The sequence below is a fragment of the Diabrotica undecimpunctata genome, chromosome 7, assembly GCF_040954645.1.
Source record: "Diabrotica undecimpunctata isolate CICGRU chromosome 7, icDiaUnde3, whole genome shotgun sequence".
In the NCBI taxonomy this organism is placed as follows: Eukaryota; Metazoa; Arthropoda; class Insecta; order Coleoptera; family Chrysomelidae; genus Diabrotica; species Diabrotica undecimpunctata.
The window spans coordinates 148,903,536-148,975,624 of record NC_092809.1 but is presented as its reverse complement, the minus strand read 5'-3'; the positions used below and the strand labels follow the sequence as shown (position 1 = coordinate 148,975,624).

Here is a 72,089-nt window from a genome sequence, read left to right as displayed (position 1 = left end):
TATCTCAAAAAACGGCTATTTTTTCAAGAATGGTATCCCAATAAAAATCGATCAATAATTTTACGTAGATTCTAAAAAAAAACAAAAAGCACAGTTTCTATTTAAAATAAGAACCTTAATGGCGACTTCCGGTACAACCGAAAGTGATAGAAGAATGTTTATCAATTTACATTATGATATTCAATTATTATAAAACATAATACAAAGTTATTTTATTAAAAAATCCCTAATGTCTTATTATCAAATTAAGAAAACCGTACATTTTTGATTTGAGAACCGCTGACTACCCGAGGCAAATCTTACGCTTCCACGAAGGCAGCAAATCCCCTTGAATATCCACACGGTTCGTACTAGTCCAGATACCACATGGAACAGCCGCAAAAAAAACAAAATGCCGTTTTTAATCTAGCCCCAACTTTTTAGTACCACGGTCAAACCTAGAATCACTTCCTTTCTGTCGTCTTCCCGAACACTTGACAACTTCACCTGAACAATTATTCACTTCACTTCACTTCACTTCACTTCTCATTCACCTGAACAATCAGGTGAATGAGAATTAAAAATTTAAACGAAAAATGTCTAAAGATATAGGGTGAAAACCCCTAAAAAAATTTCTTGTACGGAACTGAACCCTTTTATATTACATCTATCAAAAGTTCTCATAAAGTTTTTTAAAATTTTTCCCAATAAAGAAAATATATAACCCTGTCGTTTTCGACATTTTTAAATAAACGCAGTTTATCTCGCTATCTAATGTTTTAAGCTATTGATGATTTGATTAGGCAATCGTTACTCTAACAAAAAATTAAGTCATGACATCTAAACTACTTTTTTTTTCTCTAGTTTAACGTGAAACGTTCTATAGCAAGATAATTACAGACAAAAATACAAAGGAACGGTCTGGATATGATCATCCTTATCTCAAAACACAGACTCTATCAAGAGGCGAAGAACAGTTCAGGAGACAATATTGGTTTTATTTTTTTTTTTTTTTAATAAACTAAATTGATAATCGACAACCGAATTTTAAACCTTTCCAACTATAATACTGTTAGTAGACACTTTTTACTCAAAAGTAAAATATTTATTAATCTTATTTCATCATTTTTAGGATTTTAAACCTTCGAAAAATTATGTGTTCTACTTAACAATAATACTTTTAATACTTATTATGCTTGTTATTTGTAGGGAAAGTCAAAGACTTTCAGACAAGGTAAGTTAATATTAGTATCTAAAATAAAATGTATATTAACAGGCTGATTAGATAATATAAACTAACAACTTATTATACGAAAATGGTTGCGTTTCGATTTAATTTGAGTTTCTTACCACTCCCTGACACGTGTTTCTGGGTCTTCCCGTCATCAGAGAGAACTTGTAAGAAAACTCAAACTAAACCAAAACGCACCGACTACTCTAGCAATTATAGAAAAAATAATTACCAGAGTATGCTACTAGAGACATCTAGTGATGAAAGATGAAGTTAAATGTGTCGATAGCAATTAAAGTAAACTGTATACTCACGCTTAATCAAGCCATTAAGAGCGATGCTGGGAATTTTTATATTCCTCTATGCATCAACAATTTACTCATATAAATTACCATCTTTCTTGTACTCATTGCGTCGAGTAAGAACGATAAATATACGAAAATGGTTGCGTTTCGATTTAATTTGAGTTTCTTACCACTCCCTGACACGTGTTTCTGGGTCTTCCCGTCATCAGAGAGAGCTTGTAAGAAAACTCAAACTAAACCAAAACGCACCGACTACTCTAGCAATTATAGAAAAAATAATTACCAGAGTACTCTGCTTTCAGACTACATCAAATTAGAACTCCGAAATCTGCTTTCAGACTACATCAAATTAGAACTTTGGGTGGCATTTACTTTGCTTAATCTTTACTTCACGCATATATTAACTAATCTTTGTATGACTCTATATACTTGGTTAAAACTAGGAATCACTTAAAAATCCTACAATAAGCACGCCCACTTGATACACAGCCAAAATACAGGAAATTATGTATATAACCAACACCGACACGGTGATCAACCCTGTCCCTAAAGAACATATGTATACCATTGTATAGTGGTATCCACATGTCCGAAGATCAAACCTGTCTCACTCCGCTATAAAGTGGTAATTATCTAACCTCCAGGCTTTTCCTCCACCCCTCCGTATCGTGTGACTTACATGAGAGCTTAAGATCTAAGCGTTACTTTGGATGTCCTGGGTAATGGGGCACCATTTTTTATTACTGTGGTTAGGCCACCTAGCTATAGGGGTAGCACACATATTGCTTTTCTCCCTATTAACATTACTAACTCTATAGAAGTAGAGAAAACAGCAGAAGAAGACAGAATATGGGCAGAACTTATAAAATACGGTGTGGAGGCTACAAATTTGTGAACTAATACAGAATATGTGGAGCAAAGAAATAATTCCAGAAGAATGGAAAAAGGGAATTATAGTGACAATTCCAAAACAAGGACACTGTAGAATATGCAAAAACTACCGAACACTTAATTTACCAAACGTAACATATAAAGTAATGTCTGGTATAATTAGAGACAGACTAACAGTATATAAAGAACAAAGCATAGATTACCGGTACGGTTTTAAAAAAGGAAGAACCACGATAGTAGCTCTAGATACGCTAAAGCAAGTGATAGAGAAAATATACGACGGAGAAACACATATACTTTTCTTAGACTTTAAACAGGCGTTTGACAAACTAAACAGAAGAAAAATTGTCCAAGGTTTACAAGAAAATAATATAGAGACCGGAAGAAAAAGATCAGAAATAATAAATATAAAAAATGGAGTAATAAAAGGAAATATGCTATAAACGGTACTATTTATTCTATCGATATAACCACAGTGGCAACAGATAAAAATGAATTAAATAAAAAACATTCACATTAACAGCAAGAGAAAAAGAGCAATTGAAACTTTTTGGGAGAAAGATTATCAGAAAAAATACTGGGACCAAAGAGAAAAAACGAAACGGGTGCAAGACAATGGATAAATCACGAAATACAAGAATGGATGGGTCAAGAGAACATAGTTACAGCAATAAAAGCACAAAGAATTAGATATTTTGGACACATAATAAGAAGAGAGAAGAACAATTCGTTAAGAGTTGTAACAGAATGGATACCGCCAGGTAAAAATACCTGAGGCAGACCTGAACTGAAATGGAGACAAGTAAAAGAAGACAAAGGAGTATGGAAATAAGAAATATAGAAAGGACAATCAAAGAGGGAAACAAATGGAGAAAAGTAGTGGAAACAGCGAAGTCACACCAGAAACTGTAAAACCAAAACCAGAATGGGATGATCTCTCACATAAAAAGAATTTTCAAGTGAAAACAGCTTATAGTGAGTGAAATAGGGAGCGTATAAATCGATTTTCATCTTTATTCTGTATTAAAACTAATCAATTTTTGTTCTTCTTCGAGTTCTTTATTCTCTCTCGTTTATTTTTAATTTTAATTGTAATAGAATATTTAATTTATAATAATTGGAGATTTTAATAAATGTACAAGAAGATAGTGAATCGAGACATTTCACAATGCAACGGTTTAACCCTTATCCGGACACTTATTTTTTCTAACGTAGTAGGACAGAGTGTGTCCATCGGACACACTACAACAATATTACGGCATTTCATGTTATAATTAATAAAATGTGTATCAAATCTTTTGAATATTTATTTCTAACTAATAAAATAATAATTATTGAGTGCTTGTTTTATAAAAATTTAAAAAACAATGCATATCTTAACCTATAATAATCACTCACGTTTTACACTACTGTATTCGTTACAAACGTTCTTACTGCAACTATTACATGTTTGTTTTTGTGTTCTTGATTTTTTTGATGGACATAAGTAACATTTTCTTTTGTGTGTTGACTAAGTTGCAGCATTTGTGGCAGTTGCTTCTCCTGCAAAATTCGCCATAAGGGATCTGGTTGATTTAGACAGTCCTACGTTTGATCTGCGGATAATATAAGGCTTTATAAGTGGTTCTGCTGTTTTAATTATGAATAGACGTCTTTTTTCGTGCCTTTTTATGTTCCATTTTGGATGCAGGTTGATCCAAATAACATAAGATGCTAGACAGCATACATCCAACATATTCATAAAATATGCGAAAGTTCAACGGTTTGTTGGATAGCATATTATAAGCCATATCTAAGTCCGTAAAATAGTTATCAAATGTTATGTTTCTCTTGGTTCGATAGTAAGGTTCGCTTAGTGAGGTCTTTTCTTCTACCTTCTTTGCCGAGATATGGAATCGCATTTAGAGGATAAAAAGTGTCTGAGTCACATGCCCACCATATTTTCATCCCATACTTGTCGGGTTTTGAGGGATTATACTGTTTGAACGGACATCTTCCACGATAAGGTATCAACTGCTCGTCGATTGTTATATTTCGTCCTTCAAATTTCCTAATATTTTATCCCATATATCGCGTATAGCAGCCAGTTTATCTTTTTTGCGTCTCTCGGATCTTGTCGTTTTGTCGTCGAAACGAATGAAACGCAAAACCTCCTTGAACCGATTTATACCCATAGTGGCTCGAAAAATCTGTGGTCCATAAAGTGAATTCCACAAAGATTCATAACTTACATAGTTTGATTGATTTTAAATGCCCGGCGGTGAACAGAAGGCCAAAGAAAGCATACATTTCAATTCTATTACAGGACTTCCATGGTTTATTTTGCAATACACGATGAGCCTCTAGATTGGTGTAACGGACAATGTCATTCACAATATTTTCAGTCAAATATAAGCGAAATGTATCTATTGGTTCTTCAATGAGTGTTCCAGGTGTAAGTTGAACTCTGTGTAATGGTCCTTTTACCATATTCTAAATTTGTGTTCGTCCAGTCGGAAAAGGTTGTGATAACCACCCATTTTTATCTTTTGCGACATACATTTCTGGTTGACTGTTTCTGATGTGTTCTTCAACAGCTGAGATTTTATTATAAAGTATTCTAGTCGATATCTACGTTTTATTTTATACTTACATGGATTTTCCTCTGATATTTGCTCACCCTCCTCTTCACTAGCTTTCGACAAATAATCATCATCTGATTCGGATTCGACGGCTAAATCCGCTACGCAGTGTTCGTCTTCATCAAAATCAGACAAGTTCTTAATTATATCTTCAAGCTCCGTTACGGATAACTTTCTTTTGGCCATATTTACTATTTTATATTATAGTTTAGTAGATTTGTAAAAACTACAACGTGAAGATATTTCTACGTAAGGAATAAACATCAGTCAAATAAATTGAAAAACTTACCCGAAACTACAGGACTACGAAAATATGAAAAATAACAAACAAAGTAAACTGCACTCTAGGCTAGCAAAAATGCAACTAAATAACTAGTCAGACTTGTTTGGTACTTCATGTGACCGATAGTCGATAAATATTGATGACCAGTGGCGTAACCGCATCCAGTAGCAAATTGTGTCCGCCGGACACACGCTGTTCGGTTACGTTAGTAAAAATAATTTTATTTTTTTATAGTTTATTTTGATTAGTTTAAAATATTGAGTTGTTGTCTCCAATAAGTTTACTTTAAAGTAGACAAAGTCCTAATTTTGAGGTAATAAAATATTGTGCTTTTCGAAATATACAGTAACATATCTATAAATGTGTCCGATGGACACACCTTTTCCGGATAAGGTTTAAAAGAAAAAGTAAAACATGTTTGAAATTTAAAAAAAATTTCTTAAATATTAAGAGAAGTTTTTTAAAAAACGTGTAATCCAAATATCAACTTATGAAGTTTTACTACATATTATTTAACCCGTTCATTCTTTTAGTCTGAAGAATTTCACTTTTGTCTATATAGCTGCCCATGGGTATACTGGAATAAGGAAAATAGACGCTTTTTATTAATAGCTTTACCTAATATACAAGCAGCATGGGAAATAACATGTTTTGGATTATTCTATGTCAACCACAATCTACTTTCAAAAGTGAGTTTTAAGTAAAGTGTTATTATAAGAGGTTATAGTTTATTTTTATGAACGAGAGAGTAATTAGCATAATTTTAACTGGTAGCTCCGACCACTCCATGGGCGTGCTCAAGATTAATTGAAAAATTACTTTGAATAATTGTAAAAAATAAATGAATTATTTCAGTGTTATAAAGTGTTATGTGTATGTAAACAAAAGTGACCTCTTTTATCACACACTATATTAGAACTGACTGGCCTACATTAAAAAGGGTTTTAAAAAATTCACATTTTTTTTAATTTTTAAAAATTACAAAAGAGAAAAAGAGTTTTTAAAACCGTCTAAGGTATGTTAAATAGATGAATAAAAATATTAATATAAAACTTACAGCTACTTGTTACAAATCCAAATCAGATTCAGAAGATGAACTTTCAGAACCAAGATTTATAATAACTGGCTCGATCATTTTATCAGTAATATTGTCCAGCTTCCACATTTTTTCCTCTTCTTTAATAGTGTGATTTACTGCCTTTTCCCAGTTTTCAGGTTTTACATTATTTACGGCCTCCAAAAACAACTGTTTAACATCATGAATTTTAAAAGTGGTATTTTTTCTTGAAACTTCACTCTTTATCTGTGCCCATACCAGTTCAATCGGGTGTAATTCACAATGATATGGTGGGGATCTAAGTACTGTCATTCCACGATTTTTGGCAATTTCATCAATTTCGTATTTTTTTAATTTTTCTTTATGAAGGGCACACAACGAATAAAGTTCCTTTCTTATAGATCCGGGATGGTACGTAATATTTTTTGAAGTCAGCCAATTCTGTAAGTCTTTTTTTAACCACTTGGTTGTGGGCAGTCCTTCTATAAGTCTGGAGTGATAACTTGCATTATCCATTACTATTACACAGTTCTTAGGAAGAAGATCTATCATTTGTTCGAACCATTCTTGAAAGACATCAGCGTTCATGTCTTCATGGTAGTCACCGGTACGAGTTGATTCAAAAGTTAATAAACCACCTTCAACAAAACCGTCTGAACTGCCAATGTGTACTATTATCAGCCTGCGTCCCTTTCCTGATGGTGGGTTTAAACCGGTAGATAAGTTATTTACAAAAGCGTGCCTTTGACTTGTAACAGTTTCATTCTGCCAAAATTTATTTGGTGTATGACTCTCGATGATCATTGTTTCATCAAGATAAAATATTTTTCTTTTTTGGTTTCTCATTTCCTTTATGGTTCTTAGAAAATGTCTTCTCCATATGACAATATCGCTTCTTTCTAATAAAATAGACTTTCTGGGATTCTTTTTCCAGCGGAAGCCTATTTCTTTTAAAAGTTTCCATAACGTACTTCGACTCATTTCTGGGTAATCCTTATCATCTCGAACTGAGACAAGAACTTTATCCAATGTTGGAAATTCTCGTCTAAAGAAGAATTCATGCACTTTCCGTCGAAGTCCTTCTTTAAAATGATATTCTATTTGAAATTTTGGTTTCCCTGGAGCATTACGTGGCATTTGAAAACTACCACATTTCTCTTCATTAATAACTCTGTAAATCGTAGATTTCCCAACACCAAGTGTACTGCTAACTAACTCAATGGTCTTATCAACATTTTCACATAAACGTTTGTCTGTAAATGATTTAAAACAATTAAATATTAATGTTTTTTCATTAAGTGTTAGAAGACCAATTTTTCGGCGTTTACACGGCACTTCCAAATTTTCCATAACACTAGTATACACAATAAACTGCACCTTGCAACTGAAGTACCTACTTTTAGTGAACTGTTAAGAATTTTGAATACGCCACTTGGACCTTCCTATATACAAAATGGAAAAACCCACTATCACATTTTCTGTGGAATAAGTTTAGAAGGTAATTATCTAGTCAATTACTGTCGTAGATTCCTGGAATTAAAGAATTAAATGTTTGATTGTTGAAACCCTTACTTCGTGGAATGCACTCATTTCAGATAAAATAAAACGTTTTATTTTATCTAAAGAATTAAACTTTATTTTGCAAATAGGCAAAGAATTAAACTTTATTTGGCAAATAGATAAAATAAAACGTTTTATTTTATCTAAAGAATTAAACTTTATTTTGCAAATAGGTAGGTACTTAATATTGTTCTGAAGCTATTTTCTTGTGGCATTTTAAATTAATTAATATTTAAATGGGAATAAGCCACAATTAAAGGTTAAAATACATTTATTGATGTTTCAATTTCCACTTCGGAAATCGTTCGAAACGTCAATAAATGTATTTTAACCTTTAATTGTGGCTTATTCCCATTTAAATATTAATTAGGTAGGTACTTATTAAACTTTTATTGGTTATATATAACCAATAAAATAAACATCTTGCATTTCATCATACATTTCTTGCAAATTCATTAGTACCTGTTAACCTCCATCACTCCGACACTGGCAACCTTATTTAGGGATTAGTAAACCTCACAACTATTGTATTCTATTCTGCTCCAACCTTTATACCTGGTGGTCATACTCAATTTAAAATTGTTTTCCTATATACTTCTGTAAACTTGTTGACAAATATCTGTTTTTCATTGAGTCACCCGTATCAACAGTTTAGGGATTTGCATACATAATTTATTGTTTTATTACTCTCTCATACATAAAAATACACTATAATAGAGTAAAATATAATGGCATTCTCCAGTCACTTATTGCACTTAACGAAATTTAAAATTAGCTCTATTTGGATAATAATTAATAAATTATATAAAAGTGTTAAAGTCTAATAAATCGTCGGATCTGACAGGGCACATTGGAGAGGGTTGAGCTACTTTTTTTAGCGACCTGATTTTGTGACTTGCTTTAGTAATTGCATAAAGTTTTTACATACTGATTAACTTGGGTTCTAGTTTTTTAACCTAATAGTAGGATTATTTTAAAAATTGTAATTTACACTGCAATAGCAATAATTAACAAAAAAATTTAAACATTTGAAAAATGTGCCACAAAATAACTGATATTCATTTTCTCTCCTGATGCCAACCAATATGTAGCTTCGCCGTTTTTAAAATTTTAGACTGTTTGTCCTTATGTCGTGTAGTGTTAATGTATAATTATTATGTTTATGACATTCTCAATAGATTATTGGGTAGGCCAAATGTGACGAATTTTCCCTGAAGATGCTCTAGGAGCGAAAGTACTTGGGCAAGATATAATAAATAAACTGTACTCGATATCTGACTTTCATTTGATTAACAAAAAATGAGTACCTAATTATAATAAATTTCCATATTTAGAAGAATCAACGTAAAAACAAAGTGGATTATTTTTGCTAGCTGTTCCTCCAGTAAAGGTGGGGTTTGGTAAGTTAATAAGATCGTCCCTAGTTACACAACATTCATCTGCAACATCAGGAAAAACAAATTTGTATCCCGGAGGCTTTATTCTCGGAATAATGTAGGAATAAAATAAAAAATAATATCGGAAAGTCTTTTCGGTAGAAAATCGTACAAGAAACATAATCACTCTTACAAACTTTTTAATTCATAAACCTTTCTTTATTTTTGGTTCAATCTGTTCCTCGATATCAGTTAACTCATCAGAACTCCAAAAATTGAAATAATCGTTAGATTATTTATCTATCTTACATGACATTAGTAGAAAGAAAAACTATATGGAGTTGTATACAACTATATGGAAACTCTCACTGTCTTAATACTCAAATTAATTTAAATTGTACTAAATTTAAACCTATTTTTAAAAACTTTATTACAGCTTCACCTCGTAGGGGACCCAGCTCGACTGTTTAGACTTCCTGCACTGAGCACATCCATATTAATTTTATAGTTCTACCATTGACTGTGGGTTCAACTGAACTACTTGGATTACACACTATTTATATACTTTGCTTTCAATTTTGATTTTTAATTTTAGTATTTTAATTACATAGTCAGATTTCTTCCTTTCTACATTACAGATAGTGTTTGGTAGACCATTTTATTGTAGTCAACTACCCACTGTCGAATATATTGTTTAGTCTTTTTCTTGCATTCTTACTTTACGTCGACTTCAGTTGCTCTCAAACTAACACCCTAATTATTATAGACAGGTTTGAGTGTGAGATCTGGATTATTCAATCTACTTAAAAAATATTCTATATAACTTTATATTTCATCAGTGACCTCCTATAGTAGTGTCAGTTGGACTTTTGGTCAATACTTAGTTTCATAGAATTTTAAAAGGTGCAGATCACATATCTATGATTGTGACTGCTCATCCAAGCTGTCATTTGTCACATGTCACCCCAACATTTCCGTTAGATCAGGAGCCATTATGTCTCCGGCTTCGGCACACAATGTAGCTTTTCTTTAATAATTTTAAAGTGTTTGTTTGTCCTTTTGTAGTGTAGTGTAATGTACAATTATATGTTTATGACATTTTGTTCTTGTTAGATAGGCCGCAATTGACGAAGTAAGTCTATAAACGTTAATCACATAAAAACTCTTTATCAACCATAAACTTCAAGTTTTTATCGAAGTTAATCAATTTCTTTAGTTATAAAAAAAACATTTCTTGGCTTATTTCAGATGCCCCTGAAGATGATCTAGGGATCGAAAGTACTTGGACAAGATTAAATTAAACTGTGCTCGATATTTTCCTTTTATTTGATCAAAGTTAATCGTTAGATTGTTCAGAGTTCTTCATGACTATCTCAATTTCATTTTGTTTAACTGACACTTGTTTTTCATCTTCTTATGCAATGTTTTTACCCTTGCCTTCTTTTTTATTTTGCTTTTCATTTTTCTTAATTCTTTAAATTCTTTTTCTATTTGTCTTTTTAGGGGTGTCCGTTAAAATCCGTGTTTCCTACATTTCCTTTAAGCTTTCTTTTTACGTAGAAGAGCTGTAAAAGATAGCCTTATAACTTCAGGACTTATACATGCATTTGGATTATTTTGGGGAGTATGAAGGGCAGATAAAAGTAAATTTTCTGTTGCCTGTGAAACTTAAGATGGATCTGGGTAATCTGTAGTTTTGGCACACTGGTAAAATCACACTATCTGTCTGCAAATACCGCTGGATTGTATGGACAAATACTAGTATGTGAAAAGCCACCTATGATACTGGCAAATGTAAAAGCGCAAACGTAAGAACTAAAAACAAGTTCAGGTATTTCTTTTAAGGACATTAGCTGTGAAGGATTGTTAACAATCCAGTTATTGATTGATTCATTATAAAATCTTTTAAAGGGCCCATAAACGTTGATATCTAAGAGCTGTAGCTTTTGGCTAGATTGATTTGAAATCGGAATTGCTAACTTTGTAGAGGAATATTCTGCGCAAAATTAATTATAAACCCAATTACTTCCTATCCAATTTTCCAAACATACTTAAGAGGCTCCCCTCTCTAAGAATATACCCTCACGCCTATCCGTGGCCGTAACATCCAAGCTCAGAATATCCTAAGTCTTTGTGCTCTTCTTTCGGGAATATATACATAATAAAACCTATCCTTAAAATAAAAATTTTCCAACACACAAAACTACTGACCTCTGCTAGTAACGAGCTTTACATATGGTACACATCATCAAATCATGTCGGGAAGAGGCCAACGAAAATGCTTAACCTTTGTGTCTATACCCAGGTACCTGGGTATCCTTGGTAATTGTTTTATCTGAATCATTGACGATAGTATAAATATTTTTATTCGAGCTTCTAGTTATTCCTAAAATTATTTAGAACGAAGAGATTTATAATAAAAACCAAAGAAAAAAATGCATATAATTTATTAAAATTACCTGTCAAAGTTTTTACACCATTACGTCCACACCCGTGGCACCCGGGTAACACTAATGTTTAGTAAATTATGAAGCTCTGTCTAGTTTTTTTTATAATAAAAGTGATATGGAAACGTAAATAAAAGTTACATTTAAAACACATTGTCCACACTTACTTATATTTACTGAGTGTTCGTTACATAGTGGACGATTACAAACATTACATGATTTTCGTGTCTTTCTTAGCCGCTTTTTCACTAAAGACATACAAATGTAGCAGTTTCCAACTATTTTCTGGCGTCCAGTGGAATCTGTAAGTGGTAATAACTCTGTAGTATTACTTGAATCTGTAGGTAGAGGTTTTCCTAACATACACTCAATTCCTGACCTTGATGAAACATTTCGGTATACATTTGGTACTTTAGATCTAGCAGAAATTGCAGGCATCACTAGTTGTTTCCCTAAGTCTTGTAGAAAAATTCTACGCTTACTGGTTTCAGTAGAACTCTGTGGATTATTCTCTGTATAAATTATATAGGTTGCTAGGCAAGCTACGTCTAGGATATTGTAAAAGAAGGCTACTGGCCAACGCAAAGTTCTGCGTTTAGTGGAATAATGAGAAACCATTTTGTCCATGTTGTCTACGCCTCCTTTAGTTGTATTATAGAACTGAATTATTTCAGGTTTATTTTTTGGGCCACTTACATTATCGTTGTCATGCATTGTTGACAGCAAGATAACGCTTTTTTTCTTTTTTGGTACATATGAACAAATAGTAACACGATCTGCACTGAATCCGTGTAATGACGATTCAGGCTCACGCTCTGGCGAAGGCAGCATTTCTTATGAAATATGTGGTTTGTTTCTTTTCAAAGTACCAACTAATGATAAATTCCAAGACAACAGGAGACGGGCTAGTGGAAGAGTTGTGAAAAAATTATCCATTGTTATGTTTCGTCCAGAATTTTTGTATCGGTAACACAAATCTTTTACTACGCGTTCACCTTGATTAGTTTCACGTCCAGTCGAATTTTTTTCAGTATAAATTTATCCAGTAAGTGGATACGAATTATTGGCGTCACACACCCACCAAACCTTGATGCCATACTTGGCAGGTTTTGCTGGCATATATTGCGTGAAACGTGTCCTACCTCTAAAAGGAAATAACTGTTCATTCACAGTAAGAGAATCCGACGGTACATAGTTACGACGTAAATTATCATTGAGAAGATGGAATATATCTGTAATAGCTGCAGCTTTATCATTTTGCAAACGTTCTGCACGTGTTTTGTCATTGTCAAACCGTAAGAATCTGCTGATACTCCAAAAGCGATTTATGCGCATACTTGCTCGGTACAAAGAATGAGAGTCTGTTTTCCATAAATCTTTCGAGTGCTCTGAATTTGAATGCCGTACTCCTGCTGTAATAAGAATACCTAAGTATGCATCAAATTCTTCTGTTGTGAGTGACTTCCAAACATTTCGAGGTTTGTCGGGGTTTTCAACATTAAACTTTTCACAAACGCTATTTGCTTTTCGATTGGTTTCGCGTATAATTATGTCACACATTACGTCACTGAAAACACATTTGAATGTATCTCTAATCGAAAGAGTTTTAGTAGAAGGTACTGGGCCCGTTTTTTCACGCAAAAGGTTACGTTTCAGTGTTCGACTTGCAGTAAACGGTTTTCGTTGCCAAATCGTTTTATCTTTTGCAACCAGAACATCACTTTGGGAAGAACTTTCTTGAAAATCGTCAAAATCTTCATCACTACTATCGTCGCCGTCGGTATCGATTTCAATCTTATTATTGATATCAGTAAAAACGTCCTCTACGTCAGAAGCTTCATCTCCATCCGGTTTGCTTTGCGAAACATAGTCCTCATCTGATTCCTGGTTTTCGATATTTTTGTCTACTTCCTCATCTATATCGTCTATAAATTGTTGCAAGTACTTCTGTTGCTTTTCATACGTCATTCTAAAATTGAATGATCTATGCATAAAACATTGTAAAAATAAACAGTAATAACTTACCTTCTAAATTCTCTAGCACTCACTTCTCTTCTTGCCATTATTACAAGTAATTACAACATAAAACACGCATATAGTCACAAAAATATTAACAACTTGTAAGCACAGTTAAATAAACACTGATAGCAAACAAAGAAAAATCCCAATTGTCTGTTATTTTCGGAATGTACAAGAGAAGTTTACCGAAACAATGCCGGGTACCTGGGTAGCACGGGTATAGACTCCCCTATCAGGTACTTGGGTATTGACATAACGGTTAAACGGGACACACAATATATACACACCAATTAAGAAACACCCAATCAAAATATTACGACAACGACAACGACAACGAAAATGACTTTTGTTGGTCTCGTTAAATAAGTTGTTGGATAATTAGGAAACGGTTTTTAGTCTGAAGTATTGATGAGTTTATAGATATAAAGCTGGGCATTCACGTTCAGACTTGCGGTCGCACTTTGTAGGACTACTATAAGTTGGATATAATTTATAGTTGGATATTCGACTCCACGCTCCGACTTGCTATTTAACTAGTGGTCCAACTTCAGTTCTAGTTTGTTTTCACGACGGTGTACATTCCTTAACCACAAAATGTATCGAGTAAATACTACGCAAAATATAATTAGAATGAGGAAAATGGCAGCATTGTGCTTGTTATCCTTCTCATTTGAAAAAGAGATGTTGGAAAAAGAAATTATTTGTTGATCGTGTGAACTATTGTGACACGAAATTGCTTAATGTAATTGATGAGGATCATTACAAAAACTACATCAGAACGGACAACTTCACTTTTTCGTTGTTGCTGGAAAAAGTCGGTCTACTTATTTCCAACAAAGATACCGCTATGCGTGTATGTGTCAGTACTGAATAACCCCTTGTAGCAACTTTACGCTTTCTGGTCACTAAAAGGTCATTTGAGGATCTGAAGTTCGGCTGTATAATATTTTCAGAACTATTGGGAAAAATGATACCAGAAACATGCAGGGCTATAATAATTTTTCGTGCAGTTGATAGTTATTTTCTATTATCTGTTGGCGAACTAGGGATCTTTGCTCAGCGATGTCGGACAGACAGTACCAATTGAGATTTTGTTTGGAGCTGATGTTGTAAGCAAATTATAGGCAAAATATTCTGAAGTTGAAGTCGAAACGTCAAATAAATTTAATTTCGAAATCATATTCAGGCTTATTTCCAATTAAAATAGTAAATTTGCACAAGATGCCACAAAAAAATAATTTCAGAACAATATAAAAAAAAAGTTACTTCTAATTTCAGTACAACTAAGATTTGTTTGTTGATATTTCTTCTGTAGCCAATCCGGAGTGTTGGAAATTGTACCTGTGTGGAAGTGTCCGAAATAGATCTACAGAAAGGAAAATTATTTGCCATAAAAAAAAGTAGATGATGATGAAGAATCGTGAACTGACTGAGGAAATTTTCGATCCGACCTGTGATCCGACTTCGAACTTCACCATTCACGCTCCCACTTCGTCGCCGGAAAACGGACCTTTAAGTCGTCCCTCTAGATGTTCCGACTCGTACTACTAGTTGTCCAACTAATCCAACCAGTCCACTTACGGTCCGATTTAAGATCCAACTGCGGAAGTTGGATCACTAGTCGGACTAAAAATCGGAACGTGAATGGCCTGTTTAAGAGAAAGTATTTAGGATAACTGTGATATTTGCTTCGACAGGAAGAATAACTAGATTTGGCTTAAATTGATTAAGAGGCTTGGGTTGCAAGAAACTCTAAATATATTTATTTTTCATATTTAGCTATTTCAGCATCATCAGAATATTAATTGGATATGGCTTCTTTAGTTTGTTAGATATTCGTCTCAATTGAACCCTGACGTAAAGGTCAAATAAAAACATGTTAATTGTAATCTTTTGCTAAAGGTTGAATGGCAGCGATAAAAATGGAAGCGTTGTGAATAAGAAGTTGTAAAAGACGTGGCTGTTTTAAAATCTGTAGAAATTAGAGTATGCTTGGCAATTGACTGCGCACATTTGCATAGTTGTTAATAATTTTTCATTAGCTTACATATAGATATTAAAGATAAACGTTCAAAAGCAATAAAAGGTATCTTGACTATGTAAAACAAGTAATTTATGTGATTTCTAATTATTTGTTTTTAACTTTTATTATTATTTTAGGGAGCAAGACTTACCTATTCTATAGCAGCGGCTCTTAATCTAAAGTAATACTTAGTGGAGGTTTATGGTTCCAATAAAACTTGAATGTATGGATCAACATTATTTTATTTGCTTCTTTAATTAAAAATTTAACATATAAGTTAATGTCAAATATTGTAGAATAAATTTATAAAAATTAAATATTTTATTTAATAAACAGTACATGTTAGAATTTATTATTTAATGAGCTACTCCAAATAAAAAATGAAGCTTCTACATTACGTAGAACCCGAGATAATGGAGTTTTCAAAAGGCTCCGTTTTGAAATTCCGTTTTCCGTTTGAGCTTGAAAGAAACTCCCACCACCAAGCAGCCTCGACGACCTTTCTCTTGGTTTACTAACTTTAACCAGTTTCCACAATGTTAATTAGACGTATAATAAACTTAGTTAAATTTTATATGAAGAACCAAAACTTCTTTGACCAAATGCCAAAATTTCAGCTCTTAATGTTTATAAACAATTCCGCTGTTAATTTAAAAATATGTAAATAAAATAATTTTTGGTTCTATTGGTCGTACATACTTCTTTTGTTTTAAGATTTGTCTTTTTATAACCTTTCAGATCAATTATTTTGTTTTATTGTTTATAAAAACACAAACGGAACTTAATTCTGCATCAATTATGTATAAGTAAACAACTAAAAATTAATATTTTTTTAAAACATGAAAATTTGAGATTTTATGAAGAGAATAACCAAAAAAACGTTCTAAGTATTGACGAAACATACGTACAAACAGCTATTGGAAATCAACAATTTTTCTCTCAACTGGGCTTGTATTTCTCAAATATAGAGTAACTTTATGAAAACTCACAATCTGAAATGTATTTTAAATGTTTTTATCGTTTACTTTAGTAATTATTAACAATTGAAAAATATACTTACTTTCGGGTTTAATTTGCAATAAATTTTTTGTTTATAAACATTTTAACTTGTGAAAAAGTTACTTTAGAGATCAAGTATTTTGAAGAAAGTGGCATGTTAAACATTTTCATCTAGAATGCGTAAAAAACGATTGAAAAGTCGCTTTTTTTGCTTAAATGTTAATAAAAAACTATAACGCAGCAAAATTTTCGAGACTCACAAGATGGTACGCCTTTTTTATTGACTTCTCTCCGATATTTCAATTGAAAAGTAGTGCCTGGTAATTTTTTGATTTTTTAAAGGGCTTTGTCGGCTTCATTTCCTTGGATATAGATAGACTGGCGCTATGCTATAGCAAGTCCTGTACAAGGTGGTAACAGTTTTATTCCAGAAATCCAGTTTACTATACAGAAAACGGAAACTAACTTTTCATCATCCTTTCTAGACGTTAAGATGATAAGGGATACAAATAATATTATTTACCCTAGTACCACAACATGGGGTCGCCCGTGACCCTGCAGTTTCATTTTTCTTAAGCCACTGAGCTGAAATTCCACGTAGCTTCAGTCTTCAGTTCTCGTTTGTAGGTTCTGGTAGGTCTACGTATTTTTTGACCTGACTTTTGTTTTCGCGGATAATAAGGATTTGAACTGGTTTTGACCCCACGTTGTGATTTACGTTATATTATTTTGCGGTAAGCTAAATTTATTATTTTTTGTTTTGGTTGTTTAAATAATGATTTATTGTAGAATAATGGCTGATAAAAATTTAAAACGAAGTGTATTCCAACTGCAGTATGAACGACGGCGTCCTCTTACTGATACAGAGCTTTGAAACGAGTTATACAAAGACGAAAATGACGATCTGGCATTCGAGGAATCCTTAGATGAAAACGATAGCGAAGACGAGGATGTCTTAATCAACGATTCTGCATCTAATGAATGTACTATTAGAGAATTACAGGAGGGAACAGACAATAATGAGGAAGCTATGGAAACAGATGATACAGATGACCGTCCTGGACTTTTTGCTCGTAATGGTTTTAAGTGGTACTCGCAGCTATTAATTTCGAAGAGAACGAGGACCTCGGCAAAAGATTTAGTTGTACGTTAACCTGACCCAAAACAAAAATGTAAAAACACTAAAAGCCCGAAAAAAATATGGCAGCTATTTTTTACCGATGAAATTTTAGAGATAATTGTCAACAGCATAAATAGAGAAATAGAAATTCAAAAATCAAAATTTACTTTGGAACGACGATACATACAATACAAGAAACACCTAAAGCGGAAATTATGGCTTTGTTTGTGCTTTTATACTTTGCAGGACTTTTAAAAAAAGCACATCTTTCGCTTTGCTCGCTTTGACGCCATATTTGTACTCACTGTGGAAAAAATATATGTGCAGAACATCAATTTAGCATTTGTGAAATATGTAAATCTTAATCTTGATTTAAATATTTTGTATTGGTCAGATTTGTTTATCATGTTATTTTTACTACTAAAAAATGGTTATGTTTATTTTGTTGTTTATTTGTTAATCATACTTTTATTTCGGCATTTACTGTAGAAACATTAAACTGTCATATAATAAACTAGTTAAAAATGAAATAGTACCAAATACATTTTTTTATTTGTCATATTTGAGTAAGTTTTTATTAGGGTCAAATACGACCCCACGTTGTGGTTTATATTCCAGTTCCCTCACGTAGTGGTTCTAGGATTAGGATTGATTGGTATTCTAAACCTGCTTATTCAGGAAGGTAACTAAACTACCAATCACATCAAAAATGATTCACAAAAGTCAACTTAGTGAAAGAAATAATAAGCAGAAACATCAAATTATCAGAATCTTCATTCCATAACAAAACCCTAGAAATGCTGAAATATAAATATAAATATACGACCTAGGCGCAAGATGAAGAGGATCAAGGACTGGATAAGAAATAGTGAAACGATCGCATAAGCCGAATGTTAACAACTAGAGTAGTAAAGACGCCGAGAGACGGTTCTTTATTAGGAAAAAGATTATTAGGAAGACCACGAATACGATCGAACGACAAGAAGATTAATATATATATATATATATATATATATATATATATATATATATATATATATATATATATATATATATATATATATATATATATATATAGGGGTGATATATAACAGGAAAAAACAATGGAAAGGGGTGGAATAACTTTCACACTGTAACTCTCAGTCAGAGATGCCGTTCAACTGGAGATGCTTTTTGTACACTGTCTCGATCTAAAGTGTATTTTCTTGGTATAAAATAGTTAGAAACTCTCTGGCCACCCTGGTAATCGGTAGGTTCGGCAAGTGCATACCCATAAATCAACTTTATTGTATTTCGCTTTTAAATGACGATAATTTAACTAAATGGTCACAGTAATTTGGTATTTTGTAACGTTTTCTGTGATTTGCGAGTTAGTTTCCAAATAACAAAGACAAGTGAATTTATTTTAACTTAAGAACAGATTAGCATGTGGTAGCCAGTTTGACAATATGAATTTTAGTGAATAAAAGAAAATAATTTACTGTAATCTTTACAAGTAAATAAGTAGTGAGAATATACCATTAAATAAGTTTATATATTATAATATAGTAATAAAAATATTGAATGCCAAATATGTAAATAAATACTAAATACTTTCCCAAACATTATGCCGCTCCAAAACGAATGTTTTTAAGAAGAGCTGAAAATATAAGTGTAAAAATTGGCAGAAAAAGATAGATATATTAATAAAGAACTAACATATGGGTATAAGAATAAATTATGGGTTTACAAATAAGCGGCGGGCATATTCTGACCACAGAACACTGTTAGATGCCATCTAAAACTGTAATTAAATTAATAACTCGTACAATACCATTGGCTAAAAAGAATAGCGTCGAATCAGTAGAATTTTTGAACCTACTTAACTAGGAAGACTGTGTCAAACAGAATACCGTTAGCCTCTTTTTGATTTTGAACCAATTATTTTGATGCATAGAACATATTTTATTTTTTAATAATGGCATGATATTCAAGTTACTTAATCGAATTTTAGCAGGAATATTTAATTCAGCTCCAATCTTTGCCAGTTTGTCAGTTATTTCATTACCCTTGATATGTCCAGGAATCCAACATAATCCAATATCTTTCCCATATTTATTTAAATAGTATAGTTTCTTTTTAACTTGCAAGATTCTGTAATCCTTTGTTGCAGTTATCATATTGTTATTAATGTTGTCTATAGCGCTCTTTCAGTCCGTAAATATTATAGCTCTATCAAAATTCTTTTCATCGCAAATCATTAGACCCTTTTGAATAGCTATTATTTCAGCTGTACAGATATTAATAAGTAAAGGAATTTTTTTAGAAAGGGGATCATTTATACTAGGTATGTGTATTCCTATGCCCGTTTTGGCTTCCTCAAGGTTTTGAATTTTTTGTTTTTTTGAAGCATCTGTAAATATTTGTATGTAATTATTGTAATACGAATTTACATAATTATAATATTCCCAAAGGTTATGGCAAGACATTTTGCTTGGTTTATTTTCAGTAGTAATATCCCTAGGACATTACTACTGAAAGGCTGAGTGCTATTACCAAGCAACGAGCTTGAGAAATTTGTCATGAAAGAAGTAGGTGAGTCTTTTGCTTTAGACTTTAGTGAAATATTACCAGCACAACACCAAGCCGTACAACAATTTGCTGACTACTTGGTGAACAACTATATTTCTGAAGAGGCAAACTTCCCTCCTGAGATGTGGGCGGAAAAAACAGTTCATCACTTGAGCGTATAATCAATGCCTGTGAAAGTTTCCATTCTAAATTTAATTCGTTATTTTACAATCCGCACCCTAATATATTTCAATTTTTAGAAGTTATAAAAGATATTCAAATTGACACTTATATAAAAATACGAAGTTCTGTGAAAACAAAAAAAGTGTACCGAAAAGTACTTCTAGAGCGTCAAAAATTTGTTGATCACAAAATAGCGGAATTAAAGCAAAATAAAATTAGTAGATTTGATTTTGTCAAAAGTATTTCATTTAGATTTCTAGCGAAATAAATGCCTCGTTTTAATTTATATTTGTTTAATTTTGTAACATTATGTTATGTAAATTTGTAATATTGTTAGTTTTTACACTTGTATTGCTTTCTTATTATACCTATATTTTAGAATAGGCACAAAAATTATTTCAGTAATTTTTAAAAACAATTTAAAATTTCTAATATAATTTCTAAATCAATCACTAAAATTTTTCAAAATACATAACAGTAATGAGCGCACTAATAACCGGCAAAATAACGCAAAAGATGGAAAACATATTAAGTTGTGTGATAAATTGAAATGAAACTAGCGGAGATGGGAAATTTAGCGAAAAAGCCTAACTACCGCTCTGACAGTGACATTTTTACATCCTCCTCTGATACGTCTAAAGGTGGGAAACAGTGAATAGAATGTAAATTAATAGGTTTCTATTGCTAAATTTCTCATCTCTTTTATCTTACTTCATATGTTTTCCATCGTTTGGGTTATTTTGACGGTCATTAGCGAACTTATCACTGTATTTGTATAAATATGTAACTACCAATATTTGATATAATTTCTAATATAAAATACAAAAGCCGCAGTACCTATTTTCCTGGTGTTAATTTTCCTAGAACTTAATAGATAAATACTTAATCCGCTTGACTATCGCGGGTTAAAAAGCATTAAAGCCAAATATCAAATTTTACAGTTTTAGTACAGATTTAACCCATTCATTCTTTTAGTCCGAAGAATTTCACTTTTGTCTCTATGGTTCTCATGGGTTTACTGGAATAAGCAAAATAGATGCTTTTTATTAATAGCTTTACCTAATATACAAGCAGCATGGGAAATAACATGTTTTGGATTATTCTATGTCAAGCACAAACTACTTTCAAATGTGAGTTTTAATGAAAGGTGTTATAAGAGGTCAATAGAGTAAAATATACAGGCATTCACCAGTCACTTATTGCACTTAACAAAATTTAAAATTAGCTCTATTAGGATAATAATTGATAAATTATAAAGTATTAAAGTCTGGTAAATCATTCAACCTGATAGAGGATACTGGGGAGGATTGAGCCACTTTTTTCAGTAACCTGATTTTCTGGTTTAAACAATTTTAAATAACTTGTTGGATAATTAGCAAATGGTTTTTAGTCTGAAGTATTAATAAGATATAAGAGAAAGTATTTAGGATGTTTGTGATATTTTCTTCGGCGGGAAAAATAACTAGATTTGGCCCTAATTGACTAAGAGGATTCGGTTGCAAAAAACTCTAAATATGTCATATTTAGCTATTTCAGCATTATCAGAATAATATTTAAAGATGGCTTCTTCAGTTTGTTCGATGTTCATCTCAATTGAACCATGATGTTAAAAAAAAACATATTAATTGTAATCTTTTGCTAAAGGTTGAGTGGCAGTGATAAAAATGGAAGCGTTTTGAATAAGAAGTTGTCAATGACTATGGCGGGTTTGAAATCTGTAGTATTAGAGTTTGTTTGGCAATTAGGTGTGCACATTTTCATAGTTGTTAATAATTTTTTATTAGCTTACATACAGGCATAAAAGAGTTATGTTTAAAAGCAATAAAAGGTATCCTGACTATATAAAACAAGTAACTTAGGTGATTTCTAATCATTTGTTTTTAACTTTTATTACTATTTTAGGGAGCACGACTTACATATTTTATAGCAACGGCCCTTAATCTAAAGTAATCCTTAATGGAGATTTATGGTTCCAAAAATATACTTGAATGTATGGATAAAAATTATTTTATTTGTTTCTTTAATAAAAAAATTTAAAAAATAAGTTAACAAATAATGTCAAATATCGTAGACCATTGTAGTGTATTACAATTAATTAAATATATGTTTGTATTCTATGCGGTTACCACAATTCTTTTTCTTTCGGACTGTAACAAATTATAGCATTTGTAACATTTTTAAATCTATAATTTACTTGGATTGTAAATAGGTCAATCATAACTAAACACTGCACTACTTACAGGAGGAGATCGGTGGTGATGACGGCATCTCAAGCTCCTACTGGTCCATCCACGATCGGCGTGCCAACTCCTAGAACGGGTTCGTCTTCTTCTCGGTCGTCCGGAACCCATCTGTCATATCCAACGGGGTTTCGTAGGGTACCAGTGTGCCGAAGCCTACGTGGTCGTCCAACCACTTTCGATAGGGGGCGATGACTGGGTCTACTCCGGGACTTCCATCGGCATCTGGGGCTTCTAACGTCGAATAAGCCTGGCTCGTCAAAGATGTCTGCACGTCGAAGGCATCAGGTCTGTAGAAGGCCTCGATATCGGAGTGTTAGAGTATTGCTTTCTAACACTACGTGGTTCTCCCCATTCTTCTCTTGACTTCAACCCATGTTGAAGTCAATGGTGTGTTGCCTTCTGTGAATTCGAGATGGGTCGTGGGTTCGGATTTTAACCACGTTGTTGGGCGCCATGTCACCTCGGGGGAACAAATAAAGGTCTAACCACCTTCTGTTGTCTCCGGGTGCTCTGTAGAGGGCTTCGAATATAATGTAGTAATACGATCTTTATTGTCGCAGTACATATTTTCTTGTTGATCACTTTTTAATTTTTAACAGATTTAATTTCTTATCAATCCTAAAAAAATATAAAATAACCACGCCGCTGTAATGGTATAATTCTTCAGCAGTTGGCAGTTTTAAAATCAGTTCTTAACAATGAATCATCCTCTCTATTTTCTTATCAGAGTATAGTGTAGTCAGTTAACAAAACAGTTTGACTTAATGTTTTTCGTAGTCTTTTGCCACTATAAATATAGATTAGTATAATATAGGAAACATATATTTGATTTTGTGGATTTTAAGGTCAATAGCACAGTAAACCAAAAGTCTGTAGGATTCTAGTAGGATCTAGTGGGATTCTAAGAATTCACATGTATGACAACGACAAATTTAAGCTCTGCTTTCCTTACTTTCATCAATATTTTGTATTTTAAAAAATATTCCGTTTGTTAAACAAATTTAGACAGAAAAAAATTACGAACCCTATATATTATAGTTAATTTACAGTTTTTATTTATTGTATATAAACCTTAAACTAAACAGTTGATGCCTCTATATGTGTTCCATCTTGTTTTAATGCGTGTATTGTGTAAAGAGGTGCGCGTGCTCGTGTTTTTATTCAATTAAAGAATACTTCATGCTCCGTCATATAAAGAAGAAGGATCTGGAATTTTATAAACGTCGATTTAAAAATGCAGCTGCTAAACTGTATAATATTCTTGCTCCCTTAAATAAAAAAAAAATTGGTTATAAATAAAGATCGGACTATAATCATGATAGAAAAGTCAAAATAGCAATTTTTCTTATCATAAAATTTTAAAAAAATAATTAAAATATTTCTGAAATAAGCAAACTATAAGGAAAAAATTATTAGAGACTTTTAATAAACATTAATATAAATCTTAACCGTTAACCCGAAACATTGGTCTAACGGACCACAGCAAACGGATAGTCTTCTAATAGTGGCAACAGTGTAGGCTGCATGCACTGTCCTTTTAAATACCTTCTTAAACTCTATTCATTCTACAAATTCCCAATCGTCAATAGAACCACGTGTAAGCCAAACAGGGTCGTACTGATGTACGACCTATGGATCATATGATTTTTAAAAATATTTACTTTTGAAACTGTTAGTGTAATAATTTCCTGAAATTTAATCGTTATATCACAATTTAACTAAACTCTAAAAAATAACACCACCAGTAAATAACTTAACAATAACTATAACATAAATATGACACAATATATTAACTTAAAAATCAACACGATACAATTTGAATTTAAAATGGTCGCAAGTTGGGATCTGTAACATGAGAATCTGTCTCGCTTAAGGTAATAAATTAAATTTAATAGGCTTTTTACGAATGAGACGGCGAATATCAACATGTGCTCATGTTTACTGATGGGAAATTGGTAAACGAATAAACTTTAATAGTGTAGAACAAGCATAGTACTGCAGGATCGTAGCCATCGCTTTAGCGTTTACGTCGTAGTAACAGTAGTTTTCAAAACGTGTAGGTCTAGTAAGCCAAATGTTTCGAATTGCAGTGTTTTTATGATAGGTCTAGGAGGCCACTTGTTACGGATTGTGTACTAATAAACAATTAGGGTATTTCATATTTTTTGTATAATAAACATAATTACTCTAAAAAATTTTAATTTTGTAGTAATAATGGATAGAGCAGGATCTAGCGGAACTGGCCGTAATAAAAAATTAAATCTGCTGACCCAGATTTTGAAAAGAGAAAAGAATATACAAAGATTACTACCTGCCGACGATAAAGATTTATCAGAGCAAGGGAGTGACGAGGACATGAGAGATGTTATAGATGATTCGGATGAAGATCCCGACTATATAATTCGGCAAAGTGAACCCTCTAGCAGTGAAGAATCGAATTCAGATCACGAACTTTTGGAATTAGATGAACCGTCGAACGATTTACAATCCAGAACCGGCTTTTTACAAGTAGAAGGGGATGTAAACATATTCAAAGGAAAATATAGTTTTCAGTGGCAGGGAACGGAGCGTTCGACAAATACAAGGTGAAAATGCTGTTAAACATAACGAAATTGTAAAAAATAATCAGGCAGTTTTGTAAATTTACAACAAACATCTTGTAAAATTATTCAAATAAACAAATCCTTAAAAAAAACCCTAAATGTCTTCTTCCCCCTTCTGAAAGATTGATGGTCACATGTGTGAAACTTCTGAACTCTCTTATAGCACACCATCATCATCATTTTGGCTTTACAACCCTGTGTGGGTCCTAGCCTCCCCAAGAATTTTTCTCCAGTCGTCCCTATCCATCGCCTTCCTCCGCCAAGCACGTATTTCCATATTTCTCATGTCTAGCTGGGTCGGTTTGCTCCATCCGCATTACATGGCCTACCCACCTCAGACGTCCTATCTTTATGTGTTTTACGATATCTGGTTCCTGGTATATCCTATAGAGTTCGAAGTTGTATCGTCTTCTCCAGACATCATTTTCATGTACCGCTCCATAGATGCGCCTTAGTATTTTTCTTTCGAAACATCCTAACATGTTTTCATTGCTTTTTGTTAAAGTCCAGGTTTCTGAACCATATTTTAGGACTGGGCGTATTATTGTTTTGTAGAGTTTTACTTTTGTATTTCTTGATATAACTGTAGATTTAAAAAAAAAGATTAAGCCCAAAATAGCATCTATTAGCCGTGCAAATTCTGCGGTTTATCTCTGCGGTAGTGTCATCATATACTATCACATACAGCACACCAAACTATCTTAAAATTAAGATATAAAGATCTTATAGGACCTATTGTCAAATTCAAGTAAAAATTACTCTGGAAGTATAAAGCTTTGAAGACTGATATGTATTTGCCTCCTAAATCTGAGGATATGGTTTATTCGAATACGGTGATACTAATTTTAAATGTCATGCGCAAAATCGGTATAACAATTTTTTTTGGTTAGGTTGGTTTTGGTTTTAAGTTGTTTCGTTCGAGACGATAGCTGTTCTCATAAGAACTGAGTTTAATGTGAGATAATTGTTATAATTTCTTTTGCATAACACACTCATTTGAAGTTCAAATTAAATTTAGGTTAACAATTTGATTACACGGATTCATATAGAGAGCTGTAATTATTATATTGTAACTTACAAAACTTACCTTTGAAATAAATTTGATATTTAAAGGATAAAAGGCGTACATTGACACCTCCAAAGGCTCTTTAATACAAGGTAATATTATCAGTAATAATTTTTTATTATTAGTACTCCAATTTGTCCAGGGACAGTTATAAAGTAAAAACCATAGTTCTTCTGTCTAAAACAAGATATTTTTTCATAATTATGAAGAAAATTGTGAGATTAATTGGTTTTGTTAAGAACAACACTCTAAAAGACAAAGAAAGTAAACAAAATAAGATAGGATATAAGTCCGAAGCATTTATAGTAAAGTAAACACCAAGTTTTTGTCCTTGTGTCTAATCAAGTGAATGTTAAAATGATATAGGTACCTATTTGTAGTTTGTTAATTGCAAATATACCATATTTCTCGTTATAGTAGATAAACTTATCATATTTAAAAACATTTTTATTCCATCGAGCTTTGTAACATTTTATTTTTACTCTGTAAATCATTAGTCAAAGTAAGTTCCTATTTTTTGCGTTTTAAAATGATAGACTCAACAGACTTTAAGAGTCTGTTAATTATTGTTGAGTGCCACTATAAAGGTGATTGTTTTTTTGCTGTCTTGCTCTTTAGTTAGTTTTTTCTCTGTCTCGCCTATACAATTTTTAAAAATAACTTCCTCTTGCAATCTTCCTTTCTTTTGGAAAATAACAAAATATTTCTGACCGGACAGAACGATCATAGGTAAATGTGTTAGTTTCTAATTATTTTTAACTATGTATGCATTTTGATTTTAAAGACTGGTTAAGCATATATGTCATCTTTTAGGATTCCTCTTAGACCGATCTTCTTATATGTCAAATGTCGAGTTTTCCTTGTACATTGAAAAAAGATAAAGCGGTAGCGTTCATTTTTCCTTTCCTTTTAATACTAAATTCTCTTTACTACCATTTTGGTCAGAACGTTTCAATTCTCAATTCGTTTTGATCTCAATATCCTTCATGGTACAGCTATAGACTCAAGTCCCAAAGGTCGTTGTTGTATCCTTCGGAACACCTAAACCGGTTTGCAAAGTGAACATAATTGTACCTGCAATTCTTTATTTCTCTTTTAGTTCCAAGAATAAACGTCTCCTTGAGTCATCTTTTCTGCTACCTACCCAAACTTATACCCAACTTTTGTGCATCCTCATCATCCTCATTTGCATTACAGGCAAAGTTAACTTACAGCTTAATTTAATCTCTGTTGATGTTCCTATAAATAAAATTAACAAGATAAGGTTAACTCTGCATCAGTCTACTAATTTCCAATCATATTCCCATACATAACTTGCACCTAGAACCAATTTTCCTTGTACCTCTGATAAAAAGTTACTGCACCAGAATTATTTGAAATGCTCATTATTAAAATGTTCTAATGTAATTGTATGTTTACATTATTAACAAATATTTTCAAAGTCTTTTTATAAAAGAAACCTGTAAGAATACTATAATATTTATTTTCCTTTTTTATATAATTTAATAGAGAATTTCGTCATACCGCATCTGTAAGTTTTTGCGAAGCGATACTTAAACTGCATACAATGGTTGCCATTAATACCAGCGCCGTATACATTTGACGATCACAAGATGGGTCAATGTCCTAAAAAGTATAAAGTCATAAACCAGGGTGTGGTAGTAGTTTCTACAAGTTTATGTCAAAATAGTATATATTATGTAGTATATTATGAACAATATATTAATATATATATATATATATATATATATATATATATATATATATATATTTATATATATATATATATATATATACATATATGAATATTAGTATTCATTCATTCAGGATTGTACAGGTAGGGCACTTTTTACGCTCTCAGGGGTTCATCAGAGCGACTTTATTATAACACACAAAACATAAACCACGGTTAGATAGATAGGCAACAAATAGCTACACATACAAAGGAAATATCCATTATTTTTTATTTACACCTTTAATTTTATTTTTTGTAGAAATACCATAATCGATTTACCAACGTCCAATACATTTAAATTTAATATGCTGTTTTACATATGCTGTAGCGTTTTAAATTTTTTTTAACTACGAAATATTTATATGTTAAAAATTTCTAAAGACGCCCCTGTTTGTCTGTTTGCAACGACGTTAAAATAATCAATAAAATGCGTTTGTTTATCTCGTAGTAAAGACGTATTAGCTTTGGGAGTGTTTTTTTCTTTATTTACATTCAAAATTTCCCATTTCGTACATGTTATTTCTAACTATAGTATTTCAAGATTTTTTGTCGTTGAGAACGATTTGTTTACATTCTAGTCCACTAATATAATATTGCAAGTCACGTACAATTTTTCTAAGACGTAGTAAAACTGGGAATATTTCAAGGTTGTTACAAACGATTGTCGAGGGTATTATGTTTGTCTTAAGTTTGAAGGCACTACTGGTTCCGGAGACGTGAAGGGAAATTATTTGGGGTTGAATTTTGTAAAATGTAAGGCATTGTGGAGTCAAGCAAGAGATCTGAGACAGAAAAGATGTTTGGGTGATTAGGAATCGGGATTTGATTCAATTTTCTTGGCGTGGATGTCTTAAGACCGGTTAAGATGATAAGATTTGTGCAGTACGCCGGAACTAAAGAGATTTTGGAAAATGATTATATAGGACGTCCTACCAGCTTTGTTGTCGTTTGCCTGCTTGATCCAGCCCCATCTGCGTCAGATCTTCGTCCCTGCGTATGGAAATGGTTTCCTTTTGTTCAAGTTGAGAGTTTTGTCCTTGCAGCTCCAATCCCAGAGATAGCAAGTTTTCCAAAGTTAAGTGTCAAAGTTAGTGAATCAAGGTAACATTTAACATATTAATTTTAAAGTAAAGACAGACTTTTTTTTGCTAAAACAATAATTGCTTTCATTAAAATTTAAAAGGATTTGTAATAATTAATAAGTTTTAAATTTTATGGTTTAACTTAGCTGTCATTTTAATTGTTTTTTTTTTTAATTTAATGGTTACCATATGACAGCTAACTTTATTATTTTTCGATATTTATTTGTTTTGTTTGTTCAAAAAAATAGGTTAATCTCTGTGTGGTAACATTTGTAAGTTTTTGTAGTATCTCCAACCCCTGGAGTTTGTAAACGGACACATGTAAGTTTTTTTATTCTGTATTTTGCAACTATTTATATAGTATATTTTTTGTACAATCTGTATTTTAATAACTGTTTGTTTGAGACAAAAATAAACGTTTGATTTGTTTCTCTGATCAATTTTTTTATTTATTTTAGAAAAATCTCCTAACCTGTTTGTGTTTCTTTATTTTAGGAAGGAAGAAACTTTTTTTCCTCCAGCAGGAAGTTTTCTCGAAGCGGCGTCCCATTTAAATAGCTAGAGGTATTTCTTCTTGTCCTTTTTTGCCATTTGTCCAGGAGATTTATGTAAGTAACCCCTTGGTTTCATATTTTTGTAGTTGCCCCAATCTCAACCCCCTTGTCATTTACTTATCCACGACCCCAGCTCTCCAACAACCCCCTGCGTGCCGTTCGCATACGTTTCGATTTATTTTGCTTGCCCTATCTTCGCCCCCATAGTTTCTATCCCCTATTTATACCCCATAATCTTACCCTAAGGTAGGCAAAATATTTCGTTACAATGCAAGGATGTGTTAAATTCTTCAATCAATAAATGTGGGTGCTTTAGTGGATTTTTAGCTATTTAATCCAAAATACTATTACCCAATATGTCTGAATGTCCCTTAACCCATACAAATTTAACATAATATAATATTAACCCGGCATCCGACAGGTGAAATTTTGTAACGCTGTTCGACACGTGGGGTTGAACAGGGGACAAACTCCAAGTTGAAAATATACTCATTCCTATATCTCGTAGATTTTCATAATAATATGTAATACTATAGCTTCCACATACATTACCGTAATAAATTTCAGAATAACATTAGTTTACTATTGAACATGTAGCCAATTATATAAAATAACAATTTTTTTTTTCGAGAAAAAGTAATGTGTATTATGAACGCTGAATTAATACATTTCTATAGAAATTACTAGTATGAAAATAAAATAATAAAATAACAGGAGTATCTAGCTTATCAAAGAACAAAACAGAATCGAATTCTACAGAATAATTATTAAGTTATCTGTTCTTAAAGTTGGAGCAATTTTCGTAGTATTTCACACCGTGTTCAAAACACAAAAAAACTTCACACGTCCCACACACGTATCTAGTTTTTCTGTCTCTATTTCTGGGACATTTTGAACATCGTCACTGCTGATTAGGTTTCTTCTTCTTAGCAGGCGGTTCGGAATTTTCACCTAAAATCTTTCGGATACTGCTTCTCAACTCTCTAGATAGTCTAGGGTTACTCTTTATTTCTCTTTGATGTTCTTTCATCAATTGGAAACCCAGTCTTTTTAGGAAAAGCCTCCTGGCAATGTTAGGACTATCGTTGTTTTGTCTGTGATTGGTTTCTGCAGTTTTCATTAGAGAAAAAAAATACAATTTATATTATATACATACATTATACGTTGTAGATAGCTCGTCTACTACGCCAACTCCGGCTTTGGTTAAATTATAAAAGCAGATACAGAAACAGATACTCATAAAACATATTATAAGTATCTGTAATTGTTGTATCACGGTGGAGAGAAGATATAAGTAAAACAACTTTTCCTTTCTTTGATACATACGAACCAATAGCGTATCCGTTCTGAAATCCAAATATACTGGAAAAAGCTTCTCTTTCTTTCTGTTGTAGGAATTCTATGGACAAATCAGGCTTATAGTAGTAGTTAAATGTAGTTGCTGTAGTTAAATTATGAGTCTAACGCAACTTCTCCAAGAGATCACGACTATTGTAACAGTTATCAAACGTTATATTGCGTTTGGTCCCAGACACGGGAGCAACCAATCATTCTACAATGTCTTTCGGGGAATTGCTAATTCGGACTGGACTTCACCGGACCGGACTCACCTCCATATTGATTAGGTAGTTCGTACGTGTGTCAACTAATGCATGTGCCTTGATTTTATGTTGCGATAGCTTAGTTGGCATATATTGCCTTATAAAACATCTTCCTTTGTACGATTCAAGCTTCTCGTCCATTGTAAAAATTCAGAGGGGGAATATGCAGATTTATAATTTTCCACAAACTTGTCGAAGAAAGTTCCGCAATTAATATAAATGACTATGGTTATTTCTGAATGCACCAGACAGGTAAAGGAGCCCCAACACAGTGTTAATTTCTATCACAGATGTATTGTCATAATGTGGAGAGTTCTTCCAATTTTCAGATTTTTCTACAGTTCGTTGGTTAATATGCTTAACCAAATCAGCAATCATTTGTCAATCAATAAATAAACTTTGAAAAAATTTGAGGCAAATATCGAGCACAATTTTAATAATCAAATCTTGCCTAAGTACTTTCGCTTTCTACAGCATCATCACGGGCATTTCGTCAAATTTGGGCTATCCAGCAAGCGCAGAATGTAATAGAAGCTTGCTGGATAGCCCAAAATCCCATATATATATATATATATATATATATATATATATATATATATATATATATATATATATATATATATATATATATATATATTCATTTGTAACGATACATTTTGGTGTAAATATTATCTAACAAAAAGTTTGTATTCTAACTATTCTAGTAATATATTATACAGATCCTGTGATGATTTGTATCCGTAATATTCTATTATTGTCGTTTTAAATGATGATACAAAAAACATAATGATTACAAAAAATTGTTGAATGTAGGTGCAGCAATGTACACAACAAGAGGACCTTACGGCCATTTTCGGTTTCCAATTATTATATTTAAATATCTCAGTCAACGAAGCGGTGTAACATTTTTAAACATTTAAATAAAAAGTTCCCATATTACATTCACTATGTCTAAAAAAGCATAAATAAAAGAGTGGACAGTACAATTAAATGATAATACGGACCTATTACATGAAACATTTTAAGAAAAAGCCGCACAAAAATCTAAGGTAATGTTATCATGTATATTTGCGTGTAAAATACTGAAAGAACTTACCGTGAAGATAAAAAAAATAGTCCCAATACTCATTACAAGAGCACTTATGCTACATAATAATATGCCTAAATCTTGAAATTCTGATATAGTCTTAAATACTCTGTAACAAAACATGATGAAAATATATTACTTAAGTAGCATTCTAGCTGTATAAATCTACATACATACATACATATATAATTATATATATAATTATATATATATATATATATATATATATATATATATATATATATACCGGGTGGTCCAATAAGCCGATCTCTCGGCTATATATCAGAAACTATTCATGTTATAACTTTAGGAGAAAAAATTCCTTAGTAAAAATGGCCAAGAGAAATCGCTGGAAATAACTTTCAAGTTTCTGGGTTAACCGCTAGGAGGCGTAACCTGTGAAGAAAACTTTAAAAACCAGTTTTTTGGGAAATATGCCCAATTATACCAAATATTAAATAAGTAAACTAGAAAGAGGCCTAAATTCTGCACAAAATTGTTCAAGTACTTTTTTTTATTTTTTCAAATAAAGGGTGGAGGAGAGTAGGAAAGTATTTGTGGATAAATACCTATAACTTTGGTTTGGATCAACCGATTTTAACGCAATTAGTGTCATTAGAAAGAATGTGGAAGATTTAATTTACATCTACTATAAAACAATTGCATTTAGTTTTAATTGTCATAGGTAGAGGGTACTTTCGGATAGAAAACATTAAAATTTGTTTTTCTTAAAAATGTTTAATGGTAACACCTATTTATTGTAAATTATCATGGAACTGGATTAAATTCGTAACAAAATGGAGCAAACCCCATGTTACTAGCTTTTGTCGAACTCGAGATATAAATAAAAACGCATAAACATAAGTAATTATAGTATTGACTCACCCTTTATTATAACTTAAAATTAAATATGTGAAAGATCATACAAATATCTCGATCATTAAAATTTAATGTCCAATTAAATGTTCAAATTGTTTTCCATCGTTGTCCACACAAAGATGTAATCTTTCACGCATAGACATAACAGCTGCTCTAATCTCAGCTGTTGATATACTATTTATTGCGTTTATAATGCGCTGTTTCATGTCATCTCGCGTGGTTGGTCGAGTTTGGTACACTAAGTCCTTCAATCTTCCCCACAAATAAAAGTCCAGGCATGTTAAGTCTGGAGATCTAGCTGGCCATGAAAATATACTTCCCCTTTCAATCCATTTATTTGGATAACTTGCATATAAATAATCTCGAACTCGTCTGGAAAAGTGCGCAGGACACCCGTCTTGTTGTAATATCATATCTCTTCTTGTTTGTAAGGAAATATCTTTTCCTTACATAAATTCCTGAAATAAATTTATCAATAAAACAGGCAACTGATTTTCCAGAAAATCCAAATATGTTTCACCATTTAAAGTTCTATCAAAGAAATATGGACCTACGATCTTTCCATCAACTTTACCACACCAAACATTAAGACTCCATCTATCTTGAACCTGCACCTCATGTATCCAGTGCGGATTTTCTTCGGCCCAATAATTCATATTATGCAGATTAACACCACCCGCACTATTAAACGTAGCCTCGTCTGTCCACAAAATATTTGACATGATATGCGGTTGTTCTTCTAGCAGACCTAACATCCAATTGCAGTAATCCAGCCTTGCATCAAAATCTCTCTCATGTAACGCTTGGTGGAGAACTACATGATAAGGATGCAGTCTAAAAAACAGAACAACAAATATTGGTGAAAAAGAAACCACTATATTTACTAAGACTCAAAAAATCTTGAAAAATCCACAATTGGTTCACAAGATAAATCGTGCATAAGTATTTTTAAGAAACGGATAAAAGAATAAAAGCGTCCTGTTGACGTTTTTATCGGAATATTAAAATAACAGTTGAATCTAAAGTTTAAAGAGAATTCCAAGTTTCTGACCTAAACGTTCACTTTATAATATGAAAAACCAACCTGTGATGCTTTAAAATCCTTAGAACAGTAGTTTTGGGTATGTTTAATTCTTTAGAGATTTGCCGACTACTTATATGTGGATTCTGTTGAATTAAAGCAAGAACATTGATTGAATTATTTTCGGTCATACCTCTACTACGTCGTTTAAAACAAGAACGATGAAAACTACCAGTTTCTCTTAATCTTTTTGTCTTTCTTTCAAATACTTCTTTGCCATAATGTCTCCTGTCAGGATATCTTACAGAATATATAGGTGAGGCAATAGCGGCATTTTGGTGACATTCGAAATAAACTCCGATCATATCATACAATTCTGCATTTGATATACTCATCACGAATTATTAGTACTGATAATTAATTACTAATATTACCAATATTAATATCTATTGAAAAAAGTGCACTCTTTAATTCTAATTATAATATAACACTGTTAACAATGTTTTGACTCCTGTCAATAAATAAACAATATGAACTCCCCGTCAAATTCATTGTCGTAGCCTACTTAGTTTCGAAAACACTATTTTTAATCATATGAAATAACAATGGTCAAAATAGGTATCAACATTAATATTCTTCTGCTATAAAAAATTTGAAAATACCTACTTACTTATTTTTTAATTTAATTTATAATACAGGGTGGGTCAATACTATACTTACTTATGTTTATGCGTTTTTATTCATATCTCGAGTTTGACAAAAGCTATTAACATGCGGTTTGCGCCATTTTGTTACGAATTTAATCCAGTTCCATAATAATTTACAATAAATAGGTGTTACCATTAAACATTTTTAAGAAAACCAAATTTTAATGGTTTCTATCCGAAAGTACCCTCTACCTATGACAATTAAAACTAAATGCAATTATTTTATAGTAGATGTAAATTAAATCTTCCACATTCTTTCTAATGACACTAATTTCGTTAAAATCGGTTGATCCAAACCAAAGTTATAGGTATTTATCCACAAATACTTTCCCACTCTCCCCCACCCTTTATTTGCAAAAATAAAAAAAAAGTACTTGAACAATTTTGTGCAGAATTTAGGCCTCTTTCTAGTTTACTTATTTAACATTTGGTATAATTGGGCATATTTCCCAAAAAACTGGTTTTCAAAGTTGTCTTCACAGGTTACGCCCCCTAGCGGTTAACCCAGAAACTTGAAAGTTATTTCCAGCGATTTCCCTTGGCCACTTTTACTAAGGAATTTTTTCTTCTAAAGTTATAACATGAATAGTTTCTGATATATAGCCGAGAGATCGGCTTATTGGACCACCCGGTATATATATATAAATATATATATATATATATATATATATATATATATATATATATATATATATATATATATATATATATATATATATATATATATATATATATATATATATCCAGCATCTATCCAATAATAAGAATATAACATGTAATATGTTGTTCCTTGTTCCTAATACACATAGGGAACATAATAATTTATTTACTAACCTTATAAAACGTACGTGATGTTTTACGATGTCAGTTATATTTTTCTGGATATATTTTTGATAGTCATCATTTGACATCGACTTATCAGACTGTGCTAAACAGGAAACTATTTGTTCTCCTAACCATTTCATTTGAAATGTTACGTGAAACGAAAAATTCAATAAATAGTTTGTTGGTCCCAAAATAGCAATAGCAGCTAAAATTATATTTGTATAATTAGCTAAGAATAACAGTAAATAATAATATGTACTGTGACGATTGGGGTTTATAGAAAATAATTTATAAGTTATATACTACATAATATTAGATATAAAAAAGTATTGATTATTTTAAGAAGTTATATACTAGAGAATTTATAAAAATATATTTATGTGAGGGCATTTTAATAAATTAGCATATAATAAGTGTAAAAAGTTGTATTTTAATGTTGTAAATATATGTAAGTGAGCCATGTGCCTAGGCAACCAAAAATACTCTCGAATTGACAGATAGAAATTAATCATAATACGAATATAAAGTGGGGTTATAATAATATATTGTTTGAAATGTGTATTTTATTAAATTAGAGTGTTAGTTACTAATTTGAATGTTTATTCTGATCTGAAAAGCCTAAATGTAAACAAAATTATCAATGGAACATTAAGGAATTCTCCAGAGTGCAGAGTGTGACCATTGTTTACGTTCGAACATTCTGGAATAATGATTATGTCGGTGGATAGAACAGATATTTTTTTCGAGAACATCGATATCGAAGAAATAGAACAAATTGGAACATGATTTCTTACCAGATGGTTCTGGAATATCCAAAAGGATATAAATACCCGTGATTTGGATTCAAGATGGCGAGTTTTTAGTCAGAAGTCAAGCAGTTTATTATGAAAGTTAGTAGAAGATAGACACAATTAATTAGTGAAGTCAATTGTTCACAGTTTTAGTAAGTCAGTCAAGCAGTTTTATAAGAAATATGAAAGTTAGTTGGAGATAGTCCAATTGTTTAATATAGTGAGTTAAATGAAGATTAAAAATTATGCATATATTTAATGCACATTTATAATTATACACAAATAATTATTGAAGATTATAAAAGTATATTAGAAGAATATTGGATGGACATTGGAAGGAATTAAAATTATATTATGATTGGAGATTAGTATAAATCAACTTATAATAATTGGATATTGGTATATTGAAAAGAAGAATAAATATAAATGCTGTTTGCTGGTTTGTTTGGTGGTGTATAAATGCTGGTGAAGAAAAATATATCTTAAATTGGTAAAAGCTGATAATTGGAAAAAGAAATTTCGCAAAAACAAGGATAACCGAAGTACGAAGACTTTCAGTGGTGATTAGAATATATATAGTGGAAAACAGTTCATTTAGGCATTCAGTGAAAGAAAGGTACAAAATTTTGTTAATATAATTTAGTTAGTGTTATAACAATTTCAATTTTGAAGATAGCTTGTTTAAATTTAACATTGTCTATAGAATTTAATTAGTTTTATAAGAACATCCATTTAAAGATAGTTTATTTTAAATTTACATTGGCTAGGTTAGATATATATGTGTGTTTCATAATAGTTATAATAAAGATAATTTAAAAAAGTACTTACAAACTAATTCTTTGAGAACCGCGATAAAAACCCTATATATTATTAAAAATACTCATTGCTCATCATTCAAACAAAAAACACATCATAACAGTACATATATTATAACTTAAACAAATAAAAACAAAGAAACATCACCTATATCCGTATTAATACGTTAAAATATTTAAACATTACGGCGGATATACAATGCATCATTTTTATCGAGCATTTTCTCCAAGTATTTAACTCCACTTTTGATAATAGTTTGCTAACATTGCGATCAATATGTAAATGACCGCAGTGCTTAGTGTTTGGTGCGATATCTACTTCCAAAAAAGACTCCTCGAAAAATCAGGCACCCTGCCGAAACCCCTGAGCGAATTTAGACGCTATTTAGACACATATCTGTATCCACAAGGAAACAAAGTTCCTGTATTTGGCTGTATACCATATATTAAAAAATTTTTTTGAATAAAATCCTTTATAAAAAGGTATATAAAAAACCCAGTTGGGCTATGTTGAATTGACAAAACGTTTTCGAATAAGTATTCCATCATCAGTGTCTAGTTAATACATGGATGTAGCCACTAAATATGTGGGTAAAAACCCTTTAAAAATTATTTAATGAAATTTAGTTTACATTATGTCTAATTTACAGTTAAGATGTTAAAGTTACCGTTGAATTGGTAACATGGCGACATATGACTCTACATTAAGTTGCAAGTCCTGAGACGGTATGTCTACGAGGACTTTGTCAAATGGCCGGTATATCGTTCTACAGGGAAAAATGAACTAGTGCTTTTTTGTTGCTTATAAAAACATTTAAATTTTTATTGATATAAACTTGGTAAAAAAATTAATAGATAATAACTAATAAATGAAATACACATTAACGACGGACGTGGTAGTCTTTCCAACAATTTTTGGCACCGGAATAACATAAATGCAGTTGACATTTCGGGCAGAAAGTGTGTGTCTCCGATTTCTTGCAGTATTTGCAGGACTTTTTACGGCCTGGAATCCATTCAGGAACATGATCTACTCCATCGTACCGTACGTCTTCAACAGGATGCGCCGCCTTTGTACCAGCATTAGTACTATTAGTAGGGAGCGGTGAGTTTGAAGGTCGACCAATGGGTCTTTTCTGAACAGAAGAGCACAGACCTTGAGCAATTTTCACACGAAATTGGAATAGTCTCATATTTTTTTCTTGTGAAGCTTCTTCTTCTTCTCTGAAATCTGTGTTCTTGGCATCTTCATTATATGATCTGCGATACAAAATGAACGCATTTGTGACAGCCATATCCAGAAGATGGTAAAAGATGCGTGTCATTGCATCCATTGTTTTAATGCGCAGTTCACTTCGTCCCATATGAGAGTCCATGAGGTCAACTCCACCCATATGCGAATTGTACTCACGAATTATTTGGGGGTAATCAACATTAATGTATTCTTTCTTTTTTTTTGTCGTAACGAGTCGTTTTTGCTATCTGTTGGTCTGAATTCAATTTCCGAAACGGTTTGACCCCAACGTAAGTTGAACAAAGTTTTACGTCTTGGTGTCTTTCCAGAGGACAGTGGTAAGATCCACACCATATGCACAACCCATATACTCCACTGCATAACCTCGTTCCGCATCTTTGATTTCTCTATCTGTATCAAGCAGAAGTTTACAATTGGGAATTCGATTTGCACGGATTGTCCCCAACCCAAAAATTCCACGAGCTCGTAAATAAACTAGAAGAGGCAAGGATGTGTAAAAATTGTCACAATATACAATATGGTTTTTGAAATTTTTAATTGTTTGTGACAACCGAATAACAACATTGCTGGTAGCTCCGAGGTCTGGTGTTCCTGGCACGATGATGTTATCCAGCAACTTTCCTGATTCTAAAAAGCGAATCATATCCAGGTTGTCCTTTTTGGATACGTTCTGCTTCATTAGCAAAACAAACATATTTTTTTATCCGCTCAAATTTCTTCAGTGGCATACACTGAGGAATTTGCCTAAATCCGAATTCTCCCCAGTGTGACTCCATATTGGACATAAAAAATAGACATGTACAATAGAATTCCGACGTATCGTCGAATCTGCACTGCATCAACGTTGAATTGTGTGTTTATGTCTTTCAAACGTGCGTTAGTTTCTGGTGTTATAAGTTCCGGAAAAGTTAATGGTGCTATTTCAGAAGTAGATATATTTACATGTGGTTCTGAAACACCCACTAAACATTCACTAACATTAGTGAGATTACTTAGTTCCAACGAAAGGTTCATGGAGAGATCCAAATCAATGATATTTTCACGTAAACAAGGAGCAATCATCTCATCGTTCTCGGCTGTGAGCACATCCGCCTTGTAGTCATAATCCGGATCGGCTATGCTATCATCATTATCTTCGTAACATGACTCGTCATCTGAAGCAAGATTAGAGTTCAAGATCTCGTTGATTTGTTCATCGGTTAATGTGGAAAGATCGTATTTTGTTCTTTTTTCCGCTTCTGTCAGCTCGTGATACCTTTTCGCACCATACTTTCTTCGTGTTTGAGATCTATTCTTTTCCATGGTCTACGATAGAAAGAAAAAAATGTATAAATAATACAAATATGTAGTTTTATTCAAATACGCGAAAGAATTATTTTTACCGAACACCGACAAGCTGGCCAAAAGGCGGGTATCACTCAACACTCAAAAAGTAGCACTAATTTTGCATTTCTCATCAAACACGCTAGCAAACTATCAAACAAATACTATAAGTACTTACCAAAAAAATATAAAATCAATTGGACAACTAGAACTATTTTATTTTACGGTCCGATTCCACGTGTTCCAGAGCAATAATTTGTATGTACGATTCACTTGCTTGTTTCTACCTAACTGGCTATATCTCTCAAGTAACTGAACCTACTAGAGTAAGATCCCAGAGCGATCAGACATAACTTATTTTCACAGAGATGAAACCTTAGAGTCTGAGTAGCGTCTCGTGTGCTTTGAATACCTGCGTATTTATGAAACTTGCTGAGTGACACCTGGGCAGGTACCAGGTGAGAAAGGTAACTAAAAATAAGAGCTATTTAACTTCAATTTACATAACTGATTTTTATACATATTTTGTAGAATATTATTTTGAAAATACTGTAATAAGTGTCAGACACTTGTAATGGACCAGAACTTTTGTCAGACGCTTTAAAGCTCCACTAAAATTAAATAAACTTTACTTACTTTTACATGTCTGATTTTTAAATAGAGATGCAAAAATATTTAATCGGATCGAAAACAGTAAGTATTCTTAATGTATTTGAATTTTTTACTCTGAGGCTCATGCGCACAGCACTCTCGCGCTCATACTTCTGGTTAACTAATTTTTGTGTTTGAGGGATGTTTGGTCATTTTAATTTGTCTGACTGATTAAATATATCTTTATTATAGTTCCATTAATAACATATTTAAAAATCAGACATGTAAAAGTAAGTAAAATTCATTTAATTTTAGTGGAGCTTTAAAGCGTCTGACAAAAGTTCTGGTCCATGGCAAATGTCTGACACTTATTACAGTATTTTCAAAATAATATTCTACAAAATATGTATAAAAATCAGTTATGTAAATTTAAGTTAAATAGCTCTTATTTTTAGTTACCTTTCTCACCTGGTATCGTAAGCCAGCAGAATCGCTCCCCTTAAGGGCGGTTTGATGGTGAACAATTATTGGGGTGGTAATAAATTAGTGAAAAATGTGTAAAAAAATATGCCATCGGTAGAAAGTTTTTTTTCTAAATTATGCTAGCTTGAACCTTAAGCGAGCAGAATCGTTCCCATTAAGGATGGTTTGGTGGTGAAAAATTATTAGGGTGGTAATAAATTGGTGAAAAAATATTACGTTGGTTAAATTAGATTCCGATCATTTGTCCCCGCTAGATTAAGGGTCCTATGTTTTTACCATTTCAAATGTTTACCCAATAATATGAGCCCATGTGCGTTATTTAGAAGTATATTTAAAAATGTCTTACCAATAGTATGACTACAATAGGTGGCGATCATAACAGCATAGCCAAGATATTCATTATAATATTTATTAATAATCCACGAGTTTGGCTGAACATCCTGATTGTTAAAGAATGGCTTTAAAAATTGTATATGGCATACAAGAGAAAACAGCAATAAGAAATAGGCAAACGTGACTATAGATTTTGCTTCTTTATCTACAGTGTCTTCAAATTTTTTGTTTTGCAAACATAGATTCCGTGAAATCGAACGTATTTCGTCAAACGAAGCTACAGCAGATTCTAGGTAATATAGTGTCAAACATATACTGACGACACCCTAAAAACACAGATTAGTCTGTTTAGATTTATCTACTATACGTGGAAACATTTTTGGAAAAGGAATTTAGAAATAAGAAATGATTCTAAATACAAAGAAAGTTTTAAATATTTTTTTTTAACAAAAAGAGAAATCTAACGATTTCTACCTGGCGAAACCGAATTCAAATTTTTACCACTGTGCTTTCTAAAATTTGCGAAGCAAACAGTTTGGGAATCTAAAATTGCATTCCACATGCCGTTCATCATGGTCAAAATTCGTAGTGAATTCAGTTTCTGGTACTCCAAACGGAGTAAACTAATAAAACATAATGACTTTGTTAGATTTTTGTTTCGATACAGGTCAGCGACAAGCCGCTTATACGTATTTCGACCGCTTTAGGTCTCCTCAGAACGGTATAGCCACTATTGTTCTGAAGCTATTTTCTTGTGGCATTTTAAATTAATTACTATTTAAATGGGAATAAGCCACAATTAAAGGTTAAAATACGTTTATTGACGTTTCAATTTCCACTTCGGAAATCGTAGCCACTGTTCTGAACCAAAACAAAAATCTTTCCCGTCCTAGACAATAGTTATCAAAATAACTATATACGGACTTAACTACGCCATCGTAATTTATCAATCTGTTTGCTTTGCAAGTTTTTGAAAGCACAGTAGTGGTAAAAATTTGAATTCGGTTTCGCCAGGTAGAAATCGTTTGATTTCTCTTTTTGTTTTTAGATTTGTTTTTTTTTTATTATGGTTGGCTTGTTTTTCTCCTGCTGGTTACACACATTTAGTGTCATTCTTTTTATGTTAGGAATTAACAATGCTCCATTTTAATTAATTCTTAAATCATCGAAATTATATTACCATTTTTTAAATTTTATTTAAGTTTTAGTATGTAAAACAGACGATTTATAATCACTAAAACAGTATTACATAATTCGTTAATGTTTATGCTAAGGGTTATAAGTCAAAAAATTAACGTATTGAGAAAAATGGAGAATAAGGTAGCGATACTATTCAAACTTAAGTTTAACAAATAATGTTAATTGCTTAAATTTTAATTTTTGGGAATTGATTGTTATTTATAAAATACATCCAATTGCTAACTTTATTTATTGGATGTAACAATTATTTTCGAAAATAATTACACTTATGTTCATTAACACAACATAATAAATCTACTTATCGGAGTTCGGTTCTGCATCGATAACTATAATGTTGTATTCAATGTGGGCTCCGAATCTTTTTAACATTAACAAAGTTTAATGTAAGTTATAAATTGTGAATCTTAGTGATATATTGAAATAAACTGTAAGTTTACAAACTCTTCACATAATATCCAGTTAAATTAGCATTAAAGTCAGCAAATTGCAATTATTTGTTATTGTTGTCAGTAAACAAATTCAGTTTTACCAGCAAATAACCGCTTTTAGTAAAGACCGATATACCTGTTTTAGCAGGTGTACAGCGTTGGACTTACCTTTCACAAACGTTTATCGAAATGAATTCAAACATGAAATCACACAACAGTTCTACAATACAAGACCATCAAAATCAAATAAACACATCACAGTCATACTCTTCAGCAGCGTCGAGAGTGCAGTTTCCTTTAAAGTCACAAGCAATTATCTTTAGTGCCTTAGAAAACACCAAACTTTAAGACTACCTTCTCCCACTTGGAAATATAATTCAACCGAAAAATATAATCTTCTCTTCTAGATTATCTAATAATCTAATAATAATAATTATCCAATAAACAAATAGTGGACGATTTTATGAATAATCATGGTCAAATAGAAATACAAGGTGAAACTGTCAGAGCAAGTAGGTTAGTTACACCAGCGGAACGACTTGTGCTCTCCGGCGTATGTCCTTCAATACCGCACGACTTAGTGCGGTAAAAAATCGGCATAGTTCCTGTCTCCCCCATGACCTTCCTTAAAATAAGTGCTTCGATGCCTGAGTACAATCACATCCTTAGTTTTCGAAGACAAATCTATATCAGTCCTTACAATCTAACACTACCAGAGTCATTTACTCTTGTTTTTGACAACACGACATATAGAATATTCATTTCTCAACACAGTTTAGTTTGCTTTAAGATGCAAGAAGCCAGGACACATCGCTTCATAGTGCTGCGAACCACTAGCTCAACTAAACCCCATCCAAAACAATGAAGCATCGGTATCCAGCGCAACAAATATATCCTTGCAAGCATCCAATGACAACCCCTTCTCAGTGTGAACAAATGTCTATTTCTAATATCCTGGAGATACCGAACAAAGTAGATGCATCAAATAAGGACAGTCACATAATTAATCAACTAAAAAGAAACTTTGATGAAATTATTTCACCTGAAGCAGATCTATCCTCAAAAGAATGTAAAATTTTTCCACCACCTAAAGTCCAAAATATAAAAAAACTAAAATTAGTTGCTCTAATGCTCCTAATGAATATCACGGGGTCAGCAGATCCTATAACCACAATTCAAGAATATACCACAGACCTACCAGCTTTGTCCCATATGCTCAGTCAAGTTTATCCCCATTTAAAGGAAAGATCTATTAAACGTAAATTCACGTCCATAAAGAAAAAAATCCATAATTATATTAACAGTGAGGCATGCGGAAAGTGACACATCTCAGTTAAGCCAACATTAATTAAAAACATCCCTTGTTGTCTAGTCCTTTCTGACTCTCTCAGCGCAGTCAAAGCTATGCAAAATATATACCCTAAACACCCCATTGAGAAAATTATCAGGGCCGAATTAATGAAAGCTCAAGAAAATTTTAGACGAGTCCACTTCCTATGGATACCATCTCATATAGGCATAGAAGGGAATAAAGAAGCAGATACTGGTGCGCGTAACGCTATCACCAGTGACACATCAGAAACAAAGTGTCGGAGTATCTCAGGCGATCTAAAAGTTTATTTCAAAAATAAGGTGTTAAGCGCGTGAAATCGGGAGTGGAATGACTCTAGTTTGAAACTCAGAACCATCAAAAGTGATATTTTTCATGGAAGTCCACAGCCAGAAGTAGAAGATGCCAAACTATTATTACACGTCTACGACTTGGACACTGTAGGTATACTCATGTCTATCTCTTCTCAAATAGTGAACCTCCAAAATGCGAAACATGCAATACAGTAGACAGTACAAAGCACTTCTTGATAGACTGTCCTAAATATGAAAATCAAAGACAGTCTTACAATTTGATAACCTGAAAGCACTCATCAACAAAAGTTTAGTTCCGAACAATTTATTAGGTTACAAATGCATAAATATGTTACACAAAATTTAACTTAATTAATTGTTACAAATGTTCAATTGTTCACAAATTGTAATTAATTATTACAATGATTGATTGTTACAAATGTTAAATTTAATATTATTACAAATATTACAGGAATGTCGCAATAACCTTTGGGTTATGCCGTATAACAATATGGACCATACATAGCATTTAACCATCCTGCAGCGGAGACTGAAGGAAAGATTGCGGTTACATAGTAGCGGTTTAAATTTGATAAAAGCTTGTCTTGCTTGTTCGGTACGGCATTTTATTTCTTGTTTAGGATCCCATTGGTCATTCATCATCATTCTCAAGTATTTAAATGTTTTCACTTGATCGATTGGAGCATTATCTACTTGCAGTTGTATTATTAAAAGTGCGTTTTTTTCTTATTGCCATGCATTTAATTTTTCCAGCATTTATCTTCAAGCCATATATTTTTCCTATGGTGTTTATTTTATTTAACATCAACTACATATCATGTTCGTTGTCTGTTATTATCGCGGTGTCGTCGGCGTAACGAATGTTATTTATCGGGAACCCGTTTACCTTTATTCCACACTTAGAGCCTTCCAGTGCCTCTGCAAAAATGTTCTCCACATAGAGATTAAAGAGCATAGGAGACAAAATACACTCCTGTCGCACCCCTCTTAAAAGTTGGTTGATTTGTTCAGTCTCACTCGTGGTTTTTGATTCCAATAGAGATTCTGGATAACTCTTATATCTTTCTCGTCAATGTTAGCGTTGTGTAGCATTTTTATCAATGCATCATGTTTTACGGTGTCAAATGCTTTTTCATAATCGAGGAATGGTATGACTATATCCTTTCGTTCATTCATGCAGTTTTGCACAAGCGCATTCAAGCAGAAAGCTGCTTCACGTGTACCCAGTCCACCCTTGAAACCAAATTGTGTCTCACCGCTTAGATCTTCCAGCTTTCTGAACATTCTTGTGTGAAGGATGCAAAGAAACACCTTAAGCAGATGGCTCATTAAACTAAATCAGTCTGGGGTCTTTGCATTTTGTCGCTCTTTGTGATTTAGGGATCATTATAAAGGTTGAATAAAGTCAATCTGTTGTTACCAGCATGTCAATGTTATTATCTTCCAACAGTTTTATGGCTTCCGTAGTAATTCCATCTGATCTAGGGGCCTTGCCTAGTTTTGGTAATTTTATAGTGTACTACACCTCGACGCGAATAATGGGAGCGCCGGATAAATTTTCCGTAAGTTAGTAGTTGGCAGATTCGGTCTATTATCCGCAAAGAGGGACAAAGCATAGTTTGCCCAGATTTTAGCTAGTTCTTCCTTGGTATGAACGTAGTTTCCTTCAAAATTCTTCAGACGAGTCCCATGGTGTTTCTTGTATATACTCGAAATTTCTTTGACCTTTTTATGTAGTCCAAAGCTGTCTCCCTTTTCTTGTAGTGATTCCAATTCTTCACAACATTCTTTCATCTAGCTTTCCTTTGCGTTTTTGCCCTTGTCGTACGTTGGATTTCCTTGTATTCCTGTTGATTCTGATATATTTTGTAATGTCTGCGTTGCTTCATTAGATCAAGTATCTCTTCCGTCATCCACTCGTTTTTGTGATTTCTTTTTATTTTACTTGCGACTACTTCGTCAGCCTCGACTATTTCCTTGTATGTTTCTCAAGTTCTCGTTAATGTGCTTACTATATATAGATCTAAGCTCTTCATCTCTCATTAATTATCTAGTGTTTATGTATTTTTTATTAGATGGCTTTTTAACTTTTGCCAATCGAAGCCTTACATTCGCGATTAGGGGGTTGTGGTCAAACGAAATGTCAGCACCAGGGTAAGCGGCCACTCATTTTATATAGCTGCGGAGTCTTTTGGTTGGGAGTTGATACCACGTATTGGATATGACGAAATCGTGGTCATTACAAAATTCAATTAGTAACTCTCCTCGCTTATTTTTGTTACCCAGACCGAAATCACCGACAGCATTACCACATCTACCCCTACCGACTTTGGCCTTAAAATCGCCCATTATGATGTTGATATCGTTTTTCTTTGTGACCTATAATGCTTCCTTTATGTCTTTATAGAAATCTAAAACTTCAGTTTCCGGATTATCAGATGTGGCTACGTAAACTTGGATTAGATTTATATTAATAGCTTGACCGGCTAACTTTACTATGATTACTCTGTTTGAAACGGGTATGTAATCTATAACAGACATCGCAATTCTATGATCAAGCAGTATTGCAACTCTATGCCTGTGGTAATTAGCTGTGGCGTCGCTACCGGACTAGTAGACTGTAAAGTTGTCTTTGTGAGAAATACCTGAGCCAGACCACCACAATTCACTTACACCCATTGTTTTCACTTCTAGGCGCCGCATTTCTTTGAGCAGGTTATGTAACTTTCCTGGAATGCACAAACTATTGACGTTCCATGTCGCTACTTTATGAATAACATCTTGAAGTCGAAAGTTATTTGTTAAAAACACTCTTATATTGTCAGAATACATTCTGAAAAATCAGAGAATATTGCCCATATCGATTTAACTTACAAAAAAAATAAATAATCAGGCAGTTAAACTGAACAGCAAAATCGTCCCATACAAGAAAACAGTTAAATATCTAGAACTACATTTACATAGCAAATTAAAGTGCAGGAACATATCACAAAGAAAACTTATATATAAGAAATATATAAGAAGAAAGTTATATTGATTACTAGGTAGAAGATCAGTAGAAGAACTTAAAATTAAGAACAAACAAATGCTCAAACTCGCATGGTCCTATGGTTTACAGTTATGTGGCTGTACTAGTTACAGTAACTATGCTTGCAATCAAATAGTTCAAAACCGAATACTACGAAACATTGTTAATACTCCGTGGTATGTCCGCAACAAAGACCTACATCGGGAACTTGGTATAGCAACAATTAAAGAAGAAATGAATGATCACGTGAATGGCACGCACTCTTAAACGTTCCTCTCCCTATGTTACCACTTTTCCCACGTTTACACCGCTTAACAAAAAAGAACTAACTCTCGCTATAATACATTTATACAGTTTTTTACAGGTTTTATTGGCTTGGCGTATAGATTTAAATTCTAAGTTTCAATTTTTATCGGGTGGACAAATAAAAAAGTTTATATAATATGTCAAAAGTAGTAAACTTTAAAAAGTATTAGAGATAAATTCGGTTTATAAATTTGATGGAATGCGATTCGTTGGAATAGAATAGAATACCTTTATTCGCAAGAATCGGTTGACAAAGAAAAATATGATTTAAATGATTGAAAAACACATTTTTGTTTCGATATACTCAAGAATTTTCCAATAATTAGAATTAATACATATATATATCATCATCATGTGCAGCTTTATCAACCGTTTCCAATTACGGTGCAGCCTCCCTTATTTCAATGTTATTTTATGTTCTTATTATTATTCGACGATGTCTTAGTTATACGTTGTTCTAATAATTTGCGCTCATTTGCGCCCATATTTTTCTATCTTGTATATATATATTTTTTTATCTATCCCACATATATATATATATATATATATATATATATATATATATATATATATATATATATATATATATCTATAATATAAAGGATGTTAACTAAGTTTTTTTTGCCAATAATTTACTTTATATTCTTTTTCTTGGAGGTGAAAGAGTGTTTACATCCATATTTAATAAACGTACCACACAATTAATAACAATCGTTAATAAACCTAACCCACACGATAAATAATACAAATTAATGTAAGAACTCGTAAAGTCTACAAACAATTTTTAGCACTGCCTGACTGCCTAACAAACTTCACCAGCCAGCGGAAGTTAAACACAAATAATGAAGATGGTGTAAACAGTTTCTTAGAAGGTATAGTTTTGTACGACCTGTCGATGCTTGCATCGAGTGATCATGCTACCTTGGATTCCATCTTTTAAACGGCCGGGGATAGTGATGAGAAGGTCACGAACGATCCGTTCACAAAGATCTGATTTTTTCGAAGACCCTATGAATCATGCCTATGAATGACGCTGTCCAATATTTATGAAACGAAGTGTGTGACCGCTACACGTTGCTCGCTCAAATTAATGCATCAACCGCGAACCGCAAAGAATCGTTTAAAAAACGCTGATTTCAGTTTCAAAGAACGGCGAAACCCTTACGCTGCAAAACTGTAAAATTATATACATTCGAATTGTCGAGTCAATAGTACCGTAGTCTGTTCTATTTATAAATTTATAGGAAATAAAATCCATTTTAAATGTTGCATTATCATTCATTAATGAACATAACAATATGGAATTTGTAATTTTACTTAACTTTTTCAAGTATTTTTTTTATATTTTAATGATTTCTGAAGATGATTTGAGAAATACAAATCTTAATGTCAGCCTTAAACTTTATTTCATTCTTAAATTTATAGTAACAATATCGAATTCTACACGTAAACAACAATATAATTAAAATCGTTCTAATTAACGAATCTCTATGAACGGGTCCTGCATTATCATTAATTCATACACTCTCAGAAAGATTCGTAAACATATCAATATTAAACTCTACACAACAAACTTAATTAGTCGTTCATATGAACGGATCTTTACGAACGGATCATTTTAATGAATGACCTGGAAGGCCCGGGTCACCGAAACGAACCAGGTCTTCCCATCACTACACCAAACATTTTGAACTTGTGTGATAGTAATATATTCATGTCAGTTAGAATTTCGGGCATTGAACCTAGCCACAACAGTTAGATGTGCAACAATCATTATTAGATTCTAAGATGAACCATTGGGAATAACTAATACAGTAAAGTAGCAGATTGGGTTAAATTTAAAGTAATGGTTAGTCTTAGGATTAGGTTCGTTGTTAATTCAATAAATAATAAAATATTAAAAAGGTATAAAAATATTTACGGGTTGATATAGAGACATGAAACCTAAAAAGGGTATAACACTTTTTAGTTCACCAGTGCTACGGATTACTGATATAAAACACCACAGAACATGTCCCTCAAATAAAATAACTGGAGGTAGATAAATATATTTCAGTATCCATCTAGCGTCCTTATTAAGTCCACACATAAATAGTCTTTCCATTATTTTGAGCGGATCACCTAAAAAGATTGTAGTTAGTTATTTCTATACATATACGTTAAGAAAATAACATTAGGCTTATGGAGATCAGTGTTGCCAAAACTATAAGGCATTCGGTTTACTAGATGGTCGATATATTTTTCGAATTTCCATTTTCAATTAACATTTAACTGTAAAGTCAGAATAACAACTGAAGAACCACAAAGCCTTATTATCATTATGTAGTCTCAGAGAACGACATAAAATCGCTGACATACGTACACCGTATTATTTTAAGTTGCAATTAGTAATTAGATATATGCATTCCAAGCGGTCCGTTTATTTGCTTTTAAATCTTTAATAGCCGGCAAAGTGTATGATTTAACTAAACAATATTTTCTACTGATTTCTATGATTCATGGTATATGATATTCTTACCGAAAAACAAATAAACTGTCGTTAGTATAATTAAAATAAGATAAAATAAAATTATCTTTTGTAAATATGTACTATTTATTTAATTAAAATCATTTTCCCTACTTTTCATCTCTTGTTTCGAATGGACACTTTTGGTCAATTACGTTAAAAAACATTCATTTTAGTTCATGTCTGTGGAAACGAAAATACAAATAATACAACCCTGAATCGTGCTTGTGTTCATCGTGGCATCGCTGCGCTTCTATCGTCCATAAGAAATACATGGTCCTATCTCCGCAATGTTATTTTCTTAACTTGGAACGCTCTATAGTTAAAAATATATTTATTTTAACGTTAACATATGCATTTCTTGACCAGGCGGTGCGGGGAAGTGGGAGAGATTGATACAGATTTTTGTAGAGCAAAAAAGAGTGTATAAATTTTTAAATTACATATTTCTTTCAACGTAAAAGTGATCATTTATGTTGCCGTATAATACTGTTGATTTTAAATAAATATTATAACAGAGAAAGGCCAACAATTTAAAAAAATAGTAACAGACATATCAAACTACCTCACCATCGGGTTACTTTGATACAGGCTCTGGAGCAGATTGATACAGTTAAGATCTTGTTGATTTAAATCTAAAATTACATTGACTTTAATCGAAAATAAACATGTTTATGTTATAAAACTTTATTTACTAATATAAGAACTAAACTTACCATTTAAAAAGATTAAAAGCAATAAAATAAATTGTAATCGGATACATCAAGAGGAAAGGTTAGCAGGGAAGCTGTGCTCTTGGTTCCCTTTAATAGGTTTTGCTGAGGTTATTTCAATACTACATTAGAAAAATTTAGTATGTAATGTCTTCGACGTGGAGAAATACGAAAATATTTGTATTGGGCTTTTTACTTAAGTTAGTAACTTGGTATTAATTTGTACTTTAATGATTTATTACTTTTCCTATGAAAAACCCTAAATATTGCTTTTTTTAATTTTTATAAGTAAGAAGTTACATTATCTGTCATATTTATAATATATATATATATATATATATATATATATATATATATATATATATATATATATATATATATATATATATATATATATCTTTAATTACAGGTTTTTTTAAATCTTCCGATTTACAGCTTAAAAATATCTTCCTTTGATGACGTATTCATAATTTCAAAATCTTCAGGTACTGAATCGCTTGATGATTTGATTCTTACTTTTTTTGCAGTTTGACTAATTTTTTTGGTAAGGCTTAAAAAACAGGATTTATTATAACAAGCTGTTTTTGATTTTTTTTTTTTTGGTACAGACAGACATTGAAGTAACATGGACTGCTCTAAAAACAAAAATAACAAAGATACAAGAAGAAGACATCGGGTGCATAAAACACAACAAAAAACAAAAATTGACAACGCAAGAGATCATAGACCTCATAAACGTAAGACGAAAACATAAAACAAGCCCAATAGAATACAAGCGAATCAACAAAATCATTAGAAAAAACTGCGAAAGAAAACTGGATGTTAACAAAATGCCTAGAAACCGAACAACTTTCGATTTCTAGGCACTTAAAACTCTTCGAGGAAAAATACGACACCTTTAATATTCATAAAAAAGTAAAAGAAATGAAAGGTAGACACAAAAAGAGACAAGCAACAATATTAAAAAATGATAACAACGAAATAATTATAGGTACAAAAGACAAACTAGACATATGGAAAGAATACATACAAACTCTTTTTGACACAAAGAACCTTGTTCTCCACCATTCGCAGATAATCGAATAAATGAAAAAGGCACAGAAATAACCAAAGAAGGAGTGTTCCACGCAGTAAAATCTCAGAAAGATGGAAAAACCACCGGTCCAGATATCAATGTCGAAATACTAAAACTAATTGCAGGTAATGAAAGTAAAAGCCTAAACTTAATAACAGCCTTATTCAATAAGATATATGACACAGGTAAAATACCAACAGACTGGCTAAAATCAACATTCGTAGCATTACCAAAAAAATCGAATTCCTCACAATGCGGTGATTATAGATTATTAAGCTTGATGTCTTATGGCCTTAAAACTTTTCTCAGAATTATCCATACACGAATTTACAAGAAGTGCGAGTTCCAGATGAGTGACACTCAATTCGAATTTCGAAACGGATTGGGAACACGAGAGGCTCTTTTTGCTTTAAATGTGTTAATGCAACGATGCAGAGACATGAATGTAGATGTATATGCATGTTTTATTGAATATCGAAAAGCATTTAACCGCGTTAACTATTAAAAGATGATCGAAATTCTGAGAACAACTGGAGTTGACGAACAAGACTTGAAAATAATCTCAGAACTATACTGGCACCAAACGGTAACAATTGAAATAGAGCACACAACATCCAAAGATATACAAATCCAACGAGGAGTGAGACAGGGTTGCGTCTTATCACCGCTACTGTTTAATTTGTATTAGGAGTCGATATTCAGATAAACATTAGACGAGATCCAAGGCTGAATTAAGATTAATGAAATCAGCATAGACAACATCAGATATGCTGATGATACCGTCTTAATTGCAAACAACGCACAAGAACTACAAAATATAATAAATGCGGTAGTTTGCCATAGCGAAATGTTCAGTTTACATCTAAACGTTTCCAAAACTAAAACTTTAGTATTTTCAAAGACTTCAATAAGCGTTCATGTGTATGCCAAGAGTCAAATAATAGAACAGGTAAATTCCATAAAATATTTGGGAGCAAATATCAATAGTCAGTGTAATCCAAAAAAAAAGAAATCCTATCAAGAATCGAACAAGCAAGGAAAGCATTCATGACCATGAAAACATTTTTTACAAGATCAGACCTTAGTCTGCAGCTTAGAATCCGAATGATCAGATGTTACGTTTTTTCTGTCTTACTGTATGGCTGTGCAAGTTAGATAATGGACTCTGAAATAGAAAAAAGAATATATGCCTTTGAGATGTATATATACAGACGAATGTTCAGAATTCTATGGGTACAATTAGTTACTGATGTTAATGTACTTGGGTCATGTGTTAAGAGGCAACAGGTACGAATTACTTTAAGTTATACTGGAAGGAAAAGCACAGGGCAAAAGATCAGTAGGAAGACGCCAGAACTCGTGGCTGAAAGACCTGAGGAGACGGTTCGACCGCTCATCTGCAGAAATCTTTACGCAGCAGTTTCCAAAACTACAATTGCCATTTGAATCATCGCCAACCTTTGAAAGGAGAAGGCGCCATGAGAAGAAGAAGGTTATTAAAAGATTTTTCTACTGCATTTTTATTAAGACTGATCTGAAAATGCTGGAATTTTCTGGTTGTGTTAAACTGATTTGCTCATTTCTATTTACAGACGTGAACAATGAGTCTTTACCTGCACACTTATTTGTAGAGAGAATTTGTACCTTACGTAGCATCAACTTACAATGCATTTTACTTCTCTTCAGTTTGGAAAAATACTGAATTTGCTAAATATTTTGACAAACCCCTACGAGGTTGAGCTTGAACCTCATTTTGTTTTTTGTTCCACCAAATGCTGAAGAGTTGCAAATTTTAAATTTTAATTTAAAACTGCTTTTGAATAAGCCTTTAAGTACTTCTCTAAAAGCTGCTAAGACAGTTTGTTCGTTTATCTTTCTAACCACTTTTACAGGCTTCAACAATTCTAGACTTTGTGTAGGAAACAACAATGTGATATTTACACCAAGGGAACTTACCTCAAAGATTAAGGTTTTGTAGATGTTTTCAAAATAAAATCGACAGAGTACAAGAATTTCTGTGCAATGTGTTATGTGCACATAAAGCTTGTTTTACGAGAAATGGTGTGTTTAACTTTTACAATTGTAGTGTGTGGCATAACAAAAACCCGTATGCTATACGTAGGACTAATTTAAAAATAAAATAGTATAAATTTATGGGCTGGTATTATTAGTAATCATCTAATTGGACCATACGAACTTCGTAGAAAGTTAAATGAAGAAACCTTTTTGCAGCATGTTTAACTCTGTAAAATGTGATTTTATCATGACGAGGCCGCAGCACATTTTACCAGACAAATTAAAAATTTCCTCGACATCACTAACTTCTCCTCTCCCTAACACTTCTATTCGTTGGATTGTTGGAAATGGACACATTCTGTGGCCATCCAGAATGCCGGAGTTATGAATTTTTATTTTTGAGACCAACTAAAATCATTAGTATATGCCAACCAGGATGAAATTTAAACATAAGTTCAATTGCCCCAACGAATTTTTGATTCTTCTGAAATAATCCGACACAATTTACATACTCATAAGATATTAAGAATAATTTGATTCGTCGAATAAATGCATGTATCCGTACAGACGATTGTCACTTCAAGCATTTATTGTAATAATAATTATAGTATACAAATTTTAATTAAAATTATATATAGCTAATTAATTAATAACATTTATCTTACCTCTCATTTTTTTATTTTGTAAAGAAGGGGCAGAACGTTAGATAAAATAATACTTTATTTAATAAAGTACTATATTCAATAAAGACAAAAGTATTTTCAATCATAAATTATGATCCAAGTCAGAATTACTCAAAAGTTAGAAAAAGCAATAACTTCAAGGTAATTATATTAAATAGTATAATTTGAATAATATCTAAACTTTTATTAAAATAGAGATACCTCAATTATGGTATTGAAGTTTTTATTGTCAAATAATATTGTGTCTCTAAAAATAGATGGAAACTTTAAAGGATTTATGGCGTCAATATTTATTGTGGAACTAACTTCTTCTTTTCAGAAATACATCAAAAGTATAATAGGATAATCAACCTAATTATCCTATTATATCTGTATATTCGTCGTTCAAGATTTACGACGTCAGAACCCCACAGCGTTGGCAAAATATCAGAATAGTTAGTAAGTGAGGAATTTTTAAAATGTCAACTATTTGTCAAACTGTTATATTAACAGTAAATACACTGAGTTTTAAGACTACTGCAACACACTAAAATACATAAGAAAAGATTTTAATCCAAAATTATATATTCTAAATTTTAACTCTATTTTATATGAAAGCTTATCAGCTTTCTACAGACTATTTAGTTGTTTTGGCATAGCACAATCACAATACCAACAATAATTAGTTTTTAAAACTATTAATCTAAATTTAATATGTATTTATAAATACAATTTATTATTATATAATATATTATTATCAAATTGTGTAAGTAATCAAAACATAAACAAAATTCTTACTCTAAAAAAGCGGCAACACTTTAAACAATTTTCCCACACGCTGAACTGTCAAAAAATTTTAAGTATTCCCATATCAGTTGCGTACAATTGTCTAATATATTTAATTAAAATTATTATTTTGTAGAATATTAGACTTAAAGAGTTATTTTATAAAATTTATATTAGTAATAATATCAAATGTTTTTGGTTATTTAATCAATATAATTCTAAATTTCCCAATATAATGATGATTACATTTTTCTGATTATTATACCATGTTGTGTCATCGAATGCCATAGTCTGTGGACTAGTGCGCATTTCGATGCGCATCGCCCCGCCTCGAATTTTCCCATTGGCTCTTGACCTGGAAATCCCTATTTATCGCTCGAACGGCACATATAAATATTGGCGATTTTCAGGTCAGCCAGGTCAGTCCCTCACGGGACCTCCGAGAGCTTAGTGCTCTTGGGGCGCTGCTTCCTGCTGTTCCAATTATACTCTGTGGCTGAGATATTATTCAACTACAATCTGATGTTTTATTTCGACCTATATTTTTGTCATGTAAGAAATATCTTGTCTTTTTCAAGACAAGTCTTAAGAAGACCACGACCTGATGCTTTATTTCGACTTGGTGTACCTTTGTCATGTAAGAAATATCTTGTCTTTTTCAAGACAAGCCATCAGAAGATAAATATTTACAAGCCCATAGGCAGTAAATGGACTTGGGTAGAGGAGCTCTCGTTTGCGATATTCGAAGCCCTCTACAGAGCACCCGGAGATAATAAGGTGTATTCGCGATTGAAACTGAATGTAGAGGGCAGGTCGATTGCAGTGTCATGGCCGATATAAATGGTATAAACAAGTAATGTTTACCATTGCTTTTGCATGTTTGGTTTAAGACAACTTATTTTATCATTTATAAATGGAAATTAGCCTTAATGATATCTTTGAGTATTGTGGTGAAGCAAAGAGTCCATTGGTTGAAGGGGAAGCAGTTTTTAAGTGATGATTTCTTAAATTTTAACTTAAATATTTGGAACTGGCTTGTGTATTGATGAATCCAGAATCCTATTTTGTGTATACCTGGGAACCCAGAGTATAATGTTTTGTGTAATGTTTCTCTTACTACCTAGTATATGCATTATTTTATATTATGCCTTGTTTTTAATATTTTAATTTTTATTTTATACTATTTTTTGACATGTAAGTACTTTATTGTTTATTCACATAAATATATATTTTTTTAAGTTTATTGTAAGATAGTTCATTTGATTACATGAAATCAACCTTAACTTGGAGAGTCACCTGTCAAAAAAGGTCATAGCACATGATTTGTCTTTAAAAGATTCCGTAATAAATCATGAGGAAAAAACCTAACGATACTATCCCAACATGGTAAGTATTTGTATTTCTGTTATTCAAGAAAATAAATTATATATTCGCAGTATGTTATTGACTTAATGATAGGGGTATTTTCTTTTTATTGATTTCCTCTTTTTCCTAAGTTTTCCAGTTTAGGAAAGAGAAATAGAGAAATATCTTTTGTCGATCTTGAATTGCATTGAGGAACAGAACAATATCGATTTGATTTAAAATACTTTAACGTAGTCACAGTATATTGCTTTATAAAGAATATTCTTTGGCAATATACTGTGACATAGTCATAATGTTGAAATTTACTAAAAAAATTTAATAATTCTATTCAAATCACAGCTGTCTGGTTTGTTTATACCACTTAATAATTTAAATTTATTCCGCCAGAGGTCAGATACTTTGTTTTCAATCGCGAATAGACCCGTATTTGTTCCTCCGAAGTGACAGTTGACGCTTATGAAAGATCGAGCAGTTCCGTATAGGTTTCGTATTATTAGCTGTGTTAGGAAAATTTGAACTCCAAGGTTGACGTTCTCAAAATTTTAAATATAAGTGACGTCACTTTATATAAATTGTGACGTGCACGCATTTTTGTATTACATATCTTTACATATTGTGCTAACTGATTTTTTTTTTAATTAGTTTTATTCTACTTTTATCATACTTTTCAGCTTATTCTGTAAGTCTTGCGTGTTAATTTAAACACATTTTATTTGATTTCTTTTATTGTTATATCTTTCGTTACTTACCGTCTTATCGATATTTTCATTTGTTTGTTTAAAACCGTTCTCTTCTTTCCTCCCTACAGATCCAAGGACTTCTACAGCCCTGTATGCAGACGACACAGCAGTGTATGCATCCGGAAAAGACGAAGGAAGAATCATAGATGACATGGACTACCACCTCGAAAAAATCACGGACTACACCGAAAAATGGAAAATCAAGATTAACGCCGAAAAAACGCAGTTCATCATTTTCGGCCAGGACAAACGACCACTACGGAACCAGATCACAGTAGGAGACAACAGAATTCAGGAAAAAGAGACGGTCAAATACCTAGGAGTCCACCTCGACAGAAAACTCAACTTCCGGGTGCATACACAAAAAACTAAGGTAAAAGCTAATGCAGCTAAAAAACTAATACTTCCTTTCATTTTTAGGTCCAGTCCACTCTCGAAGGCGAAGAAAACTCAACTCTAATAAGCATATGTTAGGTCGGTGATTCTGTATGCTATACCAGTGTGGAGCTCCATTGCGGAGTCACACTGGAAAAAGTTGGAAGCAACTGAGAACTCATGCTACCGAATCATCGACGGAGCAGCATGGGAGGATAGAGTTACAAACGCGACGATCAAGAACAGGTTAGGATACACGTCACTAAGGGAAGTGGCTGAGAACAGAACCAGGTGGTTCTTCAACCAGGCCACACGAAGACTACGAAAGACCAGGAATATCCTCGAGAAGAACAGGATCCAGAGGATACATAGATCTACCCACCGACTGATCGACCACCTGATCAGGGTCTAACCAGGCGTGCAGGGAAGTAGGTACGTTTGCCGATTCAAGTACCTACAGAAGCAGACGAGGACACCACAAAGGAAAATCCAGAAGCCGAAAGGAGAAATCTTCAAGCGCTGGCGGTGCAAGAGCGGGACGCCGAAGAAGAAAGAAGGCAAAAATATCTTAAGTTTTTGACATGTAAATATCTTAGAATGGCAATAAACGTTTTTATTTTTATTTTTATTTTATTTATCTCTCGATATCATCGCTGTCTTATTTCAATTTTTCGATAAAACATCCGTAAGTCCTGGTCTCACTAATTAACAATTCCTTTAAAAAAAGGTATATTTCCAGAGTGCCTAAAAACAGCCATTATTATTCCTCTTCATAAGGGTGGTGATAAATCTAATGTCTGCAACTATAGACCTATTGCCTTACTACCGGTCCTATCCAAAATTATTGAGAGACTTAAAAAAGCCCGACTTATGTCCTTTCTCGTTGAAAACAACATTTTATCACAAAGTCAGTTCGGCTTTTTATCTAATAAATGTACTAGCGATGCTATGTTTTCTGTACTACTAATTTAGCTTAGATTTTTCTTAGTAATTAAGTTTTTGAATAATTCTGAAATTAAATTAAAGTTGTTATCAAGTATTGTAATATAATTTGTTGTTTTAAAAGTGTTTATAAAGAGGTGAAACAATATGTTAATCTCTCATTTAATGTTATCTTACTAAAAAAAATTACAGATTTTTCTTTACTTTTTTATTGATTTAACAAAAATATTTAAAAACCACACTATTTCTATTTATACACCAAAAATATTGTAATGGACAAAGTGCTAAATATATTAAAATTTACTAATGGATTATTAACTCCCTTAATTGCTGATTTTGCTTAATTTTCATGGACGTAAATTTAAAAACCCAGTTGCTAAACTGTATACTATTCTTGCTCCCTAAAACAAAATCAAGTTTAAAACGTTAATTGCAATTGTACACAAAAATAGTTAAAAGTTAATTTATTGCGCAATATCGTTAATTATTGTTTATATACCTAGACGCGAAGTCGACGCATTTCAAGAAGTTTTTCGATAAACCGATTGTTGACGATTTGCATATTATGAGTCAAAATAAGCACATATATCTTCATACAATCGTTGCTTAAAATAATTTTGAAAGCTTTAGCCTAATTTATAATTCAAGATTTTTTCATATTCCTTCTACTTCTTCTTCCTTAGTTATTCTAGGCTGGTTAAAATTTGTCAGCCAATGCTGATAAGAATTTGCAATAAAATAAGAAGATATCACAAAAACGAGTGGATCACGGAAGACATGCTTGACCTTTTAAGACCATTTTAAGACCAAAGACCATTTTTAAGACCAAAACCATTTTGTAAGATGGCTTACAAATGGAAGCCAATGGGATGGAAGTTAAACCTTTCTTTTTGATTTGTTTCTAATGCAAGTTGTTCCTTAGATTTATTGGATTAATTGGATTTATTGGATTTATTGGTTTATTGGACATTTTATTGGACACATTAAAACTTTATTGGCTTTATTTGCATATCAACCACCTTATTTGGATTTCAACAATTAATCAGGACATACAGCCACGTGCGACTGCAGCTCTCCAGAAGCCACAACTTAATTGGAGGACCTAAACAGCTAGAACACACAAGCAGCCCATTGAAGCAATAAGTAGCACGTATTAACTGTTAAGCTTTGGCAGGGTTAATTATTGTTTTTTTTATTGTTTTAAATAAATATGTTTGGCTAAAATTTGTCTTATTTGCTATCAGCTGAGAACTCAGGTTCAATCCCTAGTTTAAGACAAGACGAACTCACCCTTCAGATACTGAGCTAGGCAAGGTATAGACGATAAGCTCCCATGGTTGATTGAGGTATTATTTTTACAATAGTACTTCAATTCTCTTTGGTAGTCTTATCGTTACACATTGGCGCCCAACTAACATTATAAATGTAATACAAATTATAGTTCGCTTTCATTGTTTCGCTAATAGCCAATTTGGCTGATGCGATTTTGTTAATAAAAAAAAGTCTGCTCTGGATTCTACTGCCCGTAGTTCTTTAGGCAACTGTATGTTGCAACTAAGCAAGTATTTTGTTTTAATAAATGTATTATAAAGAATTTTTTAAAGGTAAAAATTATAACTATTTCAGTAAATTAATTTGAGCGAACTATAACCTATAAACTCACCGTCGAAATAAATTTAACATTAAGAGGACAAATTCCATACATTGAAATCTCCAATGGCTCATTAATACAAGGTAATATTATTAATAATAGTTTTTTATTTTTTGTACTCCAATTTGTCCATGGACAATCGTAAAGTAGAAAACTTAGTTCTTCAGTCTAAAATAATTTAAAATAATGTTACTATACCTACTTTCATTAAGCGATGCAGGGCGTATAAACAAAGATAAATTTAACAGATGATTGTTAAAGATGTTCCAAATGAGTCTACTCGTTCCCATAAGTAACAGTATAATTATGACACCTTATTAATTTTTTTATTTTCTCAACTATTAGTGTTTATTGCATAGTATATAAATTATTTTTATCACTAAATACATAATAAGTAAAAAATAATCCGATTCATAAAATAAATGAATATTTTATGCATACATGCAAGTAACGGTTCTTCAAGAATATTTAAAAACTAACCGAAATGTCCATCTTTATTTCGTTACTGCCGACGTCGTCGGAACTCATACAGGTTCGGACACGATTTAAGTAGGTATTATATTTCGGTATTGAAATTTTGTAATTTGAATCGATTTGTGAGTATATTTTTAGTCATCTTGATGGTTAAAGGACAATAAATTATATTTATGCTGTTAATGTTGAATTAGCAATTATTTTTTGTGCGATTTAAAACTATTTAAGTATATATTTTTATTTGTATAACGACCCTATCTATACGTGATTGTGATTACTGTAACAATAACCACGTATTTTAATAACTGATATTGAAACCAAAAATGTCATCCACTGATTCTGCTGATGAATTGGTTGAAAATACATGGAGTCCTCCTTGAAAACGAAGTAAAAGAAGCCCTCTTAGCGTTGAAGTTAAAGAAATCATTTTAAATGTTTTTAAATGTGAAAGACAAGAAAATCCCGGGTTAGTGGTTGAAGATATTGTGAAAAAAGTGGCTGATAAAGTTGGAGTTTGTGATAGAAGTGTGTTTACGGTGATAAAGGAATACAAAACGAATCGTCAATTCGCTGGACCAAAAGTATGTCTGACCCGGAAAAAGAAGTTTGACAAAATTGATGATTTTGACAAAAATGCCATTAGAAGACTGGTTCATAATTTTTTTATGAGCAACGAAATACCCACCGTTGATAAGGTTTTAAAGAAGGTGGACTATGACCCTGATTTGCCAAATTTTTCGAAAACCATATTTTACCGAATATAGAAAAACTTAATAATTTTCAATACAAACGTAGGGGAAGAAACGCTCTCTTACTAGATAGAGACGACATTGTGATGTGGCGAAGAGAATATCATCAAAAGATGAGAGCTTATAGACTTTACGTTTTGTTCTGATGACATATTTATAGTCCTACCTACATATGCATTCCAGAAAAATTTTCAGATTTAGATTATTTAACAGTGACGAGTCACGACTTATTAATAATTATATAATTATATATATATATATATATATATATATATATATATATATATATATATATATATATATATATTATTTCAACATAATTGAGTAATAAGTATTTTTTTGGTTATTATTATTATGAAACTTTTTAGAATTGTACAAACAACTAAGTATAGTAAAAATTAAAAATAAAACTTATATTTTTTGCAGGCACTCTGTACATAAAATTGTTGGCAAAGAAAATAAATTCTTGGGTTTTTCGCCCTGTATAAATGGTTCCTATTATCGGATATTAACTAAAACATTCAGGTTCTTTGTCGAGGACTTTTGCAAAATTAAAATATAAATTTCGTATTTTATAAAATAATATATATTCTGACTAAACAAAAAGATAATCCCAAATGCGGCCCTGTTGCAGGCCTACACGTGGTAATGTTTACATCTTCCTGCATCGGTTAATGAATTTTACTATAGAAATGTAAAGTCGAATAAGATCGACTTAATTTAAAGACCAACCCTGCAGAACTTATTCTACAGACTGTTCTAAAGACTTGTCTATTATTTTATTGTCGACCAATTTCTACTTAACACTTTGACTGCCATACCAAATTCACCATAAGGGTCCTTGCGTTCACCTGAAGTTCACCTTCACCATAAGGATCCTAAGGGTGCGCCACACTAATGTTTTTATGAAAATATTTTTAAAATTGTTTATCAACATACCTTAGATACAATGCTTAAATAATTTAATTATATTTTTTGTATTTGACTAATGTACGAAAAATATACACGTGGCCTGGAAAAGCAAGTGCGGATACACGGTCTAGATTTGTCGTATCTTGTCTTCAACTCTAAACGTTGCAACGTGCAGTTCATTTATTCCTAAAGGTAGTTTTTCTTGTATAAGTGTATAAAATGTCATCATATGAGAGAAAACAGGCCCGGCTTCATGCATTATGGGATGAAATATCAGATATGAGTAATGATAATGACGATCCATTTGGGAATGAGTCTGAAGAAGATCCTGACTACGAAACAGAGTTCAAGGAACAGCAGTGACATACCAACTAAAAGACCTCGGATAACGACTAAAGGTAAGTTTGAATAAAGATCATTAAATAAATATAGGGCCGTAATTGATAGTTTTGATACTTATAGTATATATTATATAGTATATATATATATATATATATATATATATACATATACATATAAGAGCACATTCCTATCGAAAAAAGAAGTATCCCAAAAAGCAAAGATAGCTATCTACAACACAGTTTTTGTACTTATCTTAACATTTGGATGTGAAAGCTGGACGCTCACCACCAGACTAAAAAATAAACTGCAAAGTATTTCAATGAAGTATCTAAGAAGAGTACTAGGGGTGACCAGAATGGACAGGATACGAAACGATGAAATAAGAGAACGCCTTAAAGTCCAATCAATAGAGAAGAAAATCGAAGAAGATCGGTACTAGAATCGAACTAAGATGGTACGGCCACATGGTAAGGATGGATAAAAAAAGAAGTGAGAAGAACCTTGAAAAGACCGAGGGGCAGACCCATGAAGACCTGGGACGATGAAATTGCCGCCATCCTAGATAGGAGAGGAGTCACCAAGGAGCAAGCGAAGAAATTGGCAAGCAACAAGAAGAATTGGAGGAAGTTTGTATATGAAACCTAAAAAGAGACTTTACACCCAACACCTTAGGGTAGAAGGGTTATTGATTATATATATATATATATATATATATATATATATATATATATATATATATATATATATATATGTATATATATATATATATATATATATATATATATATATATATATATTATATAAGTACTTATAATAGTTATTTATATTATAAGTACATATTATATCATGTTATAATTATTTTATTATATCCCAATGAACTTGCGAGAGAGGGTAGAAAATTATAAGGGCAATAAGTCATGTATATATTCTATTGACATGCTGTTACATTTTGTTTTTTTTTTTTGTTTCAGATGTGGCATGTCTGTGGCAACTAAAGTAGTATTTAAACTTATGGACAAATGTCTCGATAAAGGAATAACATTGTACACTGACAACTGGTACACAAACATAGAGCTAGCTGAAAAGTTACAAAGCAGACAAACGCACCTAGTAGGAACACTACGAAAAATTTGGAAAGGTATTCCGAAAGAAGTACTGGTAAGCAAATTGAAGAAGAGTGAAATTGTAGGAAGAGGGAGAAACAGCATTGTTATTTTTAAATGGAAAGATAAGCGCGATGTCCTGATGCTTACCACCAGACATAAACTGAATTTTATTGATGTTCCAGGTAGAATTAAGGTCAAAAAGAAGCCGGAAGCTATTGTGGCTTATAATAATGAAAAAAGTTTCATTGATGTATCCGACCAGTTGTCGTCTTATTCTACCTCTATTATTAGACGGAGCATTAAATGGTACAGGAAGGTGGCAGTTGAACTACTTACTGGAACAAGCTCATTATTTATATGATAAGAACAAAACTGTACCAGAAAAAAATAAGTATAAAAGGTTTCAAAGAAAAATTGTGCTTGAAACTACTTTCAAAAGGTAAACAAAGTTATACTCCCCACAACACACCGTCAGAACATAAATTTATTCAAGCAGGAAAAAAAATTCGGTGCGTAATTTGTTACCAATGAAATAAAGATGACCATGGTCAACAGTATGCAATAAATAAAACTAAGCAAGTTACCACTAAATGCCAAGTCTGTGACCAAAAATTTCTCTGCTTAGAATGTTTTTTTGATAAGCACAAAATTTTGCCAAAATAGTCATTTAAGTATACTTTAAGATATGTGTTACTATTATATACTATACAGTGTGTAAAAGCCAAATGGAATAAATTCATTATTTAGGTTACTGTACATATTTATAAAAAATCCCGAAACACGACAAATTTAAATTATAACTTGACATTCTTTAACGCGAAAATGCAACCCCTACCTTCAACCCCCTTAGCATGACAGGTACAACCCCCAATTTTTAAAATAGGAAGTATAGGCTTGTGATATATCGTTTGAAAGGTCTTTTCATTCTCCATTCAAAAATATTGTCGCTTTCAAGTTTATTAAGATTAATTAAGATAAAATAAATTAAAATCATGTAGTTACCGAAATTCGCTACAATACAATCAAAAACTAAAATGTAATGCAAAACGTAATAAAATGTAGAACACGAAAAAGAACTATAATTGTTAATGAAGTAGATGTTCAAAATGTTCACCGCGAACGTCTTGGCAACATCTTAATCTCAAATAAAACTGTCTTCTAACATTATTTAACATAACAGGCGTGATCGACCTAATCGCAAGCGTTATTCGTTCTTTTAAGTCATTTAAATCAGAAGGTTTAGTTTTGTACACATGGCTCTTCACATATTTCCATAAAAAGAAATCTAATAATGTAAAATCAGGTGATCGCGCTGGCCATTCAATCGATCCTCGCCTCCCTATCCACCGATTGGGAAATATTGTATCGAGGTACTGCCGGACATTAAGTTGGTAATGTGGTGGTGCTCCATCCTACTAAAACCATATCGTATTCGCTGGAACTTGAGGGTTTCCTGGATCAGGATATAAATTTGCCAACGTTGGAGTGACATCATTTTGAAGTAGTGCCAAATAATTGTTGCCATTCAAGTTGCCCTCAATGAAAAAGGGACCAATGATATTGTTTTCTACAATCCCTGCCCAAACATTAACCTTTTGAGGGTATTGAGTGTGTTCTTCTCTCATCCAGTGAGGATTTTCCGTGGCCCAGTAGCGGCAATTTAAGTGAAAAAGTACACTCATCAGAAAACATAACGTCTTCTAATTGGATAATATTGTTATCCAACATGTCCATCATTTGCTCACAAAAAAAAATTCTCCTATCAAAATCGTCTTCCATGAGCTCCTGAGTGGGTATCATCTTATAGGGATGCAATTTATTTTCTTTTAATATGTTTACTATCGAGGTATGGCTAGCATTGAATGTAGTGGATGCCTGTCTACTCAATATATGTGGATTTTCCTGAAACTCAAGCAACACATCTAATTTGAGTTCATCACTCAGTGCATTGGCAGCTGCTTTTTTTATTTGCCTTACATGACCAAACTCGCGAAACTGCTTCTCTACTTTACTTATTGTTCCTTGGGATATAGGCGGTAAATTAGGAAATTTCTCATGAAATAGGCGAGTTACTTTCTGTTGTGTTCTGGTGTTATCTCCGTAACCAATCATTTGTAAAACTGTTATTTTATGCATTTCCGTTAATCTAACCATTTTTCAGAATTGAATTGAACGAACTTTTTACTTAAATTAAAATACTGACAACTTTAATAAAGCAATTTACTAATGCGTGTTAAAATAGCGTTGCCACGGAAATTCTTTAAAGTTTTTTAATGGTTACCATCTAAAAACCACATTGCTATGATTTTTGTTCACTTTCTCATTATCAAGACTTAAACGGGAAATAAGTTTTAAGTATATTTTAGCGAATTTCGGTAACCACATGATTTTAATTTATTGTATCTTCATTAATCTAAATAAACTTGAAAGCGACAACATTTTTTAATGGAGAATGGAAAGACCTTTCAAACGATGTATCACAAGCCTATACTTTCTGTTTTAAAAATTGGGGGTTGTACCTGTCATTTTAAGGGAGTTGAAGGTAGGGGTTGCATTTTCACGTTAAAGAATGTCAAGTTATAATTTAAATTTGACGTGTTTCGGGATTTTTTATAAATATGTACAGTAACCTAAATAATGAATTTATTCTATTTGGCTTTTACATACTGTATGTATATTAAGTGTTATACATATACTACACTAATATTCGATAGAGAGCTAATATCGAATTTTGTGTACCTACATAACAAAGTGATCATTAACAAATTAAGAAGTGGAAATACCTTGTATATTTGAAAATAATTTTAAAATTTTTAGCTGTACTCGACCTATTTTTATGTAGATATCACTTTTTTGTATATTTTTAAACATCTGAATTATCGAACTCTGTAGTATAAGTTGATCAACCTGTACCTACGTGTAATAAAAGATAATTAAAACTTGTTTTATAAAGGATATCTATCTGTCTATCTATACAGCCCTTGCTGTCCAATTTTGGACATAGGCCTCCTTTTCTTCCTTTCACGTCTCTCTTTTGTAGGCAGTTTGTATCCACTTCGGGCCTGCGTGTTTCTTCAAGTCATTTGACCATCTCATTTGTGGCCTTTCTGTTTTTCGTTTGTGAAGGATATCTATGTTAACAAAATAACTCTACCAAAAATCAATAAAATTTAATTAACTTCAAAATATTATTTATGATTAAATATTAAAATAACATAATTTTATCATCTCTTTATAATTACTATAATTAAATAAGCCAAATTATATAAAAAAAAACGTAAAATTAAAAGTCTTTCCTATACAACTACATTCAAATGTTGCGTGAAGAAGCGTTCTTGACTACGTCATGCGCGAAGCGAACCGATTTTGGAACATTATGTATCATAAATGTCTGCGTCTACTGAAAGGGTAACAATAAAGAAAAAGATAATAGCAAAACTCAAAGTCACTCAAAGGTCAATGCAGCGATGCATAGGGAAGAGGTGGGATGGTTGATCCCTGTTTTAGTGTTTAAAGATTATTTCAGACCATATTAGTTATTTTCTTAATTTCATTATACAGGTTCATAATGTGGTTATCTCCCTCCACTGGGTGTTCACCTAGAATCTCTTTCTTGTAGAACAAATAAGGTAGATCAGTTCTTGTAAAACACTAGTGCGGTTCAAGAACCCCTGTTCATGAGGGATACTTGATCCCGTGAGGGGCTACTTGATTCCTGGGATAAAGTATCCCAGCTATGATACATAGCATAAGTAATTATTGCCAATTATGAAAGGTAATTAAATTAAACAATGAAATAAATTAAACTACCTACTTTATTCAATAAAAACATAAAATACAAAAATAAATTGAGCCAAAAAAGAACAATTATTTAGAAAACACTAGCATCAAATCTATGGTTAAATGTTATAATGTCAGCAGTCCTGGCCGTTCTGCTGACGGACGGCTGCGGCAGCTTTTGTATGTCTATCCGGTCCACTTCGCTGACGTCCTCTACTGTTGGAAAAGTGAAACAGCTTTCTTCTACTCCCTTCCGCCTTAAAAATTTAACTTCCTATGTATTTTCTTTCAGGCACAAAACTTCTCCAACATAAAACTTCATTGTTTTTTTAGTACAAAACTTGACTAAAACGTAGTCGTCTGGTTCAAGATCCGTCACATTAATAAGCTCATCATCTAAAAGGAAATTAGAGCCACCGCTGCTATCTGGAAGGCTGGGAAGATCATCCTCCTCTTCATCAGTCGAATCGAAAAGTCTTCATCAGTGTTTCTAAGCGTTGGAAGATGTTCTGCTCTTTTTTCATTGATTTCGGCTTTCTTGCCCAGCTTGCTTTGTTTTATTCCAGGCAGGAGGATATGATATCCTATTTGTTGCAGCATAGGAGTATACCAATTTGCGCAATTGTACCACAGTAAGACCGTAATACATCTTGGACATATCTTTCGAAAACATACCAAGTTCCTTTTCCTGGTCAAGTGAAAAAACCTGGCGTACCTTGTAGCCTGGAAAAGATATCATATTTTTTCTGCACAACCTCTTTAATGTCATGACATAGCTTCCTCCATTTTTTACCGCATTTACAGCTGCTTTAACGTTTTCTGCATCAGGTGGAACTCTTTTCGTTGCTCCTATTTTATTTCAGTACTTCAGTACGTGGCTTCAGTATCCTGGGATCAAGTATCCCCCATTTAACAGGATCAACTATCCCTGCAATGACATTTTTCTAACAAGTGCAAGTTTTAGGTTAAAACAGTTACAATTTAAATATCAATGTTTTAGTATTCAGTGGATAAAACTACAAATGTTTCACCTAATTGGGCAGTATAATTATAAACTAAACGAATTAAAGTTGTTATAGCTTACCTCGCACGCGTAAAATAAACTTTCAATGTCACAAAATAGAATAATCTTGATTAAAATGTCAAGCGTGTTCTGAAGTAGCAGCAATTTATCAAAACTAAGTAAACAGTATGGCCTCTACCCAAGTGGGTCAACAGAACAGTAATAGGATATCATTGGGAGACAAATTTAAATGGGGATCGAGTATTCCACCGGGATCAACTATCCCACCTCTCCCCTAATAGGTAAAACATAAAGAGATCGTAAAAGAATAGAATGGATCAGACAGAAAGTCAAGGTCATTAATGTAATCAATAGAATTAAATCTTTAAATTGACAATAGATGGTCCACTAAAATTACACCGTGGTGTCTAAGAGGCGTCAAGAGACCAAAAAGACTTCCAAATTTAAGATGGGACTATGATATAAAGAAACAAGCCGCTACCACATGGCACAAAAAAGATAATAGTAGACAATCGTAAGCAGAAACAAAGAATGATTATCTAAGAGAGGCTGCACCATAATTGCTAGAATACGCTGAGAATCATGATGATGATGAATCAAAAGTAACTGTTTACAATACCAAATTTTTTGTTGGTCATAAAATCCAATATAGTTTTAAAATTAATATATATATATATATATATATATATATATATATATATATATATATATATATATATATATATTTATATGTATATATATATATATATATATATATATATATATATATATATATATATACCCACCAAATTTGTAAGTTGTTGTGACATAATACTCATACTGCACGTCATGGCTATCATTAGTGTGAGAGATAAATATATTTTATAGTTACTCGATGGTTCGATTCCCTAAAAATCCATAATTTTTTAGGGTTATAATATCTTCTTTGCATATATTTATACATTACTTAAATATCTTAATTATATTTTGAAAAGTATATAGATATTTTGTAATATTGCAAATCCAATAAAAATACCTTTAGATTGTAAATGTAAATAATTTTTTAGTACAAAACCTTACTACAGATATTCTTATTAGATAATCTAATAATAACGACAATCTTATAAAAAAACCTAAAGGAAGAAAAAGCTATAACTTTTATACTTCAATGAATGTACTTAAATAAATAAATACAGTTCATCCCAAACCCTTCTTTCAGTGCGTCGTAGTTGATCGAATTCTCTCTAACGCATTAAGCTAGAAGTGACAGAAAAAAACGTAAGTCTGTGATTATTATACATAGAACTTAGAAAATTATGTATCGTTCACGGGTATTTGCATATTAAAGCGAATTCTACTTACGGATATATAATTGGTTGGAGTTTAGAATGCGCTAAATAGATATCCAATCAATGATGCGCATAAATATAATTTGACGCAGATGGTCTCAATAGTGACAGTACTATGATAATGTCAACTGATAAAATGATAATTGTCATTCCAGGTTAGTATTTTCAGACATTTTACAGTGAAAATTTAATTTTGTATTTATTGTCATAAAAATATTTTAAATATGCCGAGATATACCGAGAAAGAACAAAGCCTAGTATTAAAATTATTAAATTATTTTCAATTAGAAGATATTCATATGTATTAAAACGGTTCTTTTTAGAACCACATTTTATTAAAATATAAGATATAATTGATGCCAGCCACATATCCCCTGTAATCATTGATTTTAATGAATTAGGTTCTGAATCGGATTGTGGATTGTTTGAAATATAATATTCATTTTTGTTATTCATAAAAAAAGAAGGTAAACTTACATTCAGTATCTTGTTTTTAACTAAACTCCATTAACACTATTTCATCTGCATACCGAAACTGGTAGATTAACTCAAAAATCGACTGCTTCACTATTTAAACTATTTACATAAACTTACATTCGGTATCTTGTTTTTTAACTAAACTCCATTAACACTATTTCATCTGCATACCGAAACTGGTAGATTAACTCAAAAATCGACTGCTTCACTATTTAAACTATTTACATAAACTTACATTCGGTATCTTGTTTTTTAACTAAACTCCATTAACACTATTTCATCTGCATACCGAAACTGGTAGATTAACTCAAAAATCAACTGCTTTACTATTTAAACTGTCCATTGTTTTTTTACCTAAACTTCATAACACTCTTTCATTTGCACACCCAATCTAGTAGAATAACTCACTATTTAAACTATTTTCACGATTTTATGATAAATCTTCACAAAATTAAACTAATGGCTGCCACAGAAACTTTTCGAAAATTACTTATCCGAATATGACTGATTTCAATCGATGCTATTTTATCACAGGAATGTTTGCTTTGATGCCTTGCAATTGCCAGTAAATTTTTTTATCTCGCAGTCAACTCTTAAAAGATTCTATAGGAGGAAGCATTATTTTAAATAAACAAACATTCCAATTCCATATTGTTTATAATAAATAATAATAAATCCATAAATAAATCTTAGCTCATTAAGCACTTTCTTTGGAATGTATAAAATAGCAATTATGACAAAATGCCGTTCCAATATAAAATAAAAATTTTTATACAGGACGGGACCTCTAATATGTAAAGTAAAAAAAAATTTGAATTCTTA

At 32.1% G+C, this 72,089-nt stretch overlaps 1 protein-coding gene across 1 annotated transcript; it reads right to left on the bottom strand.

Annotated features, from left to right (window-relative positions):
• Positions 1 to 24,069: 24,069 nt before the first annotated feature.
• On the bottom strand, positions 24,070 to 50,356 carry LOC140447031 (uncharacterized). Its single transcript, XM_072539619.1, has 7 exons — positions 50,166 to 50,356; positions 41,652 to 41,964; positions 36,057 to 36,252; positions 32,625 to 32,724; positions 28,081 to 28,182; positions 26,578 to 26,733; positions 24,070 to 24,155 (listed from the first exon to the last, which is right to left on the bottom strand). Exons 1-7 carry the CDS (start codon positions 50,346 to 50,348, stop codon positions 24,102 to 24,104), a joined length of 1,104 nt encoding a protein of 367 aa, XP_072395720.1. The 5' UTR covers positions 50,349 to 50,356; the 3' UTR covers positions 24,070 to 24,101.
• Between the last annotated feature and the right edge of the window lie 21,733 nt (positions 50,357 to 72,089).

Coding starts and splice junctions, on each gene's coding strand:
- LOC140447031 (XM_072539619.1), bottom strand. CDS start 50,348: ATGGAAAGACTATTTATGTGTGGACTTAATAAGGACGCTAGATGGATA. Junction 41,965..50,165: donor TCATGTCTCTATATCAACCC/GTAAATATTTTT, acceptor CTGTGTTTTTAG/GGTGTCGTCAGTATATGTTT. Junction 36,253..41,651: donor CTATTGTAGTCATACTATTG/GTAAGACATTTT, acceptor ATATAATTTTAG/CTGCTATTGCTATTTTGGGA.